The sequence below is a fragment of the Thalia democratica genome, unplaced genomic scaffold, assembly GCF_965202585.1.
Source record: "Thalia democratica unplaced genomic scaffold, ktThaDemo2.hap1.1 HAP1_SCAFFOLD_230, whole genome shotgun sequence".
In the NCBI taxonomy this organism is placed as follows: Eukaryota; Metazoa; Chordata; class Thaliacea; order Salpida; family Salpidae; genus Thalia; species Thalia democratica.
In genome coordinates this window covers 1-51,854 of record NW_028139348.1, presented here as the reverse complement: position 1 = coordinate 51,854, position 51,854 = coordinate 1, and the positions used below count along the sequence as shown (strand labels likewise).

At 27.2% G+C, this 51,854-nt stretch overlaps 4 protein-coding genes across 4 annotated transcripts; 2 read left to right on the top strand and 2 right to left on the bottom strand.

Moving 5' to 3' along the window:
• The first annotated feature begins 1,017 nt into the window (after nt 1-1,017).
• LOC145845974 (vacuolar-sorting protein SNF8-like) lies at nt 1,018-2,264 on the top strand. Its single transcript, XM_082952939.1, is given in 2 exon segments — nt 1,018-1,493; nt 1,495-2,264. Coding segments are annotated over 2 exon segments (753 nt in total). The 5' UTR covers nt 1,018-1,052; the 3' UTR covers nt 1,807-2,264.
• Nucleotides 2,265-2,870: 606 nt separating this feature from the next.
• On the top strand, nt 2,871-8,982 carry LOC145845977 (uncharacterized). Its single transcript, XM_082952941.1, has 3 exons — nt 2,871-2,963; nt 8,636-8,912; nt 8,965-8,982. Exons 1-3 carry the CDS (start codon nt 2,893-2,895, stop codon nt 8,980-8,982), a joined length of 366 nt encoding a protein of 121 aa, XP_082809067.1. The 5' UTR covers nt 2,871-2,892.
• Nucleotides 8,983-29,080: 20,098 nt separating this feature from the next.
• LOC145845976 (putative lysine-specific demethylase 4B) lies at nt 29,081-30,978 on the bottom strand. Its single transcript, XM_082952940.1, has 4 exons — nt 30,880-30,978; nt 30,085-30,640; nt 29,579-29,912; nt 29,081-29,447 (listed from the first exon to the last, which is right to left on the bottom strand). The coding sequence occupies exons 1-4, from the start codon at nt 30,976-30,978 to the stop codon at nt 29,081-29,083; spliced, it is 1,356 nt and encodes a 451-aa protein (XP_082809066.1).
• Nucleotides 30,979-35,923: 4,945 nt separating this feature from the next.
• On the bottom strand, nt 35,924-51,626 carry LOC145845973 (slit homolog 1 protein-like; the record flags this gene model as incomplete). Its single annotated transcript, XM_082952938.1, has 22 exons — nt 35,924-36,195; nt 36,477-36,611; nt 36,697-36,822; nt 37,050-37,253; nt 37,551-37,737; nt 37,911-38,081; nt 41,267-41,374; nt 42,050-42,221; nt 43,233-43,379; nt 43,940-44,050; nt 44,697-44,834; nt 45,037-45,136; nt 45,558-45,674; nt 45,843-46,006; nt 46,640-46,703; nt 47,473-47,699; nt 48,373-48,516; nt 48,870-48,941; nt 49,113-49,259; nt 50,332-50,464; nt 50,740-50,912; nt 51,555-51,626. Coding segments are annotated over 22 exons (3,184 nt in total), but the record flags the coding sequence as incomplete, so codon positions are not given.
• Between the last annotated feature and the right edge of the window lie 228 nt (nt 51,627-51,854).

Genomic DNA, 51,854 nt, shown 5'->3' with positions numbered 1-51,854 from the left:
ATGTAATTTCTTAGACTATCCTTCTGCCTAGTGCCGGACCAACTTTTAATAAAGTTATAATATTTAATTTAATTTTGTTTTCAAAAAAATATTTTAAAACTTAGTGTTATCTTTAAAAGATAATCTATTGTTTAATTTTTTTTTTGTTTAGAAATATTAATAAAAATTAGTTTTTAAAGCACATGAATTCGTTTAAAATATCTGTTTCATAGTTTATATTGAAAAATTAATTTTTAAGGGAATATTAGGGGGTCCATCTTGTTTTTTACAAGCTGATCTTATGTTGTAGAGTTGTATTATAGCTACTAAAAAAGTATAAAGTAAATTTTTAGATAAAAGCAATCAAAGTCTGTTCGTTCACTAGTTTTTTTAATTAAAAGTGTAAATCAAAACGACAAAAACAAAACTCTTTCAGTCAAAATTTATCTTCTCTTATCTGTCTACTACTAATCATCTTAAAGTTTTCACAGTAAGTCTATAACTAATAAGATTTAATTTTTTCATTGCAGAAAGACTTTCAAATTTGAATAATAAAATATTTTATTATTGCAAAACTACTTAAAAAAAATTATATACAATTATTCCTTTTCAGTATTTTAAAAATTCCAACGTTTAAAGTCTTATAAACTATATAAGGAGTTTTTCTGAAAATTTAAGTCTATAGCTCATAAAGTGAAAGATTACATAAATTTTAAATGAGTTTATAAATTTACCAGTAAATTTACTTTAAAGAAATTGTATTGCAACATTTGTATAGGAAATTTTTTACATAAATGATATAAATAATATAAATAATCTATCACATATAACACAATGCTAATTTTTGAAAAAAAAAGCTTAATCCCTTATGTCTTTAAATTGTATTAGTTTTTTTTACTATATATTTTTTTAAGTAGTTTACTTTCATGATTTTGTAATTATTTTTCATCTTAGTTTTATAGATTAAACAATTACGTACACGTTAAAACAAAACATTATATATAAGTTAAATATAACAAAATTTTCATAGAAGTAGTTTTCAAATATAAAAAGAATTAAAAAATATTTTCCAAATGAGAAGAAGAGTTGGAGCAGCTGCCATAAAAAAGAAGAAGATTCAGGATGAAAAGTTTAAGGAAAAAGCAAATGAATTAGCCGCTCAACAACTGCAAAGCTTGACTACTCAGCTTGATTCTTTTCATTCAAATCTAGAAGAGTTTGCTGTTAAGCACAAGCAAGACATTAGAAAAGACCCAAAGTTCAGACATCAGTTTCAGCAAATGTGTGCTTCAATAGGAGTTGATCCTCTGGCATCTGGCAAAGGTTTTTGGTCAGAAATGTTAGGAGTGGGTACTTTTTATTATGAACTTGGAATTCAAGCTATTGAGGTGTGCATGGCAACTAGGCCAGTGAATGGAGGTCTTATATCGATTAAGGAGTTGCATAAAAGACTTATTAAAACTAGAGGCAAGTATGGGCAGGACATTTCAGTTGTAGACATAAAAACATCAATAAAAAAAATTGAAGCTACTTGGTACAGGTATGCAAGTGCATGGAAATGGTGATTCCGCCATTGTTCAGTCTGTTCCAGGTGAACTAAACATGGACCACACTGCTGTTCTTGAGTATGCTAGAAAAAATAAAGGCAAACTTTCTCCGTCATTGTTTAAAAATGAATTCAAATGGAGTGAAGAGAGGTTGTTAGAAGTGCTAGACTACATGGTTGGTGAGGGAATGGCCTGGACTGATTCTCAATCTAAAAGTGATAAACTTATGTACTGGTTTCCTTCACTTTATTTGGAGGATAAAAATTACAATACTGTATAAAGTTCTACTTGATTTAAATAAATTTAGAATTTTTTAAAAGCGTTTTATATTTGATAATAATTATGTCAATTTAATTATTTTTATTTTTATGTCTGTAGGTTTGAAACTTGACACTGCTATTAGATATGAAACTCATGCTTTCCCTAAGGTATTCTTTTGAAAGTTCAACAGTAAAATAATTAAAAAAAAAAATACTTTCAGATAAAAATATTAGCATTTCAGAATCAAATGAAAAATAGTCTAAGAATTCTTATTTGTTTCCTTATAGTTTTAAATATTTTGTAAGTTTGAATTAACTCTAGTTCTTTAAAAGGTTCTTACCATTACATTGCAGTTGCTAAACTACTTATCTATTAATATACTTATTTGTTTTTGTGGTTCAATTTTTTTTTACCTTACTTTAAAAATTTAATTGTGTTTTAGAAAAACTATTTTTGTTGATAAGTTCTGTACTAGAAGATCTAACTCTTAAGTACTTCTGATGCCCTATATTGAATGTTTAAATAATTCAATAGTAATTATTGACTAAGTATTAAATATATTGCTTAAATATTATGATGTAGTCTTTTGTGATTAACAGTATTTTACCAAACTTTCTTTCCAACAAAGTAATTTTTAACAGCTACAAAACTGATTTAATATATTCAACTTTTTAAGTAGATAACTATTTCATCAAATAACTAAGGATAAAAGAGCAAATATAAAACATGATTTTTAACTAAAGTTCTTTACTTAACCTACAATATTTTGCTGTGATAACAGCCCTTCTGTGTGTACAACACATCGAAACATTGTAGATTAAATAAAGAACACTAGCTGAACATCTTCTTGTATAGTTTAACTTATAAATTTATTAAAACTATTTTTTAGCTATTGTTTTAAAACAACTTTTCAAAATGCTTAAATTTTTTTCAATTAAAATACTATAATAAAACTTCCTGAGATAGCATACTTATATTAATATTTTACTTTAAAATTTATAATGTTAGTCAATTTTTTTTTTAAATTTATTACTAGTAAAGATGTTTTAAGATTGATCACAGTAAACTGAAATTAGTCCTAGATAAATTAAAAGTAAGCATTACCATGTCAGATAAAATATGTTCACCTGAAACATTGAATGGAGGTACAACATGTCTTGTTACACCATCAAAAAGGTATTTTGAATTGTTGCATTGGTCTAAAAGTAATACAAATTTGTTTAAATATTTCAAGAAACTTGTTTATGCCATATTTAATAGTCTAAGATGTGTTAACAAGTTGCAGTTGGTATATAAAATACATTTTCACAGTTTAAAAGGAGAAAAGAAAAAATAAACTAATTAAGGGCATAGGGGGGGGTAAACACCTTTTTTTGATTTTTGATCTTATTTTATATAGTTTTTACTAAGCTACAAGGTGCTTTTTACAGATTTTAAAAATTCAAAATAATTTTTGAGATATAGCCGGTCAAAGTCGGAGCCAACAATAGGTTCCTTATGGGAGGCGCAAACTAAAACGGCAAATAACTAGAAATCACTAAAAATCTATCTTCTCTTAGGTTTTTTGAGATAACTACCTCAAATTTCCAGGAAATGTTCCTTGATATATTTAGGAAATTCTGTCTGAACAGAATTTTAAAAAATTAAAAAATAAAAATTTTACATAAAAAATTAACAAAAAAAACCATTTTTTTTTTATTATAAATTTTTTATTTTTTAATTTTTTAAAATTCTGTTCAGACAGAATTTCCTAAATATATCAAGGAACATTTCCTGGAAATTTGAGGTAGTTATCTCAAAAAACCTAGGAGAAGATAGATTTTTAGTGATTTCTAGTTATTTGCCGTTTTAGTTTGCGCCTCCCATAAGGATCCTATTGTTGCCTCCGACTTTGACCAACTATATCTTAAAAAGTATTTTGAATTTTTTAAATCTGTGAAAAGCATCTTGTAGCTTAGTAAAAACTATATAAAATAAGATCAAAAACAAAAAAAGGGTGTTTACCCCCCTATGCCCTTAACCTATGACTAATCTATAAAAGTTTCTTACAATTTAAAGATTTTTTTATTGAACAGCTGTTACTTTTTTTTTTTACATTAGTACTTTTAGTTTTAAATCAAGTAAACAAACACTTATATTTTTTAATGAAATGAGGTTTTTATCCAATTTTTAACTAATTGTAAGTGATCAACTTGATTTTCATATTTGGATTCATCTAGACTCAAAACCAGATCTGGAACCAGTATATTTTATAATAAAATGCTAAATTACCATTTGGATGTATAATTATTGTTTGTATAGTACCTACAATAAGGGCGTAATTTTTTTTGTCAATGAGCAAGAGTTACCACATAAGCAAGAGTTACCGCCTTTTTATTTACCAATTTTATCAAAAATTCAATCTTGCCTTGTGAAAAAATTTTAAAATAGATATAATTTACCACATATGTTTTTATGTTAAAATTTTATTCCTACTAACTGCGTATACTGCTCTCAAATAAATTAAAGAACAGATCTACGGAGTCTATAAAATATTAACACACATTAGAAAAAAGTATGTATAATTATGTATAATAACTATGTAAGTAGTAACTATAAACAAACTTATTGGTTTAAAAACAAAGTTTGGAAAAAACATAAAAATATAAAATTGTCTACAAAAACTACAAATTTAATAAAAGCATGTACTAACCTCAAAAAACTCTAAGAATAGCCAAGTTTTTTAAAAAGAAACATAAATTAAGTTGTGCAGAAATAATACGTCATAATAAGTTTAACAAATTAATCAATAAGTTTTTCAGCTTAAAAACAAACTATGCAGCAAAATGTTTACTAAAAATTTAAACTAAATTTAAAATATTTATACAGTGCAATATACACGGTATATAATAAAATAGAGGAAACATGTAGTATTAAACTTAATGTTTGTGATTATATATGAAAATGTTGTGAAATAAATAAGTGCATAAGTAAACAGAGTTATTTAAAGTAGAATTGTCGGTTGTGAGGACAAATATTTGATAAATCTTTTCGCTTATTCAGAAGTAGGTCTTTATCTTCTGCTGCAATTACTGCTCTTTCTGTATTGCAAGTTGGGCAAATTCTACTTACTCCGTTGGATGTATGTTTGATCTTTGAAACAATACTCCACTCCATGTTTGGATTTTTACCTTACCTGTGAAAAAACTCTAGACATAATCCAATAAACGCGTGCTTTGTTTTTTATTTATATTTTTAAAACCATGTTTATGGTTAGAATATCTATCTTTGAAACTACCTGCTGTACCTCCGATATAAATTTTATAAGGGCCTTTACTTTCAACTTTAACTTTATAAATTAATTTTTTAATTAAACAATTACCTTTTAATGGGGAGTTATCTTTATTTATTTTACTGCAATTACAATTTTTAGGCATATTACTTAACTTTTAACTATTAGGCTTAGCTGGTTTTGAATATTTATTTATAGTATTAATCTTATGCATTTTACTTATACTTTTGGCACAATTAACACTTACTTGTTCTAAGTTTTCTTTTATCATTTAAGCAATACTTCTAGTTATACATTGATTATTATAATCTACACTGTTATTAGTATTATTGAAATAAATATTTTCATTATCATTACAGCTTATATCTTATATGTTTTAAAATTTCAAGCATATTTTTTTTAACTTTGAGCAAATCACCAAAAACTGCTAGAGCATCATATTCTAAATTAAAACAATTAACTTTAATTCAGTTTCAGACTTCTTAATTCTGACAATCGTTAAAACTTCTTTTTCCTTACATGTGACATTTTTCTGTAAATAAAGTAATAAGTTATAAAACAAAGCATATTATTTTTAAAATCTATAAAAATAACTATTAAACTGAAAGACATTACATCAGTTTATAAAAGTTTAAAATCACTTACCTAAAGCATAATCATAGAAGAAAAATATAATAAGAAATCTGAGTTGATAGTAGATGTGATTTACTCATTTGTTAAAATAGTATCATATTGTTTCTTGGGACATTTTTTTTAAATTCTTTGGGAATTGCTCCAAGTGCATTTTTTAAAGTAATCAATTACTACTACTTACAAGTTTTGTTTTACTTTGGTTTTTGATATAACATATCATTCACCAAATGCTTAGGTTCACTTTGCAATTAATATCTTTAGCATTTGTTGGACGCCAAAATCAAAAAATACTGTGTTTCTGCATATTCAAAAGCTCTCAATTTACATTGGACCAAAGCATTTGGTAAATGATATGTTATATCAAAAACCAAAGTAAAACAAAACTTGTAAGTAGTAGTAATTGATTACTTTAAAAAATGCACTTGGAGCAATTCCGAGAGAAATTAAAAAAGAGGGTGTCCCAATGAACAATTATTTTAAAAAAGAGTAAATCACATCTACTATCAACTCAGATTTCTTATTATATCTTTCTACTATGTATGTTTAGGTTAGTATTTTTTTATTGTTTAATAATAGATTAGGTTATAGTTAATATCACCTCAATACCTAGTAAAATGGAATTTTACTATGTGTATAATATAGCTATTAGCAAGGTTTAAGTTTTTATATTGTATATAGATAAAAGTTTATTGTATATAACCTTGCTAAGTTCCCAGTCTTGTAAGTAGCATTTATATAAGTAAATACAATAATAATAAACTGCTATGAGTTTAAAACTAAAAATGATTTGATACAAAGCTTTAAATTAGAGAATTAAAACATTTAAACAAACTAACAACATTAGTTTTTATTAATTCAAATGTGTAATACGTTATAAACTTAAGGGCATAGGGGGATATACACTTTTTTTTATGAAATTTTATCTTATTTAATATAGTTTTTACTAAGCTACAAGATGCTTTTTACAGATTTTAAGAATTCAGAATAATTTTTGAGATATTGCCGGTCAAAGTTGGAGGCAGCAATAGCATCCTTATGGGAGGCGCAAACTAATACGGCAAATAACTAGAAATCACTAAAAATCTATCTTCTCCTACGTTTTTTGAGATAACTATCTCAAATTTTCAGAATATGTTCCTTGATATATTTAGAAAATTCTGTCAGAACAAAAAAAAAAAAACTAAAAAAAAAAAAAATTGTTTATTTTTATATTTTTCTATTAAAAAAAAATTCTTTTCCACATAATTTTCTAAATAAATCAAGGAACATTTCCTGAAAGTTTGAGGTAGTTATCTCAAAAAACCTAGGAGAAGATAGATTTTTAGTGAAATAGTCTATTTTTGCCGTTTTAGTTTGCGCCTACCATAAGGAATCTATTGTTGCCTCCGACTTTGACTGGCTATATCTCAATAGTTATTCTGAAATTTGTAAAAAGCATCTTGTAGCTTAGTAAAAACTATAAAAAATAAGATCAAAAACCAAAAAAAAGGTGTTTACCCCCCCTATGCCCTTAAACTAATAGTAAAGTGAAAAGAATATCACATTTAAAGCTAAAAAATACTTAATACAGGCAAATAATTATTGTTTATTTAAACAAAAACTATTTATATTTAAACAAAAGAATTACACTAATTTAAAAAAAATTAATTTTTTAAACAAATTAGGAGCAAAAAATATTTCAAGTTTAAAACATTACAAAAAAAGTAAATACTGTTATATCATGAAAAGAAAGAAACAAAATTATTATGAACAAATTGTTAATTACATACACTTTTATATATTAAATAAAGAAGACGCTTGACAATACAGTGCAAATACCTTTTGTTTTTTATTTAATATATTTTTTTATCTATAAAATAAATTAAAAACAAAATTGTATACCTATAAAAAACATCAATTACAATATGTTTAATCAATGAACTTTTTGTTACAAATTTAGTATGAAGATTTTTTAAATAAGCAATTTCTTTATAAAGATAAATTGACTATTGATCTTTTCAATTAGTTAGTTCTAGGCTCAGTCGGAATCAGATCAATCTAATTTTGAAATCAAAATCTTAATTTATAGATCTAGTAGATCACAACAAACTATATTTCTTAACTAGGATTGCCGAAGATCAAGGAATTTTATTTACAAAAATAAACATAGGATCTTATACAAAAGTTAAAAATACAAACTATGCGTCAGTTTTTATAAAATATAAGAGTTTTAATTAACTTTGAAATATAGTAATTATTGTAAAAGAAAATCATATACAGTCATATAAGGATGCAAAACTATCAGAAATTTAATAGTTTTCTAAAAGTATATCTAGTTTATATTTTTAAGTTAGAGATCGCACAGTTTTAGGAAACATTCCCTAAGTAGTTTAAAATATATCTAATGTGAAAATTTCAAATTTTTTTTAATTTTAGATGTTATAAGTTAAAAAAGTTATTATTAAAATATAAGCTCATTTTATCAAAAAAAAGTTCTTGTAGTAAAAAACTAAAATAATGAACTTACAGTTAATATTTGAAAATGGTTAGTTGAAAAATAAAAAGTAATAAACTTTTATGAATTTTCTCGTTCAGTTTGTTTGCGCCTCCCTTAAGGAACTTGTTTACCACACATACTTTGATTGCTATTATCCCAAAAATTAATATAAGTTTTTTAAGCACTTAAAAAAAGTGTTTGATTGCTTTTAAAAGTAGGAGGAAATGTAGTTCTGGTTATTATAATTTTTTTATTATGAGAAAATTGGCTAAAAAAGTTTTACTTGCATATATTTTATCAGATCTTTATACAAAACTGATTGTATTTCAGAAATTAGATAAAATATCTTGTCATATAAAAAGTATGTTATAGTATAGAGGTGGGAAATTTTTATAGCTTTATTAAAGCGTAGTGTTTTATTGTAGCATTTAATACAACATGTTTGTTTTTATATAATAAAATTTTCAGATGTCAGTCTGATATCAACAATAACAACATCAAGAGCAAGCACCAAGAAAAGTTACAGCCTCTAAGCTCATCAGTAACGCCTATCAAAAAAATAACCTTACAAAATGCTACTGACAAACCTAAGCTAAAAAACGTCAGCAATTTTGAAGTGGCCTGTAAAAGTAGAATAAATTCAAATGAAAAAGACGAAAGTGTGCAAAACAACAAAATGAATTTTTGTGTGAATCAATCAGGGCTTCACGACTCTTTCCTGTTCAATGAAGAGCACATCACCACAGCTAGCAAATATGATGCGAATTGCAGTTATGAAGAGCAGCTGATGGCTGCAGAAAAAGGAAATTTGCTGACAAATCAACTTCTACCCGAAACTACGGCTTCAGACCAGGGCATGAGAAGGTCTAGAAGAATCAAGTTTAAGAAGGCTCAAGCACCAAAGGTAAAGTTTTGTGAGAAAAAATAGTTGTTTAATAAGTTAACTTAATTATACTTTAAAGAAGCATAAAATTAACAACATTTATGATACTCAATTAGTGTTTTAGATAATCAGTTTCAAAAACTAACCAAATAAAGTACAGTACTTCTTATAAATGAAAATTTTAGCGAAAAAAAACCTTCAAGGTAACAGTAGTTGTTACCTATTAGAAAATCGTTGAATTTTTAAAAATCTTAGCAAATTCATAAAAAATCATTGAACATTTGACTAAATTCTTTAAAATGCCCAACAATACTAATTAAATTATTATTGATATTCTAAGCTATATATTTAATTTGACTATCTTTAAACAAAAACAAACACTTTTTTAATAAAAATATTCTAAATTACACCTAAAAATTAAACTCTTCTGTTTAAAGTTAGAATTTATACAGAAGCTAAATATAAAATAATTAACTTGATATTGCTATCTTATAAAGTAAAATAAATAAAAAAATAAAAATATTTTAAAAACCAATCTTATTTAGTATAACTTCATCAAAAAAAAAACAAGCGATTGTTACTGTAAAAAGCTGATTAGAAGCATTTCTTAAAAATCTTTGTAAATTTTAATACTTTTGTTAATTATTTCATCTTAGTTTATATGATTGTTTCAAAAGTTTTTACTTATTTTCATTTTAAATATTTTCACGAAGTATTTGATTTTCGTTTATATATATTTAAAAACTTATCAAATGTGTTTTTATAAAAATCATCTAAAGAGAGCCGTATATGTTAAAAAACAGAAACTTCAAACAAGACTTAAATTAAAACAAAGTGTTATGACTCTTTATGTTAAGTTATTTACACGATTTAAAATAATCCTATGACAATGACTTTGAAGGAATAAATTCTAAAAATAACTACATATTGCTATGAAATAAAACATATTTTAAGTAGCAATATAATTTTTTTCTGTAACTTGAATCTATTAAATATTCTTTTTATTTCAATTCAAGTTTTTGTGCAAACTAAAATAGATGTCTAATTATTTTATTAACAATTACCTTTATTGCAATTTATATTTCTTTATACAGGGTTCCCACTTTCATATAAATCCCTATAAATTTGCAATATTCTGAAAAATCCCTATAAAACCCTGATTGAAATTTAAAGCCAAAACAGGGACACCGCGTGGTGAAAAAAACACATAAATAGTATTGATATATTTTCAAATCAAAATCTTTGCATTCTCAGTACAAAACTGTGGCTCTATGGCGCCTTCTAGAGGATAGAAATGTTTTTTGTACATTAAATACAATTTATCTAAAGTTTGCTTATTTAACTAAAATTACAGCTCAAAAAATCTCGAACTTTTGTAAATTTTTTATTAAGACTGTGCTTATAAACGGTTAATGACATATTTTACTTTATGTACCTTGAATATGTTTATAGCGTTGAAAATTAATCGTTTTATTTTTTGATAATTTCCCTATTAATTTGCTATATTTTATGGATTTCCCTATAAATTGTTTTTGAAATTTTAGTGGGAACCCATATTTACAGATTTTATTTATCCTAAATTTTATTACTTAGTGTCTAAGAAAACTGTTTTAGCAAACTTAGAATAAGTTATAGGCCTCTAAAAATAATACATTTTCTGTGACAATTAAAGTAAACTTGGTGCTTATTTGGCGAACTACTTCACCGGGAAATACTTACTATATTTATCTATTAAATTTATAACTTTCTAACAAGTACGTAGCTAAATGTAACTAACTTAACGTAAATTCACAAACTAATTTTTCAGCACCGTCAAACTCCCATGGGAATTCCGAAGCCTAACCGTCTAAAGAAGGCTGAGTTCAGCTTGGAGGAAATCTACACGAACAAAAACTATGCCACTCCCAAGCCCAAAGCCTTGGCCTACTATCTACGAAGAACCCAAAGTTGACAAAAAGGGCGGAGTTAAGTTAGTCTGTTGGAAAATAAAAGTTTAATTTGATTATTTTAATGTAGTGTCAATTGTAACTTTAAAATTTGTTCTTAAAAACACATGATTTTAAAAATCAATGACGTATTTATATAATAAAATTTTCATATTGTTTTACAAATAAATGTTTTAGTAATTCTTCATGGTTTTATCAACTTATAAAAATAACAAAAATTACTGTTGAATTTTTTATCAACTAAAAGTAAAAAAAATTTTAATATTATATTGTGTTTTAGTTGTACATCCTTTATAATTTTATTTTTAAGTTTTATTAAATATGCTATTTCATACTTTTTTAAATTGTATTTTTTTAAACAAAGTTTTGGATGTTTTTGTGATAAACTGTAGTATTAAATATAAGCAATTTGAATAAGCTTAATTTAAAATTAGATTAAATTAAATAGTCAATATATTTTTATTATGCGATGCTAGTAAATTTTAGCAACTAGTTATGTTATTAATGTTCATAAATTTTCTTGAATATTTAGTACAATTAATATTTAAATAGCTACTTTAGATAAATGATCTTTATATAAAAAAAAAATTATTAAGAAGTAAATGTTAAAATTTTATATAAAAGTTTTAATTAGCAGTTGTTATGTTAATTTATTTACTTGTACATTAAAAAGTATATTTTATTTTTTTAACTGATGTGTATATTTCTTAAGCAAAAAAAGTATTACAACTCAATTTGTTAATTAAATATTACATTTATATAATACAAGTGACATCCTATTTGTTGAGTTTTCTGTTTTTAAAAACTGTATTAGAATTCTCTCTTCTAGATTAAAAAATATTTTTAAATTTTTGAATAATCGTGCTCTTTCGATCACGTACTTTGTTGTTTAATAGAAAATCAATTAAATTCACTGTCTTCCATTACTTTGAATTATTTCTGAAAAAAATGAGTCACAGTTGCTAGAACAGTTGATAATTTAATAAAAAATATATTTTAGTACTATTATTTACTTTAAATATATAAATGTATATGTTGTTTAAATTTTATTGTACAATACTAATTTTAGGGTAAATCCAAGTTGAAATTTTTTACAAAAATTTGAACTTTACATTTCTTCTATCTAAATATCAAGTTATTTTTATGCTAATCAGATTCTTGATAGTTACTGATTGATAAATCTTTTCAGGCTTGTAGATCAAAGAAAAAGAAAACGTGCGATTGAATTTGACCACGAAAAAGTTAAAAAAGAGTAAGTTTAAGCAATGTGTTTATTAAACGTGTACTGAAAACTTTGCAAAAAGTTACTATAGTTTTAGAAAAATACATTAACAACCTTAGTAAATTTATTAAAATTAACAGTAAAAAACATTCATTAAATATTTGAAAAGTTGTTTTGTTGTTGTAATTTTCTTACTAACAACAGCATTATGTTATTTATTTCAGATATGTTTAACTTTATTGAAAAGTTGTAGTATAATCAGACTATTATTTAGTGAGAAAGAAAAAGAAACGAGCTTTTGGATTTAGGGGTTAAGTTTTAACCAAAAAAAAATTGTATAGACATGTTATTTAACGAACCAAATAATTTTAATAAAAATATTAAACTCTGTATTACGTTGTTAAATGCATCACGAACACTTATAGTATAAATACATGATAATAATGAGTAATTTAAGTAGGCAAAATTTATTGTTTTATATAAATTTTTCACAAAAGGCACTTTTGCTTAAAGTTTTCATTTGAAATTTATTTTGATTGAATGAAAATATTGAAAAAATCAACTAAAACTGAATGTAACGTAAAGTTACAAAATGTTTATATATGACATAACTTCACGGTTTTATTTCAGAGCAAAGAAGTGAGAAAAAGGATCAGGCTGTCGAGTCAGAACTTGCGCAAAAAAGAAAAGCAGGAGAGAGGATCTGCGTTAAACTGGACGAAATTCTCAAAAACTTAGAATCAAACGACGATGCCATAAAAGAAGAAAAAAGACGAAAATCTGCTTGATTTTTTTGTGTTAGTTTTGATCGGTTGTCAAATTAGTCTATATGCTCTAAGGTTAGGTTGTATAGTGCAGATTAGTGTACTTTTTTGACTTTCAAAATAAATAAACTGGTTAAGGGTGATTTTTTACTTCACGATTTACAAAAAACTTACTTAATTTAAAGTCAGTTTCACATTTGTTATTATTTTTTGTGAATTTGTTAAAAGTTCTCTTAATTTTTTTTAGTTAAATGATAACCCCTTAGCTAGGTGTATGGTTAGTTTGACAATTGTAAAAGCTTAAAGTTGAATTGAACTCCCCTATCATCGAAAGTCAAGTTATTAGACTTGTTAAAAGGTGAAACAAAAGAAATGAGCTTGGAACGAAATTGCCTTGTTGTTGAACATTTTTTTTGCTGACGTCAGCAAGTTTATACTGACTACATTGTGTTTCATCTTGCCAATAAAATTTTACTTTTTTTACTTCTTACACAACCTAGACTATAAAATTTATTAAAAGATAAACAACAACTATTGCAAATTTCAAAAGTTATTATTGAGAAGTAGAATGAAAAAGCGTAATTTTTTTTTAAATAGTTATAAATCTTGAGTGATTTTACCTCTTCTTTTTTGAATTCTTTGCTATTTATTTTTTATTCTACATTATTTAAAGTAATGACCGTGTTGTAAGGTTTTATGCAACTTTTTGTATCTGAGTTATTTTAGTTGAACAATATTTAATGCTGAAAATTTCAAAGCATTAAGAGTAAACTTGTTGTAGAGGAGCTGTTAGTTATTTAGCATTAAATTAAAAAAATTTACATGTTTTCTCTTTACTAAAACACATTAACAAAGTTAATTAAAATAATCGCGAAAAATATTTTGCAGTTGTTTCACTATAAAAAAAACCCTTTGATTCATATTACTGGTTTGGAAATTCATAATTACTAAAATAGATATAAAATAAAAATACTTTCTATTTTAAAATGTTTTTTTTTCAAATTAAAGAAAACTTTACAAAGTAGAAAATGAATTTAAGACATCAGGTACTTTTTTGTTTCTTTTAATATTTTTATTATTTGTATTTTTACATATTGTTTTAATTTAAAAAAGTGTATTGTTTGTTATTTTGCTTTTACCAAAAACTTAATTTCAAAGTGAAATCCCGTTTTCTGTTTATATGTATGTTTTAGAATTTATGTTTATGTATATATTTTTGTTAAAGTTGCAAAACACATAAGTTAATGGAAATTTGATAATATTTTTAAATGAATATGTTAGTATATATTATTTTGTAAACTTTCAAATACTTTTTTTTTACTTAAAATTTCTTTAATTGCATTTTCGTTTATAAATTTATAGATTGGTCTGTTTTTTTTTTTGAATTAAAGAGATAGCTAAATTAGTAAAAAAAAGGTTAAAAATAAAGTTAATACAAAAATATATTTATGTTAAGTTAACTAGATTTTTACTTTTTTTTGTATTAACAGGGTTGCCAAAAACTTGGAATCCTTGAAAAAGCTTGATTTTTTAACAATTTTTACATGTAAAGTAACAAGGTTTATATTAGATACGAAATATCTATCATAACAACAATTTTTTTTTGTATCATTAATATTAATTTTTTAAACACATTTAAAGTAGCTTTGCAGGATATTTTTAATGTTGTTATACTATTTAAGTCAGTTTTTTTACCTTGAGATTAATTTTATACTAAAAATTGACCAAAAAACCTTTTTTTATTAAACCTTGAATAAATTTAGAAAACCTGGAATAAATTTACAAATAGCTGTTTTTAATCAAGATATATTTAGCACAACTTGAAATAACTGTAGTTAAAGGCTTCTAATAAAAGATTAAAACCTTTAAATGTGTATTTGGTGCTCCAAAATAGATCTGCTGATTGAAACTAAATTTAATAAATATAAAATTACGAATGGTAAATTACGTTGTTCGTTAAAGTGGTCAAAGGGTTGGGGACTGTATAGTGTAATGGACTCCTCATTTTTCACACTCCCGTTGACTCTTACATGTTCAGGAAAAAATCAACAGATACAAAGTCGTGTAAAAAGTTTTCATGGGGTATATACTTCAGTGAACATAATCCCACTCTCCTGATTTTCTATTAGTTAAATACATTAGTGGTTCTTAATTTTTTAACAAAGCTGCATTGTACAGGGTTGCTACGGGTCAGGCTTTGTCAGTTTTTGGGTTCAAAATGACCAAAAGTCATTTTTTTCAGTTTAAAATTGGCAAAAAGTCCGTTTTTTATGTCAGAATTCGTCAATTCTAATTTACAAAATTCCTTAGTTCTCAAAGCTTTAAAATGGTAAAAAATTAACAAAAAATCATTTAAAATCAAACTACAACTGCAAAAATTTCCTATAAATTTACTTACAAAGTCATTAAATTCCAAAGCCTTCAAATAATAAAATTAAATACAACAACTTTATAAAGTCAGATTATAAATTTTTCCTCGAAACATGTTGAATATTTGAACAAGTAGTTAATTTTCTTTGTAAATATTATGTTTTTACAGTTAATAGTTTCACAGTTTGTACTATTTTAAAACTGTTTATTTATGACATTTATACTCTAAATTGTTTCTTAATTAAAGTTAAACTTTTTATTCATGATGATTTCATAAATAATAATTTAGTTAAAGATTGTATATTTAATAAGTTTTCAAAAAGAGCCTTACGCTTTTTTTAATTATAGTTACTATTTCATTACATTGTGTTGTTTCTTTATTTTAGTTTGTTTTTGTAAGGTTTATTTAAATATTTTATGTAAGATCATGGCTATTTTTTTAGTATACATCATGAGATATTTTTCAAGTTTTAATATCAAATACAAATGTTTAAACTTTAATACCATTTTTTCTTTTTCAAAATAAATTATGATTTAGTTAGAGTATTTTTATTAAAAAATCTTTGCCAGTTATTTACTTCACATTTGTGACATTTTGAGAGATCATTTGCAAAGAGGTAAGCAGTGGGAAAAATGTATACCTAGTTCAGTGCAACTTTTTATAATTAAGTTTATATTGTTTGTTTTCACATTCTAATAACTTATTATTACAGTTATTTTTCGCTGAAGTACACTTTCTGAACACAGCAGCCACTCAATAGAAAGTTTGTTGGAAAGAATAACTAGTCTAAATAAAAACGAAACTGACAAAAATTTTTATTTTGGTTCAAAAATGTGTACTGAATAAGAAGTGCGTACTAAACTGCGTACTTGTCAAAATATGTGTACTCAAAATATTTACTTATCTAAAAATACGTGCTCATAATGCGTATTTAACTGGAAATGCGTATTTAAAACACGTACCTAAGACAGGGTTGCCACTCAGCCAGGAATCAGGAAAAATTTAAAAAAATGACAAAAAGTCAGGAAAAGTCAGTAAATTTGATAAAAAAAAAGAAAAAAAGTCAGATTTTGTCAGTTTAAGTTTACAAAATTCTTGTTTTCCAAAACCTTCAAATAGTAAAAATTAATTATAAGTCCTTTAAAATCAGAGAAAAATTCCAAAATTTTCCTAGAAATTTACGAAAATATTTAGCTTTATTTCCAATGCCTTCATCTGGTATAAATTAGTAAAATATCCTTTACAAAACTGCAAAAATTTTCTATTAACATATTGAACAAGTACCCTACTTTACAAGCAGATTTTGTAAGCTTTTTAGTATTGATGATCTGTAGCAAGGACACTTATATAGTGAAACTGTGATATATAGACAAAAGTTTATCTAGCATAATTTTAGAATCAAAGTGTTTTTTGTATAAGTAAATAATTGAGTTCTTTATAACTAAGCAGTTAGTTTAGTATTTTATGTAACAAGTTAATGTGTATACTTTACCTCTTTATAATTTTTTTTAAGTTGTTTAAATTTACGAAATAAGTTATAAGAGAGGTATATGCCAAGATTAAGTTTACTTATCATTTGTATTTTTGTAGAGTAACTTAAGCTTTTAAAATAAATAAGAGTATAATTATTTGTTACAAATTTTATACTAAATGATAAGAGGAAATATTTTATAAATGAAAGTAAAAATAAATGAGTGCCAAATGAAAAGAAATAAAGCCCACAAGTTGTGGCTTGATTTAGAGAAAAGATTCTTTTCAACAAGTGTAGGGGGAAGCAGATGAGTGCGATTTAAATAAAATGAGGCAAATTATTTTAACTGCCAAGAAAATGAAGCGGAATACAGTTCAGTGAAGGAAACCATATCTTCATTAGATGAAGAGGTTGAAGTGCTAATAAAAAAAAAAACGGAGAAAATAAATTTTAGTACATACATTTAAAAAAAATAGTATTTGATTAAGTTCTTTATTGTTTTAATGTTATTAACTGTAAAAGTTCGTTATTGTTTTAAAATTTGAGTTGTGAAAGTTCCTTATTGATTTAAGGTTTAAATTGTAAAAGTTCCTTATATGTCGTTTCGTTTATTTAGATACATTTATGCTAGGAAATTCTAAAAAATTGTGTTCTTTATTGTTTTAAGGTTTCAACTATAAAAATATGTTACTATTTTAAGATTTTAGTTATGAAAGTTTGTTATTAATTCAAGGTTTTGATTGTAAAAGTTCCTTATATGTCGTTTGGTTTATCTAGTACATTTATGCTAGGAAATGCTAAAAAATTGTGTCTTTTTTCAGACAAGCTGTGTTTAAAAGGTAATAAAACAAGTATTTTGCTGATAGAGCTGTTTATTACAAACATCAATCATACACAGATTGTTCAATTGATGTAATGGAAATTTGATGATTGAATTCAGCAAAAAAACTGTTGTTTTAACCTGTATTAAAATTAGATTGAAAGCTTAATAAAGTTTCAAGTGTTAGATTATGTATTTTAGAATAAGTTAATTTAAGAGTTCCATTTAGAAAAGTCAGGAAAATTTGGTAAAAAGTCAGGAAGAAGTCAGGAAAAGTCAGGAAATTTTTCTCAGCTTGATCAGTGGCAACCATGCTAAGAGGAATATGAAAGTCAGGCTAAATTTACAAAATTTTGCGTGGCAAGCCTTGTTGTAGGAGATTGAAAAGTCTGTGTACACTAGTTAGTAAGAATATGCATTATTGAGTTTTATTTGTTACAGATGGGCCAAAAGTCCTTGAACGAGTTCAATAACTTTTGATACTTAATTTAACTTTACTTCAACTTATGATACTCATTTCTTTATCCATTTGTCTTGCAGATCTATTCCGATTTTACTTTATACAGCTTTTTACACCTTCTTTAAGTAAGCATTGCGTAGCACTCAATTTCTCAAACGGTCTTCAGATGTACAAAGCTACTTAAATATTTTTATAAAGTACGGACTTTATTTATATTTATCAAAACTTTACAATCTTTGAGTTTGTTTTTCCAGCACAATCAAGCTGAAGTATTGCCTTTCTTTTGCTCATTTAAGAAAAAAAAATTATAAGAAAGATTATATCACTGATGTTTTTTGTGTCAAAACTTTATTCCGACTAACGGCGTTTCACTGCTCTCAAACAAATTTAAGAACACATCTACGGAGTCTCAAAAAAGCTCTAAGGAATGACTCCGTAGATCTGTTCTTATATTTGTTTGAGAGCAGTGAAACGCCCTTAGTCGGAATAAAGTTTTGAGACAAAAACATCTGTGATATATAACCGATAAGCTTAGCTATCAGGATCTCCAGGATTTAACGCCTTTTAACGTTACATCTTAAGAAAGATTATAGTAATTAATACCATTGAAAATGACAAAACGAATAATTCTCTAGTTTGAATGAGAAAGGTGATTATAAAAATATTTAGTTGTAAATAAATTGATATATCAACTGCTTTTGTTTTGCCCTGTACAATACACTTACCTTTTAATAGCAGTCATTCAACAATTTATTAAGGTAGAAAATATACACTTAATAAAAAAAATTTCAAGTCTTTTACAGATTCCATGTAAAGTTTTTTTTTTATTGACAAAAGTATAAGTTAAAAAACAAGGAACTATAAAATTTATACTTTTTACTACCACTTCAGGACTGAAATAAAAGTTTTATTAATAAAAATGAAATTTTCATAACAGAAAAACTTACATTAAACAAATAACTTATCACCAGATGTTAATATAGATAGTCAACAAGTTGGTTTTGCTTATCAGTAGATTATAAATAGTTTCATTTATAACTAAATCACTACAAAAACTTACAATTTCAAACAAATAAAAGTATATACACATAAACTGATATTTTAAACTGAAAAACGCTTAAATAGATTTGCAGTTTAACTATTTTATTGACATTTATAAATCGGTGGCTTATCTAACTTCAGTTTTCTAAGTTTTTATGTGATTTGATAAACATTTAAGTTATCTTCGACGTGTACAATACTAGCTTTAAAGTTAGTTTAAATAAATATTACTAGTTTTATAACTAAAATTTCTTTATCTAGTACACTAGATTATTACAAATTTTGATCAACAGTATATAAACAAATAAAACCGTAGTACAGAGGGGTTTTAATAATTTCTACATTAAAAAAATTTATAAAAAGTTAAAAAAATTAAACGTTTAGAACCGTAAGTTTCAACTGACATGAAATTAAATTAATCACATTGGTGTGATTTTTTTTAGATTGTGTTGTATTCTTTTACTAAAACTTTTTTTCATAACTTAATAACATAAATAATTTATAAAAACAAAAGTTTTAAATACTTTTGTGTTAAAATATACAATTTGTTTGATTATAGTACCTTATTTATAACTCGTGAAAACTTAAAACCCATAGAAAAGCTACTTGAAATTATTTCACTACACTAATTACGAAAGCTTATTAAAAAAATTCTTAGCAAAAAAGGTACAATTTAAAAAGTTCTTTATTAGTCATTTTAAATATATAGAAAAAATAATATTAGTTTTAAATGTGATTGTTTTTGACTTATGTTAACTAAATGATAAAGACAATCAAGTTTTAAGGCTTACAGAAAACAAGCTTGAAATTTACTAGATAGTTTAACGCTTAAGAAATAATACTATCTCAGTTAAACTTCACCGTTTCTTTTAAAAAGCATTTAAAATAGTAATCAATAAGTTTTAATTACTTATTGCTAACTTAGTGTTCACGTTTTTAAGTAAAGCTAAATTTTCTTACATATTTGTGTTGACTAGGGGCTTTCGTTCTTTAAAAGTTCAGTTGTTTAAGTTTTTAATGCGGTCATTGGGGTGTTCTACCTCACTAAGCAACACATAAAAAGTATCCTAAAAACTTTTTTATAGCGGTTATTTTTTAGAAGGCTAAATTTAGATATTAAAAAAACTTATATCTAATTTCAAACCCAAACAATACAAGATATCTAGAATGCGAAAGTTTAACATTGCTATTTCACATGATTTAAAAGTTAAAAAATACATTTTCTAAATACCGGTTTCATCATACAGTTTAAAAACTTTTAATGCTTAAAACTACTTTTTACTGTTTAAATAGTTCATAACCTTAGTTCATAAATAGTTTTAAGCAACCTAAAAAAACATGCAGTAAAATGAAAAGTTTTATTATCAGTTCTGGAGACATTAACACATCGACGAAGCACCTTAAAGATAAAATTATTAGAACGCCAGAGAAAACTCCACATTATTTTATTAAGCATGCTACTCCATCATTAGTTTTTCCTTTATTATTAATTTTTAATTGCTCACTAGCATTGTCAGAAATACCTAAACAATGGAAAACATCTTATGTAATTCCAGTATACAAAAAAGGTATCAAACACGACCCATTAAATTATAGGCCAATATCCTTAACCAGTACGTTTTCCCGAATTTTTGAACACATTATTTCCCAAAAATGTTTAACCACCTCTTCGACTTAAATTTATTAACACCAAAACAATTTGGCTTTGTTCTCCACCGATCATCAGGAATTCGACTATTAACATGTACATACTTGGCTAATAACTTACTTAAACAATGAATCAGTCACAGTGGTCTATACTGACATCAAAAAAGCTTTTGACTCTGTGTCACACATTAGATTATTAAAAATTATGACTCAATATGGTTTTGATGATAACTTAGTGAATTGATTAAGCGAATTTCCAAATATTAGGACACAAAGTGTACTCATTAAAAACACATTATCAGATCCTCTGAAAATTCACAGTGGAGTACCAAAAGGTAGAGTCATTGGGTCCTCTTCTCTTTTTAATTTACATCAACGATATCACTTTTAATACTCACATTCAAAGCGAAATAAGTCTATTTGCAGATGATTCAAAAATATTTAGCAAGTCAGAAACTTCTTTACAAATAACATTAGATAATATTCACGAATGGCTAAAAACAAGAAAACTTGATTTAAATCCAAAAAAATGCCAAGTTCTTACCATCAATAAAAACAAACCCATCCCTATTAACCTTTTAAATTATAAAACTAAAATACCAGCAGTAAAATATTTTAAAGACTTAAGGAATACATATATCCGAAAATCTAAAATGGAACGAACATATAAGTTATTTATACAAAATTGCTCAAAACTCATCATATCAAGTACTTAAAAGTTTTAAGACCAGTTCTGCTAGTATTCTTACTAAATTATTTAAAATCTACGTTCGCCCTAAACTCACCCTATTAAACGTCACACTATTTAAAAAAAGACATTATTAGGATTGAGTTTGTGCAGAGAAATTTTACCCGTTTTGTTTGTATTAGATGCAACATTTTAAATACCTCATACAAAGATAGATTGGTGAAACTCAGATTGGAGTCTCTATAGAAGATGGCAGTTTGACTTGATAACTTTGTTTTTATCACAAAATAAGGCTAATCGTACATAATTAAAGAACAATGGAAGAAGACAAAAAACTGTTTGACGGAAGCAAAACAGCTACTGAAAGTGGACCTTCAATTAGTAATCAATTTCAATTTACATCTTCAAATCTTGATTTAGGCAAAAGAAGGTCGGCAAGACTCAAATTTAAAAAGCCTTTGGTTTGTTTTTAAATTGTTTCTAACCAAAAAATGTTTATTTTATATATATATATATATATATGTATATATTATTTTTTTAAACCTGACTTTAACGTAAATGTATATTTAAATTAAACTTTTAGTTTGTAAACATCTTTTTTACGACCAGCCAAACTCAAAAATAGCAAAACCTAGTGTATCAATCAAGTTCAGCGTAAAGGATATTTATACAAACAAAAACTTTGTTTTACCCAAACCTAAAGCATGGTCTACGATCTACGAAGAACCTAGCGTTGATAAAAGTGGTAGACTTAAGTAGGTTTCTTGTATTTTCAGTTTATTTATACGTAAGTGGCAACGACCTATTTTAAACAGTTTGATTTTTCTAATTTTTAATTTTTTTTGTAAGTACTTTGTAACGTAAATATTTTTTCGTAAAATTAATTCTTTTTTGTATACACTTGTATTTTTTTTTACCGGTGAATATATCTTATCTTCCTAAAGGTATAGTCTTAAAATTAGTTATTTTAAAAAAGGAATTAATTGGTAAGCTGTAACTTTACTTTTTATCTATTCTTTAGTAAACTAAAGCACACTGTTTACGCTATTGAAAACTAAAATTAGTTTAACTTTTTTATTTTTTTTCGATAAAAAGTAAAACTGAACACTACATGTTTTTTGATTAACTTTAATTAAACCGCAGACTTTTTATTTAAAGTAAACCAATCAAGATCTTATTTCTTTATTAAAAACGAAAAACATAACAAGTTAAATACTTTTGCTAGAAAATTTTAGTCAGTATCTGGTATTTAATTGAGAAAACCTTGACTTATGTAATTTTTATTTTTGTTCAATTACATAAACTAAAAATTATAATTATAAAATACTGCTACAATCATTGTCTATGAAAGTTAAATGTTTTACAGTTTTATTTTTAAAAGTAACTATGATAAAAAAATATTGTTTTTAGGTTATTTAACAAAAAGAAAATAATATGTTCAATTAAATTTGGAAAAACCAGAAAGAAGAAAAAACGAGTAAGTATCAGTTTACTTTAAAATAAAAATGTTCGTATAAACTAAAAAATATAGTTTAGATTTAGGAAAGCTTTTAAACTAGTTCTTTTTAATTGATTTGTTTTTTTAATTAAAGTATTAATTTCAGCTAGTTAATTAAAATAGTTTGTTTTTAGTAGTACGTACAACATTATGATTATGTTCTTTTTTAAATTAGAGTAAAGAAGCTAAAGAATTGATAAAAAAGTTCAAAAGACACCAAAAGAAAAGTTCAGTTTTCAACCTCGATGAAATTCTTGGTAAAATGGACAACGATGATTATGAAACTTTAAAAAGTTGAGTTTTAGAAACTTCGACTGGAACGGGACTATTAACTTTTCTACTCTTATAACTAATTATATTTATATATATAAATATATTCTTAGAGCTTTTTTGAGACTCCGTAGATCTGTACTTAAATTTTTTTGAGAGCAGTGAAACGCTGTTAGTCGGAATAAAGTTTTGACAAAAAAACATCTGTGGTATATATATAAATATATATTTAACTTAAAAAAAATAACAACTCAAAATAGTTTTTTTTGTGTTTATCCCTGTTATTTTGTTTTTAGTTCATTTGAGTAATAATACATTATAATTTAACCATAGAAACAACGTGTTTCATGTCAAATCAATTTACAACTCTGTATTTTTTTACTTTCTAATGATTTGTTTATTAAACCCATTTAATTTTCATGCCTTACTATATACTTTAGTTAAATTGTTTGTCTTTACCTGCTTATAGCTTATAATTTAACTAGTTTTTCAAAAGGTTTTATAGTATTAATATTTTTCTTAATATTTTTTTCCGGTATTTTTTTATTAACTATTATGAATTTTTTGAATTTGATTTTTTTAAATAGAACTTAGTTCACACAAAATTTAGATTATTTGTCATTTTTAATATTATGATTTTATTATAAATCTGCTTTGCTGTGAAACAGTTTAATTTTGTTTCTTAAAGTAATAAAATTGAAAAATAATGTTTTAGTTACAAAAAAGTTATAAACTAGTCACCAAACCACATATAATATTTTAATTGATTCTTTATGGTCAATAAAAAAAAAATTAAGTTAGTTTACAAAAAAATTAAAATCTATAAAAAACATTGTTTAGCATTTTTAATTAATTTATTTAAAAAACTTATTGCATAAAAAAAATTAAAAAAAGGTCTACATTAGTTTTTGGCTAGTTTAAATTCTAATATAGTTTTTCAATAAAACTTAATCTGAAACAGAGCTAAAGGCCAGTTTACCCTTAGTTAACTGATATTAAAAATATTAGTCAAGTTTACTTGCTTTTATCAAAAAGTTTTAACTAATGTAACGTGAATGCTATTCACGTTAACAGCATACTAGTTATTGCGCCAAAATTTTAAACTAATAAGTAAAATGTTACACAATCCATAAGTTAAATTTCAAATAATTAAAAAATCATTAAGTTTTGTTTGGCACTTCTGTTATACCAGCAAAACATTTTAGAAAACGTTGATTTCTACATATTGTAATAGGTATTTCGTTTGACTGTTTTAAATTCTTTATCGTTTTTGTTTTGTTGGTATTAGTTATTAAATTCATTAACTAAATAAGCGCTCTATGGATATACTAATTAGTTGATATAAAATCTTTATAAACTTAGAAAAGTATAAAGTATACTGGTTATGTAAGGCTGTTAATAGGTTGTACTTACTATAAAGTTAAACTTAAAGTTAAAACAATAGTAGCAATAAAAAGTTTTTATTAGATTCAAATATAGACACTAACTAGTTTATATAAAGTCTTTAAAAGGGGATGGGTCAAATATGCACGAAGACACTTTTGTACGAAGACACTTTTGAACGAAGGTCATTTTTAAGCGAAGGGTCTCTTTGGCACGAAAGTATTAAAACCAATGAAATGAAAAAAATAACAAAAACAAGTTTATAAATAAAAATTATCGACCAAGGGTAAGGGGTAAAAGTTATTATTATTATTATTATTGTTTATTGAACGATAAAAAAGCGCTCAAAAAGTTTGGTAACGACGTAAAGTACAAAGGAACCTTCCGGTTATCGAGTCGTACACCACACACATAAAATTTCTTACGGGATATAGATTAAATTTTTTATCATTTAAATATTAAAATATACAGTAATAAAACAATCAACTAAACGAAATAAAAAATAAAAAAAAAACGATAACTTACCGAATTTAGTGTACAAAAATGTACTTAAAGTTTTGTTTAGTAATATAAGAACTAAAAAATAGGTATAACTTTAAATCAACTTATATAAGGAGATAAACGATACTTATAGCAAATATTTGTTAAACGTTAATGATAGGTTACATATATATTTTATTGAAAGACAAAAAATACGCTCAAAATATTTGGTCCTAGGATAACATCCTCTTTAAAGAAAGTAAAAAATAATACGCTGAAATATTTTTACGTTCAATTTTATCAGTATTTTGTGCTAAAAGTGTTATTTTTATTTTATTTAATAATTTTAGTTGAACAGTAAAAACAATTTTACATTCGAATAGATAAATAAACTATTGCATAATTTTTTACTAACTTTCAGGAAGTGAATTCTACCATACCTGAATTTAAATTTTATAAATGAAAATAATAAGATAAGTACTGTGTGAGTTTATGCTTCTAATAAAAAAAACAATAATAGTATAAAAACAACAAACTTTCTGCTGTTTTAAAATATACTTTTTTTATATTTCGAATACTTGTCTAAGTCTAAAATTGTAATACTACAAGGCAAAAAATATTTGTAAACATAAAAAAGAAGTTTTATTTTTCTCTTTCTTTGATTTTCTCAGAAAAAGAGATTTCTTAACATAAGTTTGCTTAAGACAGTTATCTCAGCGTACTTACAAATACTTAATTTTCTGCTAGAGTATACACATCTATAACTTTTTTTACGTTGGAATGCTAAAAAAACAAAACAAAAAGTTTGTAAGTATTCTGAACTTAATTCAAAATAGTGTCTTCGTGAAAAAGTGACCCTTAATTCAATATATTATTTGACCTTTCGTTCATATTTGACACAGTTAATAAAGTTTAAAGAATACTGGTTATCTAAGCCTGTTATTAAGGTGTAGTTACTATAAATTTTAAAGTTAAAAAAGTACTAGTCATATTAAATTATTCATAAGACTTAAAGTGAAAAGTCAAACTAGTATAGATGTTAGAAATAGTTGTATAAATTTAGTAAATTGGTTGCGCCAGCTAGAACTTCATTGTAAAAGATTCATAAAAAATGGTATCAGCCGACAGCATGCATCTGCTAGAGTAGGAGGCGACTCTCAGGCAGTACCACTTCCGCCGGCGCCAGCAGGCCCACCTAGCGGACACTAAAATTTTAAACTAAACTTTTACACGGACTATGATGATCCGGACTATGAAGCGCCCGACCCCGTGGCCGGTGTAGAAAACAACCCTATGGAGTCAGAAAGTGTAGAAAACAGAGTAGATAACTCGAGTCAAGAACAATTATCTAACGCATCGGTAAACCAAGGCGACGATAAAGAGTATGCGAGTTTAGTCAGAAAGAAAAAGTTTGAGCTTGAGAGAATGACGCAGGAGGAGATTGATAGGCAATATAGGATAGCACAGTTGGACCAGGAAATTCAAGAAAGAAGGGGGAGACTGAGCATAAAGAGAACCTAAAGAATGCAAAACTCAACCCTATACCCAGCGACGAGCCATTCCCCCTCAAACGAAGGCTGGCGCCTGTTGGAGCAGGGCAGCGCTAATGTACGATAAGACTTTGACCGTCATTTGAAAAGTCCAGTCAGGGCAAGAAGATGCTGTATAACGGCAGAGGGATGCGATGAGACACCCCGCACGACCTAATTCCCATAGTTTTGCGGTGAAATTAAGAACTAAAATTTCTACTGTTTGGAAAAATTCAAGAATCTAGAACGCAGGGGAAAAACGTAAAGCTGATGCTAGAGTAGTTTGAATAAAAGTGTCAAAAATATGGTACAACAGCAGACGGGGAACGTTATAAACTACTGGAAGAGAGATAGCTACCATGGGTCGATAGGGACCTTTTAGGAAATGTACGAACCATCTCTCAGGAATTATCAGAGCCTCAAGGCGTTCCGGAGAGGTGAAAAGGAAGTATGATGCCCAAGGTTAAGAGGCTAGTAGTTTTTGTGCGTGAGTTGGAGATAGAGATGAGGAAGTGGGTACTGATTCTTACACGATAGCTATAGAAATATTGGTTTTGACATGCTGGTAAAACATCAACTAGCCATTATCCTGCCCGACTCCCAAATGTGGAAAATTGGGTATGGGAGATTAGCAAAGATATTTTAAGCCGCTGATGAACCCACGCCGATAGATGCCTCGACTGAAAAAAATCAACTAGTAAACAACGAAAACCTTTCCTTTGAGGAGAAATGTAAAAAGTTATTATTGTTGTTCCCTGAAGTCACCAAGAAACAAACCTACATATGAAGCCAAAACAGCCAAAACACAATCATGGGCAGGTAATACTGCTTAACCCTTACAAAGCCGAACTAACCAAACATAGAAGAGCTGGAGGTCGGAGAGCCGCCACAGAAGATCATTTTAAGGACCTTCTTAAGCGGGGCGTTGTGGCGCGAGGAGAGAAAAGTCAGAGGGCGTCCCTAAACACTCGCCTTCAGAAGAAATCTAACACTGTGCGCATCAGTGTCGATTTTACAAAGCATAATGCGTCGTGTGCCCACTATGTTATCCTTTATTGAGAAATAACGAGCTCTCTGAGATCATTCCAGGCAGTATACGGTATTTTAATAACGTTTAATTAAAAGACATATTAAAGTTTTCCACTGGCTGCCAATTCCCAAAGATTTGTTGCTATTATTGTGCATAGTACGGTGTTAATTTCTAAGCGCTGCACTTTTGGTCTCGTTAACGCATTGATGAGGTTGTAACTAATAATGGAGTTTCTACTAAGGGGTGGCAGTGATTTCACTTACGTCTACCTTGGCAATATGCTTATCTATTCAAATTCAGAGGACGAACATATTTATCATGTTTATGAGATATTGAAGATATCACCCTGAAATGAGCTCATTCTAAATACCATAAAATACTATTTTGAAAAGTCTAGAGTTTCTCGGCCAATAATTGGTGTGGATAGTACCAATGTCCAACCTTCATAAGTAGAAATTATTTGAGTAGATGATGCCAACTGGGCGCAAAGACCTTAAAAAGTTTCCTCGAGATCCGTAACTATTACAATTGCTTCGTGCCACATTTAGCGAGACTAAGTCATCTCTGAGCCAGATATCTGGGTGTCCCAAGAAGACAAACCAAAACGCCTTAATATTGGAAAACATTAAAACTTTAATAAAAATAATAACTGCTCTAGATAATGCGGAGAAGTTATACTTTAAAAATTCTCAAGTTAAGGATAAAAGATGATTTATTGTATAATTATAACAATAAATAAAAATTTATTTTTTAACTTTTTTCGTGAACAAAAATATGTTGTTCGGGTTAAGTAACATCTTGATATAGTTTATGTTGTAGGTATATATTATTTAGATTATTGTAAAGGTGTAAAGATTACTACAAACTTTAAAAAACTAAATCTAATCGATATAAAATACCTATAATATAAAAAATTCAAATTATTACAATTTAATTTAATTTTATTTTGATAACATTAACTATACTAAAAATAAACACTTTTACAATACAATCATTTGAATACAATCGAAACATGTTTGACGAATTTTTATTTGTAAACTATTGATAAGAATAATAATAACTTTTAAGTTTTGTTTGTCGCCTTTTCTTCAAAATTCTTCAAGCACGGCTTCTTTCAAATTTACACTATAACTAATCTGTAACAGTTATCCCAAACCAATAAAAAAAGTTCATTTCGTACAAGTTTATTTATACTAGTGAAAGTAATAAACTTCATTATCATACAAAAAAATTAGGCACAAGAAAAGTATTATTAAAAGCACAATTAACAGCTGTTTTTATTAAGAAATGTTTAATTATAAAAAAGGTTTAGTAAAAGTATGCAAATTTAGGTTATTCTCAAATCCCCATAAAAACTTCAGTTTTTTTGTTTACTTCACAATTTAAATTGCCGTTCGCATCATCTAACTGCTAAACGATACCCAAGTCCGGCCCCCCAAATTCAACTTCTTCAAGCGCGGAATCATCGTTACTGCCCGCATCTTCCGACATGTGCTCCACGTTAAATTGCCACAAAGCCTTCGCGTTCTGCCTCCAAACGAATTCGACTAGGTCCGGATCGAGAGTTGTCTTGTTTTTTTCCTGCCACCTGAACATTTTGGTGGGGTACTCGTCCATATAGTGGCGGGCGTTTATAAACCTCCTTTGGTTGTTTTTGTCGTTCAGCAGGGATTTTTCCATTCGCTCCTTCCAGTAGACGGTGTCGAAACTTTTGTAGACTTGTTCGTAATCAATAATAAACGAGTTTGGGTCGTCGTACTTTGTGTCGTTAAAAACTCTGTAAAAAAAATCTTTTAATTGTTTTTAATAGCTGTCTTTAATTCTAACATCTTGAAGCTATAAAAACTTTCTTCGTAGCAATGATTAGAACTTTATATCAAAAAACAATTCGTAAGTAACAGAACGAACCTTCTAAACAGCTCAACGTCCACGTTGTAGTCAAACGAGTCCATCTCATCGCAATTGCACCTTTTGTGCTTCACCCCGTACTCAAGCCACATTGGGTGGGCGAAGTTGGCCGCTTCGGCAACGTTCAGTCCGGAGTTATACCCGCAGTGGTACGCCCTGGGAAAAGTTATTATCATGACGCCTTTTTTCTGTTCCGCTCGGTAGACTTCGATGCCATTTTTGGCGACAAACTCGGGGTCGATATGAATCGTCCTGTGCCTTACGTACATCGAGCATTTTTCGTACTCGTTGGGAAACTTCTCGGCGAGAAGGTCGTCAAACTTGTCGGCCTTACCTGGAATTTAAATATTTGGAGATTACTGTATCTAGAAGTAAAAAGAATGTCAATAGCTTTGACAAACACAAATTTTCAATCATTTAATAGACTTTTCTAGTAAAAAAAAAAGACTTTTACTGGACACAAAATACCATACAAAATCATTTTATAGACAACAAATGCTACTAACTTGCTGGAATGCTGAACCATATCTTGGCATCTCCCTGGTGCATGTAGTTCACCGACGGCAGGTCGGCGTCTTCCGTGTGCCACGGGAAAGTCGAGCCGTAAGCGCCGATGTACAGCATTGAGCAGGTGATTCCCGGCACTTGGTACCTGGTAAACTTGCCGTTTGCACCAAAATCACCGTACGCGTACGTCTGCATCTGCAGCATCGTGTCCAGCCTGTTCACGTTACACTCGGCGAACTTCGGCGGAAAGAGGCTGCCCTTGTTGTTGTACGCGTACTCGACCGGCGCGAGACAGTCCGTTTCGAATACGCTGCGGTCCATGGCTTGGTTTGAATCGAACTTCTTCGTTTTTTTCTCGTTGCTGCTTTTGAAGGCCGAGAACTTGACGTTCTTCTGCGGTTTCTCGCCGACGTATTCTCGCACGTAGCAGCCTGCGCCTCTCCTCGCCAGTTTTTCAACCCTCACTGCGCACGTCCACTTCGCCAGCTTTTTAGCCGCGTGCTGCTCAAACTTCGTTCTCCACTCCTCGGGAGTTACAATGGCGACGATACCCGCCTTGAAGTTTAAAAAATATTTTTAATTAAGTTTCTTGTTTAGTGTAAGAAATATTAAACTATATCTTTAAATGTTTCTTTTTCAAGTCTATTTACTAACCTAAACTTTTTTTGATGGATAGAAGACTAAATTTCAATATAAAAAATACACATAAAAGTATTGATTTAAAATTTAAAATAGGTACTAAGGTAAAAAATCATCTTTGGTCTGACAGAAAACAAACAAACAATTAGGAATACCTTGTGGAAACCCTGTCTTAGCATATTGCAATACAGCAGATGGAAATTTTCCATATCTTCCACACTGGCGTTGTAAATTGGTGCCTGCTTTAACACCATGGCTTGATCCTTTCTAGGTAATGATCTTTGAAATTAATCTGATAACACAATTATGCTTTTAGCTAAGTAGAGAAGTAACAATGATAACCATAATCAATAACTAAATTAAGAGATTTAAGCAGAACTTAAGACAAGTTAAGATTTAAGATGAAGCTTTTATTTGATCTCTTTTTGACTAACAAATGAATAAAACAAAACAAGTTATAACCTCTACTACTACTCAGAACAATTATATCTTTTAATGTGTTTTAATTATCTTATCATAATATGGTAAGTTGATTTCTACTTTAAGGCTACTTTTTAAAAATACAAGCTATTTAAAAACAGGTTTGTTTTAATTTTGTTATGCAAAACTTTTTATAAAATTTTGTCCTTTTAAAATAAAATTATTACTTTAGTGCTAGGCTTTAGCTAAAATATTTAATAACTTAAACACTTTACTATATTTTCATATCTCTTTATTATGTTCTAAAAGAAAAAAGTATGATTGTTATTTATTTTTAACAATTCGCATAAAAAACAATGATTATTTTAGGTGAATACAAAATAAGTACTTTTAGAAATCATTTTAAGAACAAAAAATACTGCAATTAGATGTTTTTTTAATTAATGTACATTAGGTTTAAAAGACATAAAATTAAATCGAAAGTTTTATGTAGTTTATTACTTTTCAATTGTATCGTGCTTTTGCAATGATCACAGGTAAACAAACTAATAAGTAACAATGGACATTTGATATATACATTATTAGCATAGTAAATCAGTCAATTAATACCTAAAATAAGTATTTTTAAGTGAAATTAAAGATCAAAGATTGAATTTAGTAACTGAGTTTAAAACATAAGCAAACATTTTTTTTTATCAACGTATAAAACAAAGGACAACAAAAGATAAGGTACAATAAACTAAGTACGTTAAAAAATTACAAAACTACGTATAAAATCATAGTTAAGCAAGTTCAGAAATTAAAGATCTACAAATGGAGCTTGACAATTAAGACTTTTAGTAATTTTTTGTAAAATTTCTGAATTTTCCTACCAGTTCAAATCTCAAATTAGTTAGATTTTTATTGTCTGTGAATGCAGTTTTAAATCGCTCTAGATTGCAGCGGGTACTTATCTTATTATGAAATACGTATAAAAACTACTACTTTTTTGCTTAGAATAGTTTTGTTAAAGTTGTTATATTGCATGGATAACTGTCTTTAAATAACAAGCATATTTATTACAACAGATTACTGTTTTATCAAATTTTACCTTTTAAAACGCCAGTTTTCTAATACAAGTACGATATTTAGTACTTTAGTGAGTGCTCTTATACACTTTTTAAACGTTGAAGTTTTAAATGTTTTTAGTTTGAAATTTTTACTACTGTTTAGTAATGGTCCTAAAATATACAACATAAAATAATACTTAGTCAAATTAAAATCATTCTTAATAAAGATTCATTGTGTTTTCTTAGAATTTAAATAAAATAAGTGATTTATATTTAAAGCCACACAAGCTTATCGTAAATATGAAAAAGTACAATTCAAACCTGACTGGTGTAAAATAAATTTGTATGCTTTTATTGTTTTGAAATGTTCTGACTACCTTGCACTAGATAGGATTTTCAAAACTAGTCAAATTAAAATTATTGGGGTATTAACTATAAACTATCATTTTAGTTCGTTAAATATAAAAACTAGTGATGTATCGTACTCACTATCCGGGTCCGGATCCGGCCGGATATTGCCATTTTTGTCTGATATCCGGATCCGGCCGGATCTTGATGTGAAAAAATAGTCCGGATCCAGTTCCGGCCGGATTTTAATTTGAAAAAAAAGTCCGGATCCGGGTCCGGCCGGATCCTAATTTGATAAAAAAAGTCTGGATTCGGTTCCGGCCGGATCCTAACAGAGATCCGGCCAATTCGGATCTAGTTAGTAAAAAAGAGCATACAGAAAAGTATTTTTTTCAAAAACAAGCCCTTTGTAAATTAAAAAGATTCATTTTCGTAATTTAAAATTAAACACCTACCGTGATTGGCTCATTTTGAACACGTGACTGGTTTACATTAAAACTATGAAATAAATATTTTAGAAATGCAACTCTTTACCTATGTTGTAAGATTAAAACTTTACTACCAAATTGTTAGGCTAGTTTTAAGATTTTTTGAAAAACTCAGGCTAGTTTTCTTTTAGATTTTGAATGAGTTTAAGCTGATCCAGTTTTCAATATTTTGTGATTTTCTAGTTAATTTTGTTCAAGAACTTGATTTTACTTGATTTTAGATTGGTAAGGCTATAGGGGGGTTCTCCTTGATTTTTACAAGTTGATCTTATTTAATAGATTTTAATCTTAGCTACCAGATATTGTTTCTGTGATGTACTTTATCTTTCTATCAATTTTCCTTATACTAAATTTAAAGTTATTCATAGTTTAGTTTTGGCTTTTATAGAAATGAAATTTTGAAACTACAAATGTAAGCTTTACGTTTTATGTGAAAACTAGTGATGTACTGGACTCACTATCCGGGTCCAGATCCGGCCGGATATTGCCATTTGTGTCTGATATCCGGATCCGGCCTGATCTTGATATGAAAAAAAAGTCCGGATCCGGTTCCGGCCGGATTCTAATTTGAAAAAAAAATTCCGGATCCGGCCGGATCATAATTTGAAAAAAAAATTCCGGATCCGGCCGGATCATAATTTGAAAAAAAAAGTCCGGATCCGGGTCCGGTACATCACTAATAAAAACATTAATTTTATTATAAAACTTTCTTAATAAAACGCAATCTCAGTTGTTTTATTACCTTAAGTAATAGTATAAATTTATGAAAACCTCATTGAAATGATAATGGGAAAGGCAGGTAATTACAATTCAATTATATGTGTAGCTGTCTAAATTGCACGAGCGTACAAAATTGCGCGAAGATACTTTTGCACGAGGGGATAAAATTGCACGAAGATAATTTTGCACGAAGGGTAACTTTTGCACGAGCAGACTATTTTGCACGGAGACAATTTTGCACAGGTTAAAATTTTTTACTAATTTTATTTTTTTTATTGATTTTTTTCTCACTGTTACCCCTAATCCTTACCCTCGGTCGGTAAGGTATTTTATTTTATTTTTTAATTTTTTTAATTATATTAATTTTTTTTTTCTACTTCCACTGTTATTCCTACCCTCGGTCGGTAGCTTTTTTTTTGTTTGTAATTAACTTTTTTTTAATTTTTATTATTTTTATAAGTTATTTTCTTATTTTTACTTTTACTATTACTGTTATCTCTAGCCCTTAACCTCTGTAAGTAACTTTTTTTCTCGCTTTTTTATTAAATTTTCTAAGTTATTTTTTTCTGTTTGTTTTTTTCTGTATTTTTTTACTCTCGTGCAAAAATGTAACTCGTGCAAAATTGACCTTTGGTGCAAAATCGTCTTCGTAGAATTATGTTCCCTCGTGCAACTTTGTGCCTTCGTGCAAATTTGGCTTTGTGCAATTTCATTCTTGTGAAATTTTGTGCATTCGTGTAATTTTGTTCGTGAAATTTTGTCCCCTCGTGCAATTTAGTAACCTCGAGCAATTTTATCTTTGTGCAATTTAGACCCGTTCCCAATTATGTATATGTTTAAATAAAAACTTAGACTTTATGTTTGATATAGATTTTCAATGATATTGATCTAAAACTTAATTGGTTTATTGATCTGACCATATTTTATCGAAATTTACCTAATTGAACTCGGAAACCCGCGTGGGAACGGTTTTAGAGTAGGAAGGAGCTTAGATTTTTTCTAAGATTTTTAATAAGTTGTAGTTGCTACAAAGTGTAAAATTAAAATGATGTTAGCAATATAAAGTTATTTATAAGACTTAAACTCAAAAGTAAAGTTAGTAAGTATTTGCATTTGAAGATGTTAGAAATAGTTGTATAAATTTAGTAAATTGATTGCGCCAGCTAGAACTTTATTGTAAGGGATTCGTAGAAAATGGTACCAGCCGACAGCATGCATCTATTAGAGTAGTAGGCGACTCTCAGGCAGTACCACTTCCGCCGGCGCCAGCAGGCCCACCTAGCGGACACTAATACTAATAGGGAAAGCAAAACGTTATTAGCTTTAGCTTGTGCTTATGTATAAAAAATATTTATAGTTTAATACTAGTAAGCTACAGTATAGCTTTTTTTTTAATGTTGTTGTGAAGGATGCTAGCACTCACAACTTTGTTTATCTATTAGAAGTGTATTTTCTATAATAAACTAAACGTATTATTTTTTTCTTATTACTTTCTAACATAAAAAAATATCTTACTTGAAAAAGTATCTTAATATTTTTATTCGATATAATGTTATTGGGTTTGAATGACTTAAATAAAAAGCAATACTTATATAACTTGCGTATAAAGTATAGTTTGAACATTTTATGTTGCTTAAATGTGATAATTGAAATATACCTAAGATTAGTTCTGAAAACTTATGATTATTGGTTATTTTGAATTGATCAACTTAATTATATTCTAGATATGTTAAAAAACCAGTAAATTGTATGATTTATTATGAGTAAAAGGCAGTGGTGAAAACAACAAAACGAAAAAAAAACTTAAAACGTAATAATTCTAAGAAATTAATTATACAACTTTTACTTGGTGTACTGTACAATCGTTTTATTTTTTCTTAGGTCATAAACTTTGGGTTCTTCCTTTAAAATATCTAAAAAAGTTATCTTTCAGTAAAAAAATGCGAATTAAAAACATACATTAAAATTTTATATAATTTTAAGTAACAGATTTCATAAACAAATTACAATTATGTTTGGCTATACATAAACTACTATTCATCCAAGCTGCGTATAAAAGGCCGTTATCAAAGAAAAAGGCGACCAAATTTACATCTCACGATCCAACTTGCAAAATAATAATTCTTTTTACACTTTCGCCTCAACTGCCACCACTTGATGTCGTGAAACTCACACTACCCGCATGTTTCCACGCAACCGCACCTACGGACTTTCTGCACCTTCCTGCTCACCACCGATCCATCCTGGCACCTCATCCGGATCCGACGCGCCTGAACTCTCACCGGTCTGCAGCAGGTGGGGGAGGAAGTGCCGCACGAGGAGGAGTGGCACCTGACGTCGACGAACCTCCGCAGGCTCCTGCACGTCATCTTTTTGTGAGGGGAGGAGGGAAATTTCGGTGACGTGTAGAACTTGCGGGTTTTGACGCCGCGGCAGGAACGTACTTCTAAATTTTTAAAGTTTTTATATTAAAAAATAAATGGGTTTTAGTTTAAATTTCTATTTTTACGGTGAAATTAAAAATTAAATTTTAGTTTAAAGAAAAAGTATGAAAAAAGCTAGTATTTTATTATTTAGAATTTTATTGCTCTAAAGATTATTTTATTAACTAGTTCTAATTTTAGTTTATTTCGTTTCGTTTTACCCTTAAAAAATATTTTGTTTGAACCACGACAAGTATCTATGCACCAAAAATATTTAGTAAATTTGACTACAAAAAAGACTGACTTGTTTGACATCGATCACCAGTGTAAGATTTTGGGCATTTGCATTGGTAACCCTGCTGTGTTTTCACGCAAGCTCCCGTAAAACAGTCTTTTCCCCCACAAGAACCACTAAATTCACATCTATCTCCTGAGTAACCTAAAATGTACACGCATTAGACGTTGTTCTAAACACAGACTAAGCTACTAAGTATTTAAATTTTGAAAAATAAACAACGAAAAACCTTTTTCACATTCACAGTAAGCCTGCATTGTGTTAGGTGAAATAAAACATTTTCCATGGTTGCATAGGTTGTTGTCTTGATTACAAGGAAAAGCCTTAAAATTTTCTGGATTCTCACATAGAATGCCTGTTAACATGTTAGAAAATGTGTAAATTTAGATAAGTAGTTCTATAATACTGTTGCTTCTAAGAAGTTTAAATTTTGTATAGTATCTAGTAAAATATTTTTGTTGACGAAAAAAAAGGAATCACACTATCCTTTAAAACTTTAGTTTGTAAAATTAAACTTTTGTTACTAAAGCCAACAAGTCTATTTTGTTTATTGCAGTTTGTTATGTTTACTTTAAAACAAACCTGAATAGCCGTTCATACACACGCACGACAAATCTTCATTCCTATTGTTAATGCAGCTTCCGTGTTCACATGTCAACGTGCAAGATGACGTGAAAATGTCCCCAACCCAACTCCCTGCACGAATATCCTCAGTAGAACCTCGAATATCCGCCAAGCTCTCAAACTCAATCATTTGCTGATTAAAAAAGATGGCGTGAATACAACCTGTAAGATTATAAAAATAGAAAATAAAATACAGATCTGAATTTTGGTTGATATATAAGTTTTGTTGTACTTTTACAAAGCTGATAAAAATATAAAAACTACTTAAAAGGTAACGCCCCAGTTAAAAATAAAGTAGAATTTAAAAAAAGCTTATAACTAGTTTTATTTGACTTAATAAAAAAAATAGTTATGTCTTTTAGAATTTGAATATGATAAGTATTAATTATAAGCTAAGCTACTTAAAAATTAGACTTAAACAAAATTAAACTTTATCTAACTAAAAAAAGTATTTCGTACCTTCAAATGTTTTTGAATCGCTGAAAAACCACATTTTTGTGCCAAATTCCAGCAGTTGAGGGGATACTCCTCCGATCTGCATTATCGTAAACTCTTCACTTGATTGGTCAAAACGAATGTCACGTGATATTTTACTTTCGTCGTCGATTTGAATTGAAACTGCATTCTCACGGACTTCAACTTCGATCTGTTAAATTTAATATAAAAAAAAAGATAAATAAATGGTCGTTTGAAAAAAATCCGAGCTAATTACAATCCCATAAGTACTAAGAATCCGAGCTAAGTACTAAGTACATACCTTTTAAGTACACTAAAATTTTTTGGTAAATAAATTTGCAATTTCTATATTAAGTAATGTACCTTGTGAGTATTTCCGTCGTTTACGGGTTCTGGACTATACAATGTAATGGACTCCTCATTCTTTAAACTTCTTTTGACTTTCACGTGTCCGGAGAAAAACTCAACAGATATAAAATCGTATCTATCGCTTGTTATTGGATTGTTTCCCCAGTAGAATAGAATCCCATTATCCTGTGTTGTAGCAATAAATTACGCTTTATACTTTATTGTTAGCGTATGCATAACTACTACTTTACAGTGGCGTCGCATGGTATTTTTTTTAGGTGGTGCAAAATTAAAAAAATATCCCCTACTTTAAAACACTTTTTTATATTAAATAAAGACTTTTTTCTATAACAATTACATTAAATTGCTAATGTAACTTGGGAAATTTGTTTAAAAATAAAACATTTTTTTTTCAAAAAAAAATATTTGAGAAAATAACTTTAAAAAAAAGGTAAATACTTAAAAAAATTAAAGCAAGTATAGGAATATAAAAAAAATTAAGTAATTTAAAAGACTTAAATGTAGAAAATGTTAAGCTCACTCATGAGTATTAATTTTTAAGAAGTAGAAAATATTAAACAGTAGAAAAAACTTAGACAAAACAAAATTTTATAATATTGAAAAATACTGCAACTTTAATAGTTCTTTATTTTGCCTCAAATTTGTTTAAAAATATTTGATTAAACATCATATTAAGAATGGTTATTTTATTAATAGTTAACTTAACAAAATAATAAATGTCTTATTAGACTTGGCAAGGAAATTAAAAAGTCTACAAACAAAAAAAAATGTTATGTACAAACTGCAAGTTTATTTAAAGTAAAATTGATTTTACTAAATAGAAAATAATTGCTTATTTACTGATGAATATTGAAAACAATAAACGAGTATCAACTTATAACTAATTAAAACTTTTGATGTTTTGATGTAACTTTTTGATGAAAAAAAACAGCTTGAATACTAAGTAAAAAACACTAAAGTAAAATAAGCAAGCTCATAAATAAATTTTACGAAGTCTCTAACTTACAATTTATATTAAACAGACTAATATTATAATAATAAAATACAGCAAATGCAATAATATTTCTTTTAGCCTCAACTTTAGTTAAAAAATATTGGATTAATTAAACATCAAACTATTAATAACTATTTTACTGATATTTAATTTAAAAAAAATCTAATTATACTTGGCAATGAATTAAAAAGTCTACAAACAAATAAAATGTTGTATACAAATTAAATTTTTTTTAAAGAGAAAAATTTACATTACTTAGTAAAGAAATTTTATAAATTTTATATAAGTTGGCCTCAAAGTCTTTAGATGTTTCTTTTATAAAACAAAACAATTTGCTAAAATAGATATTTAAAACACTTGAGAAAAAAAAAGTTATAACAAAAGTAATTTTTTTTTGTATATATAAAAATATATATATTGATACTTAAAAATTTAAAACTTCTCTTCAACAAAAGTATAAAATTTTATAAAACTTAGGATGAAAAAGTTTGATAAAAATTGCTTTAAGAATGATGGAGAATATAGGTTTTCAGTAAAATTGTATTTTTTTGCTGTTTTGGTTTGCTCCTTGTATAATAAATCATTGTACTCTCTGGCTTTGACCAGTTGTAACTAAAAGTTTAATAGGAAATTTCAAGTTTATTAAAGAGTAACTATTAGCTTTCTGAAAAAGTTAAAATAAGAACAACATGTAAAAAAAATGCCTATACACCCTCCCCCCCTCTTACCCTCACTATTTTGCACAATTTTTTTTACAAACATTAAGACTTTATTAAGTTTAAGATTGTTGGAGGTTTAGTTTTTTAATATGTTTTTTGTAGGTATCTTTTCTTTATTTAATTTTAATATGGTTTTCATTTTGATGACAGTATTTTTGTCAGGAGCTTAACTTTTTAAAGTTTAGTTGGTGAGGCTGTTAAACTTTTCAAGAATTTAAAAGATAATTTATAAATATGTAACCGTTATAGCAGTAAAAAATTGGTTAGTTAGTTTTCATGTGGCCATAGGGGTAAAACACTTATTTTTTAATTATAAATAAGCTTGTTATTTTCAGAGTAAAAAAACTAAAACTGCTTTAGTCAGCCTGAATATTTTTATAAATTGGTCTGTTTTAATTTATCTTGGGTCATCTTGAGTTTTAACATTTCTAAGTTATCCTGATTATAAGGCAAGGCAACCATATTTCAACAATTTTATCTGAAATTTTTGCTTTGTTTTTGAAAAAATTAAACCAAAAGTCATATAAAATAGAATAAATTTTCATAAAATGTTAAACTACTCTAAGTTATCAAAGTTTCTAAGTTAAGGCTAATTACTTTTTTTAAATATGTGACTGTTTCAATAATACTAAATTTCATTTAGTATAAATCTTGATTATTTTTCTGTAAGAGTGAACTAGAAGTTTATAATAAACTTCTTAATTTATTTTTTTTCAGAACTTAAAGTTTACATTTAAATATAAATTAATTAAATATTTTATTAAATTAATGATAACAATAATCAGTTATAGTTAAGTTTATGTGTGCAGATTAAAATAAAAAATAAAATTTCTTAGACTTTGATGATTCAAGGTTTTTATCTTTTTTTTTCAAAATATTTAATTTATGACAAGTTTTGTTCTTTTATTGTCCAGTTTTAATAGAAGTGATCTGTTAAACTAAAAAAAAATCATGTGGGTACATAAACTCAAGTTTAATCCTTTGCAGTAGCTTAGCTTTGTTTTTATTATTTGTTTACAATAGCTTGTAGATGATACTTAAGCATGTCCTGTTTTAGGGAATTTTCAACTTAGTTTACTTACCGCAAGATATTGATTTTGCGGTAATTCTTGAAGAAATTTTGCTTTTTTGAGTTCATTTGCGGCAGTCAGCTAAGAGTTTGCGGCAGTGAAGTGGGCAAAATGGTCGTTTTCAAAATTGGAGTTTTAAAAGAGATTTCGTTCTAAAAAATAACGAAATCGTTACAGATACTTATTTTTTTTCTTACAAAATTTCAAGGTGGTGCAGTTGCGGCAGTGCAACACCCCACGCGACGCCCCTGCTACTTTACAAAAAAAAGATTTTAAAAAACGTAAAAAGAGGTTTAATTTAAGGTATTGACTATGTTTTTAATAAAAGAAGTACTAATTTAGTTTATTTTATAAATAACATATTTCGATAACCGAAAAGTTTGCACCAGGTCCTAGGACTAAATATTTTGAGCGCTAATTATTTCTCGGTTAACAAACTATATAAATATTTTCTTAATATATCAACCCTACAAGGTGTATAACGTATTAATATTTAGTTTTTAGAGAAAAGTTTTTCGTAACAAAGAAAATTAAGGCTTAAAAAAGTAAAAGGCTTTTGAAACATACGTTGTTTGTTGAAATGTAAAGTGTCAGCGTCGCTATCTTGTTACCACCTTTGAAGCGGTGACTCAAGTCTATATGGCTTCCATTTTTCGTCAAAGTTACACTTGTGAGCTAAAATAAAATAAAATTATGTTACAATTTTATTTCATTAAAAACAAGAGTGTTTTAATCAGTATTAACTCATGTAAGATATAAAATAGTATCTCTTATTGTTAGTATGTTAAGTAAACTATTTAAGATTTTACTCATTTTAAAATATATTCAAATGAGATAAAAAGTGATACTAGTTGTCCCATAAAATTAAAAAAACTAAGGTAAAGATTTACCTGTATAACTATGCTTTAACTTATATAAAAATTAAAACTCAGTATGATAAAAGTTATATGGTTGCTTACTTACAGATAGTCATTCATATCTAAGTTAAATATCTTAATGTAACTACTCTTCAAAACTTTGATGTTAGTATAACCACAAACGTTTAATACAAGACTTTTTTCCTTAAATATGTTTTTAAAAATTGTTTGACTAAAGAAATGTTTGTAAATAAGCATGTTTAGTTTAAGTTAATAAAACTTTAATAAAATAGTTTAAAAATTATTATTAGTAACTTACAAAAATACATTTTAAGAAAAAAATTGATGTTTATAAAAACATAATCTAACGTTTTAAAAGTATCAAACTCTACTAGATTTAAAACTTGTCACTTTTAAATTTTCAATTACAGCAAAAGTTTATCTAATTTTAAAACATGTGAGTTGTAAATAAACGAAACGTGTATTAACGAACAGATTGGCACAACGTTCCGGTGAACCCTGGTTGACACAGGCACTTGAAACCGGCAGCAGTGGAGGTGGCGGCGTGGCAAACTGCATCGTTCGCACAATCGTTGTTCGTGCAAGGGTCGTCTCTCAGAATACTGATCCTGTCACCAGTCTCCTCCAAGTCACAGAACTGACCTCTGAAGATTAATAAGAGCTTTTAAAAAGGTTTTATATTTACTATAACAAATTATTTTAGATTTTGAAGTGTGTGAATAAAAAAGTATTTAATTTACGTGTACAACTTTATAATAAGTAGTTAAAACCAGTCATTAATTTACATACTTAAATGTTTATTACTTATATACATTATAAGATCAGAGTATACCACAACTAAAACTTTCAAAAAATAACCTCTAGACGATAGTGTAACTTTTACTTAGATATAAAAAGTAAATTTGAGTACGTTTCTTTAAAACAAATAGTTTGTAGTAATTAGAAATGAATTGTGAGCAGAAATGATATCTAAAACCAAAAATATTTTTAACTACTTGATAATAATCTACAACTTTGCTTTTATTTTTCAGTAACAAACAATGTAAATGATTTGGTAAAAAATAGTATTTTCAATTATTTAAGTAAAATTTATTTTTACTCGTGTTTATAAAACATTTGTTATTAAATTAGTAAAAAATCACGATACTATTAATGTCAGTCACAGATTTTGAATTAGATAAGTTTCGAAACGGTTTTAAGTATTTCAAAAACGTATATGTTTTTAAGAACTTATTTTTACAACAAACGTTTTTTATAAGTCCGTACTCCGTACTCATATGCAGGTTGATATTTAATTATACGAAAACTAAAATTACTTTTTAATGTGCTTATTGTACTATACTAGTTACTATAAATTTTATTACGACTTTGGAGTTTTGGTTATAGTAACCTATAATATCAAAAAACTTATGCGTCTATTTATTTTTCATTTAATATTTGTTACTGTAAGTTTGTAACTCAATTAATAAAGCAAACTTGTTTTTATATTAGAAGTTTGAGAAAAAATTGACAAAACTTGTAAATCTTTATCGACAACCAATTATTTATGATTACATAAAAGTTATAAGGCAAAATAAAGATATTCTTTAAAACTTCATGAAACCAAATTAGCTATTTTAATCCAAACTACAACAAATAATCAATATACAACTTACATGAATCCAGGAGCGCAGTTGCATCGATAACCAGTTTTCAGGGCAAGATCTTCCTGGCAGGTGGCTCCGTTCTGACATCTGTTTTCTGTGCACACTTTTATTACTTCGCTGCAGTTCCTTCCAACGTACCTTCGAGAACATTCACATCTGTTTGTGAGATTAACATGAGATTTTTGTTATATTGTTGTAATATAACTAATCTATGAAGTGTGATTTTGTAAAGTATAAATAAAATCTGATTTTATTTTGTGAACATTGCTCTGCATAAAACAAGTTGAAAAAAAAACTTGAATATTAAAACTACTCTTGTTAAAATAATTTAGCTTGCTATAGAGAAGCTTTTAAAGTTTTAAGAAAATACAATACTGTTTTAAAATAAAACATGGGCAACTTAATGAAAAAACAACCTTAACAATTTCGGTAAGTAAAATAGACTGAATTTCTTATAACTAAAATATAAAAACTTAACTTATATACTATATTTAGCTTTATGTTTTGCTCTCTATATTTTAGCATTACCACATTAATATTACGTAAAATTTATTTCTTATAAACACTTTTACTTGATCGAAATTGATGTTTTTTCTGATATTATAAATAGAAAATGTCGTTTTTGCAGAAAAAATTAAAAGAAACTAACTATGAAAAAATATTAGTTTAAACAGAAGGTAGATGGGACAAATCAAAACTATACTTTGAAAACTAACTGATAATCATGGACATTTTCGTTTTGGATATCCATACATGTGGCTCCATTTTTACAAGGTTTAAGTCGTTCGCACTTGTCCCCAACTTGTACCGCGCATTTTTCTCCAGCCCTTTAATGTCAAGAGTAATATACTTCATATAGTATAATAAACTTCAACAGACTCAAAAACTAAGTTGAGTATACATGCAACATTAGTTTTAATTGTAACTACACTTTGTTACTTAATCTGTTTTTTAATTTTTTTATTAAAAAAAAAACCGTCGACATTTAAGATTAAAACATAGTATTAGATCGTGTGTTTGCATGTAAATGCAATTTTGCAAGCATTATCGCAATACATGCCTTGTAATTTAATTACCTTCGCACAAGCATGATGATGCTTTTACATTATTTATAGAATTTGCGACTCGTAGCTTGTTTGTGAATTAAACAGTTTGTTTATATGCAAACAATTAATCGGTTTATCTTGATAAAGCGACTTAGTTTTTAGTGCAGGTATGAAACTGCTTAAGGTAATGCTGTTAGTCTATACATTCCTTTATAAATTTGTTTATTTGGTTATATATTTGTTTTTCATGTAAAGTTTAAACTTTATGTTTAAAAAAAGTAGTTTAAACAACTTTAAAGCTTAAACAAGCCAGAAATACTATATTTTATGCATAAATCTTTATCATTTGTTTTTAATTAAACATCCTAAATAATAAGAGTACGTTTTGAGAGAACTTCCAAAGTGGTTTTTAAAAATGATAACCAACCACCCATTTTCGCATTGACAAGTGAAGCTGTTTATTCCGTCAACACAAATTTCGTGTTCACCTGTGCAAGACGTCATAGTACAGTCATCGATGTTTATTTCGCAATTTTTCCCATTGAAGCCATCAATACAAGAGCACCTTTATGTTAGTTTGTATAAAAATTTAATCGTTAAGAAATTTTTAATCTTAGAAATTAATGTCCACTTTTACATCAACTTTTTTTACAACATTAAGATTTTATCTAGACAATTAGAAAAAAACAAGCTCTGTAACTTAAATACATATACTTTTCGTTACAAAGTACTATATTTCATTACTTTAAACAACAAATGATACTTACTGGTAATTTTGTTCACTTAGAGCATGACACTTTCCTCTGTTTTGACAAGGTTTTAGTATGCAGGGTTCTATTGGGGTTTCACAGTTTCTTCCTTTAAAACCTTTAAACAAATAATATCAAGAATACGATTAAAACTAATATAGTTTTTACATTATGTTTTGAAAATGAGCTTTTGCGATATTACATAAACAAATGTTAATTTAAAAGCTTCCGTTATGGCTTTAGTGGTTTGTTTTTCAGAAAAGTACGAAATTAGCTTTAATAAGAAAAAAAATTGACTTAAAGTTACTTTGTCAATATTTTAAATAAATGAGATAGATTAAAAGTAAATTATGTAGGTGTTCGGTTAAATTTCTATATTGCTAATTTTTAAATTAAAGTATTGGGCGTAACAGAAAGTTTTCTGCAAAATTTTAAAAGATGAGCAGTTTTTTCGATATACACTTCATTGATTTTCGATATACACTTAATTTAAATTAAATAAATTTATAAAACTAAGATTGACAATATCAAATACAAACCAGTTTTACAGATACATTGATAAACATGAAAATCATCTGGTAGACAGGTTGATTCGTATTTACAAGGCGATATTAGACAGGGGTTGCACTTTGCTGCTATTTCTACATCTAATGGACCTTTACGTCAATTATTACATATATTTATAGAGGAGAAATTACATAATTCAGAATACGTTTTTAAACTTTAAACAGTGTTACCACATTTGATTTTTTTACGTTGAAGTATAGAAAACAGTTGCTAAAAGTTAAATTACAAACAAATTGAAAAAAAAATCAACAACTAACCGTTACAATTAAAGCTTTCAGGAGATTTAGACACGATGAGCTGTCCAGACATGTTTCGTGGTCCGTGACATCTGGCTATTCCGGCATCAACTCTTCTGTCCATCATCCAAATAACCAACCACCTCATGTTGCAATCACAATGCCACGGGTTCTCTCCAAATCCTCTATTAATATTTATGTATGTAAATATAAAGAAAATATTTTCTTTAATATGATAACTAAGTTAGTAGTTGCAGATGTCTGCGAAAAGATCTAAACCGGTAGATAGTTACCAAAGTTTTAAAGTTGTTCATTTTGTATGAGAGTCATTTTTACGATATCGTCCCCTTTGGTAAAAACTTGTTTTTATTGACTAGTTAAATACACTAACAAGAGTTTTACAAGAGTTGTGAACGTAAACATATAAATAAATTAATAGATCGTTTAAATAAAAATATATTTTTTAAGTTTTTGTACAGTGTGAATTTTGATTTTTTTAACTTATAGCATTAGGTAGTGTTAAAAAGTGTTTAAATATTTTTTTAAATTTAAGACATACTTGACTCAAATTTATTTTGCTACAAAAAAATGTTAAATTTTTTGTAAGCACACAATATTAATTAAAATAAAAATTTTTTTATTACAAAACAAAACATACAATCGACGAATGTTTTCTAATTTTTTTAAAGCCCCTTCGTTGATAGTGGAAAGGTTGTTTGAATGAAGAGATCTGAATTTTTTTAGATAAATTATTTTCAATATTTTAAACACTAATCATTTTTAAAACAACTACTAATGTTTAAATTCTTTTTACTAACAGTGTTTGTAGGCTGAAAATTCCTTTAAAAGCATTTTGATCGGCGCACTGTATTCGGTTGTAACCTAGCAAAAGTGACTGTAGTGAAGTTAAGTTCACGAACTGATTCGAGAGTAATCTTTGTATTTTGTTTTCACTTAAGTCTCTGAGCATGTAAGAAAGTATGTATCAATATTCATATTTCAATTCATGAAAATTAATTACTAATTTAATGTAGCTTAACTTTTAAAAGTTAGTTTAATAGACAATATTTTTTAGTTTAAACAAAGTGTAAAGCCTTTGTAAATCTTTGAATTGTTTTATAAAGTTTTTAGTAAGTTATTTGTAAGTTAAACTTAACAACTAATTTTTTGATAACTAACAGTATTTTTAGTCGAGTAAAATTATTAATTTCAAGTGGAATTTTTTCTACATTGTTACGTTCCATATAAAGTTCAATGACATCATTAGGAATATCTTCGACCGGAATTCGGTCAAAGTTCAAATTCGAGCATCTTACCACACCATCTAGTTATAGTACTTTAAATTCAAAAATTATACAGTCAAATATGTTTTAAAAATTAAACAATTTTTAGTTGCTTTAATAACACAATAAAAAATTTGTATTTATATTTTATAGCTGATTTTATGCATATTTTTATTGTTACACATTTGCAAACAAACAACAGACTAAATTAACGTATTTATGATACATGAAAAGTAGATATTTTACGTCCAAAATAGTATTTTTAACCTTAAAGCAGCTTAAACAATGTTAAAACATTGTGAGTGTTAAAATATTTAATGAAATTTAAGACCAGTATCACGTTATAAGTAGCGAAGTTATAAGCTAACTTGAGCATTTGCAGTTTTTCGGACACTTTTTCTTCGGTGTGCATTGTGACATCACAACAGCATTGCATATGAAGTCATGGGACCGGATGTCGGCAATGGGAAAGTTTCGATTGGCATGAGGGCTCGAACATCGAGGTTTGCCCATGGAAACGTGATTGTTTCTTAGTAACCAATCGTGCATCCAGGACAATCTACAGTCGCAGTTGAGATTGTTGGACAAAATGTTGCTGTTATTAAAAAATAAACTAACTAAAACTTTTTATTGAAAATAAGTTTACTCGTAAGCATTATTTTTAGTAGAGGTAAAGCGAAAAAGTTTTGTTTCTAAAAGTTCTTTGTAATTTAAAAATTACTTGGCAAAACATTGTTTTTTAATTTTGAATTAAATCATTTCAAATCTATTAATCATTAAGTTTATTCTTACCAAAATTACTAAGGCTAAAGGCCAAAATATATTTTACTACTTTGTCTAAAAAATAAACTACTATAATAGCTAAAAATATATCTATTTAGCTATTTAAAACTTTTGGTTTATTTGTATTTTTAATAAGAAAACAACAACTGACAACAGTAAAACAGTAGTTCATATATAGAGTAAAATTATTTGCAACTTAACTTAGAGTTAAAATAATTTCAAATTTCGCAGCATATATTATACAAAATGGAAAAAGTAACTATTTCTGAAAAGCTGATTGTTGTTCCTTAATTTTTGTTACAAAACAAGAATAATATATTTTTAAATAAAACTACAGAAAACCTATTGCATGTTAGATATATAAATTCTTTATAACACTAAACTATATTTAGAGCTTTTTATAAACTGTTTAAGTAAGTCATAGAAACCAATAAAATTATATTAAACGACTTTATATAAAACATAAAGTAATAAACAAAACTCACAGCGTTTCAACATCCTGGAGATAATCAAAAGAACCTTGGTCTATTGTGCTTATTTCATTCGAGTACAAATCTATCTCCTTCAAGTGTTCAAGCCCCACAAAAGAGTGATTTCCCAAGCATGAGATGCGATTGTTTCGTATCTGTCTGTAACACCAACAGTAGTCAGTAATTAAGCATTGTAAGCTGACATTGATTAATTCGAGCGGATTATGTTGTAAGGAAATGTTTTCAACTAGATATCTTTTAATTCGAGCGCTTTCAATGGCTTGTTCAGACAAAGTCTCATTTTGCAAGTCAGCTGTGAACAGCATTAAGGTTGTTGTTGAACTTGCGTTTGACTTTGAAAAAACTTACTGGAAAAAATTTATGAGAAAAATAACTTTTGAATTAAGTAGGGAATGATAAAAAGTTCGGTTGGATGATTGATTAAGAAGTGGAATTTTTTTTTCAAGTGTTTGTGCAGCATAGTAAAACAGTTTAGATAAATTAAAACTTACAAGATTTTTAGGCTCGGCAATCCATTAAACATCACACCATGTAAATCCGTTAGAAGATTATCGTTTATTCGTCTATAAAAAAACAATAATAAATTTTCATTTTTAATGGTTATTTTAGGTATTAAAAACTTAAAGAACAAAGTCTTAACTATTTTAAGTAGCACCAAAATTTAATTTAAAAAATATTAATGTCAATTGTCAATTGAACAACTACAGATTTTTATTTATTTAAAAACAATTTACAATTCAGCCAAGCTCACTGCCCCTTTGAATGCTCCTTTTTCGATTTTTTTAATCTTATTTTGTGATATATCTATTGTTTTGAGTGAGTTGTAGTTTTTAAAGATACCATTGTTATTCACTACTTGAATGTCGTTGTATCTCAAATCTCTGTGTAGAAAACCGTTATCAATTACCATAATAATCCCACTTAAGGCGATTCATCACCGATATGAATACTAATCTTTAAATAAATTTAAATTAAAAGAAGATATTGTAAGTCTATTTTTTTTGTTTTGCGTATAACGTATGCTTAAAGGTTTTAGCTGTGACTAAGCTATTGAGGTTAATTATTAGAAAAAAAACTCAGTAACAGTTATCTAAAAATTGCACATAATGCTTCAACTAAAGCTGCAATTAAAATCGATAAGCGTTTTTTAATTAACATTAACGACTTTTTTGCAAAAAAAAAACATAGGAATAATTAAAACTCCAAAAACTAAGTTTGTCAACATATAAAGAAACAAACAAAAACAGATTTTGTAATAAATTATAATAATCAAGTTTAAGAAGTTTATTTTTTTTAAATAATTTAATAGTTCTTAACATTAAAAATACTAAATTAAATATAACAATATAACAAATTTCTAAAAGCTAAAAAATATACTAATCTGTAGTAAAGTTCAGGTTTAACTATTCAAATTAATTTATAAAAACATGTATGAGTATCAATTTTATAGCAATAGCTTAAACAAAAGCATAACAATTTATCAAATGCTTACAAGCAAATAAAAAGTATTAAGCATCAACTAAGTTAAAAATAGTTTGGTCTGTATAACTTTTTTTAATATAAAATTCGTGTGTATTAATTAAAAATTTAACTTTTATGCGTAGTTTTTAAATAATTTTTTTACATATCAAACTAAAATGTTTAATTGGTTAAAGTAACTTCAATTAACATATAGAAAAAGCTTAAACAGCTATGCGAAGGTATAGCCTCAACTCCTATGGTCTAAGGTTGTGAACTTAACAATTTAATTAGACATTTTTAGAAATACACTACAGCATATAAATACGCATGACAAAATATTTCTTGTAAATTATCTAAATTTTATCGCTTTACTGTTTTATACATTTGTTACCTAAGTTAGAATTTAGTAAATAAGCAAATAGGTGTAAGCTAAAACCTAATTGCCTAAACAAAAATAAAATATTTCAACACACTCTATCCAACAAAACTTACAAAACAGAAACGCTAGTTGGTATGTTTCTTGGTATTTCTTTGAGCCCGCTGCAAACAACTTTTGCACCTACACACTTGCATTTTTCTGGACACTCCGATTGCACAAGACATGAGTCTTGACGTGTTGTGAGACCTATATTTTGTTTTTGGTTGTTTGTAAGCTTAGAATTATTGTAGGTATTAGTTGTAATATGTTTAAAACTTTGAAAAAGTTTAAATGGCACAACAAATTTAAACATGACCTATTAAAAAACTTCAAAACATTGTCATCTTTTCTCTATATTTGAAAAATCTATGGAATTTTATAAATATAAATATATAAAAAAATTGAAATAAAATATTTACTAATACGTTTTCAATAAAAAATATTTAAGAATAAACTTAAAACTAATACAATAAGCTGCATACCAGCTGGGCATAATCTGAACCTTCTTCTTCTAATTCTTTTTATTTCACGTCTAAAAAGAGGTTTTGGCCCGTAGCATTTTACCCTGGATTTTTCCACAACTCCGTTCCTTCTTAAATACCTAGTAAGCCATCTCAGCTTGCAATCGCATTGAAATGGGTTGCCACCTAAGTACCTTTGATGGATGATAAAAATTTTAACGTTTGTGTGTCGAACTTTATAAAGTAGCACATCGTATAGTTTTCATTATTTTCTAACACATGTGGATTTTTTTGTTTTAAGTATTTCTAATAAATAAATGACGTTTTGAAAATAAAGAACATAAAGTATTATCATCTCTGTTTCTGTAAGAAAAGTGCTAATTTTGTTGTTTTATATATTTTAAGTTTTATAATTTTTCATAGTTTTTATTTAATCTTGTACTTACGAACAAAATCTAAGATTTTTACTATATAACCAAATTTTACAGTTTGTGTAACTAAGAATTGTTTTTGCTTTATGCTTATCTTTTATAACATTTAATTTTACTTTTTTGACACATAAGCGATTTGTAAATTAAATATCAGTTTAAAAAAGGTTAAAAAACACTAGTTTAAAAACAAATTTTTTCAATTGTAATTGCATTCATATAAAAACCAATAACATGCACTTAAATCAGTTTATTCAGTTGGCTACAAAGTTAATAAACGTTTTTTGTATGTTTTTTAAAAGATATCACATGCTTGTTTAGCTAAGCAAACACACTGCTAACTGCTTAAGACGTTCAAGTGTCTTATATTTGTGTAATTTAAAGTTGTTATAAGTTTTTGACACTTACAAATTTTTAAGGCTTCTCAAAGGGGCAAATATTCCTTCGGGAAGAGCTTGAATGCGGTTTCCGTACAAATTTCTGTAAAACAAACAAGTTTAGTAGAGTTTAAAGACTACATTCCAAACAAACTCGATTACGGCTTCTACTAACAGATTAGTCAAATTTCGCAGACCGGAAAAAGTGCTTCGTTTCAAACAGGTAATCTTGTTTTCTTGCAAATATCTACAACAATGAGGAATTTATAAAGCTAATCTGAGTAAAACTAAGTCTTACAGCAATTTAAATGTATTTAAAAACAACACAAAT

Excerpts from the sequence above, each read along its gene's own strand:
- LOC145845977 (XM_082952941.1), top strand. The coding sequence starts at position 2,893 with ATGTCAGATAAAATATGTTCACCTGAAACATTGAATGGAGGTACAACA. Across the intron at positions 2,964-8,635 it reads CTTGTTACACCATCAAAAAG|ATGTCAGTCTGATATCAACA; the intron begins GTATTTTGAATT and ends TAAAATTTTCAG.
- LOC145845976 (XM_082952940.1), bottom strand. The coding sequence starts at position 30,978 with ATGGTGTTAAAGCAGGCACCAATTTACAACGCCAGTGTGGAAGATATG. Across the intron at positions 30,641-30,879 it reads TAAGACAGGGTTTCCACAAG|GCGGGTATCGTCGCCATTGT; the intron begins GTATTCCTAATT and ends TTAAACTTCAAG. Across the intron at positions 29,913-30,084 it reads ATGGTTCAGCATTCCAGCAA|GTAAGGCCGACAAGTTTGAC; the intron begins GTTAGTAGCATT and ends TTTAAATTCCAG.